The sequence below is a fragment of the Trichosurus vulpecula genome, chromosome 1, assembly GCF_011100635.1.
Source record: "Trichosurus vulpecula isolate mTriVul1 chromosome 1, mTriVul1.pri, whole genome shotgun sequence".
Classification (NCBI taxonomy): domain Eukaryota; kingdom Metazoa; phylum Chordata; class Mammalia; order Diprotodontia; family Phalangeridae; genus Trichosurus; species Trichosurus vulpecula.
Window position 1 is genome coordinate 126,997,328 of NC_050573.1, and position 72,089 is coordinate 127,069,416.

The window sequence follows — 72,089 nt, forward strand, 5'->3', positions numbered from 1 at the left end:
GTGGATTCTTTCAATTTCTATTTTACCCTCTGGTTCTAGAATCTCAGGGCAGTTCTCCTTGATAATTTCATGAAAGATGATATCTAGGCTCTTTTTTCAATCATAACTTTCAAGTTTTTTAATTATGTCTCCTGGATCTATTTTCCAGGTCAGTGGTATTTCCAATGAGATATTTCACATTATCTTCCATTTTTTAATCCCTTTTGGTTCTGTTTTATAATATCTTCATTTCTCATAAAGTCATTAGCTTCCACTTGCTCCAATCTAATTTTTAAGGTAGTATTTTCTTTTGTGGTTCTTTTGCCCTCCTTTTCCATTTGGGTAATTTTGCCTTTCAAGGCATTCTTCTCCTCATTGGCTTTTTGGAGCTCTTTTTGCCATATGAGTTAGTTTATTTTTTAAGGTGCTGTTTTCTTCAGTATTTTTTTCTGTATTTTTTTGGGTCTCCTTTAGCAAGTCATTGACTTGTTTTTCACAGTTTTCTCACATCATTCTTATTTTTCTTCCCAATTTTCCCTCTACTTCTCTAACTTGCTTTTCCAAGTCCTTTTTGAGCTCTTCCATGGCCTGAGACCAGTTCATGTTTTTCTTGCAGGCTTTTGATGTAGGCTTTTTGACTTTGTTGACTTCTTTTGGCTGTATATTTTGGTCTTCTTTGTTACAAAAGAAAGATTCCAAAGTGTGAGTCTGAATCTGAGTCCGTTTTCACTGCCTGGCCATGTTCCCAGTCAACTACTTGACCCTTGAGTTTTTTGTCAGGCTATGACAGCTTGTGGAGTAAGAGTACTTTGTCCCAAGCTTGAGGGATTGCACTGTTGTTTTCAGAGCTATTTCTGCACAGCAAGCTCTGCTGCACCAGGGCTTCTCTTCCCCTAGTAACCACCAACCTGGAATTGACTCATATCTTAAGCAGGCTCTGCACTCCCGCTCTGATCCACCACTTAATTTCTCCCACCAGGTGGGCCTGCAGCCTGAAGCAACTGCAGCTGCAGTTCTGTCCTCAGAACTGCACCACCTTGACTGCCCCTTGTCTTGTTGGTCCTTGTGCAGCCCACGCTGGGCTCTGCTCCCCTCTGCTCCCAGCTCCATGGAATAAACCTTACCCAGCGACCATCTGGTCTATCCTGGGCTGGTGCCCTGCTTCCCTGTGCTGCTCCATGGGTTCTGCATTTCTAGAATTTGTTCAGAGCCATTATTATAAGTTTTTGGAGGCACCTGGGTGGGGAGCTCATGTAAGTCCCTGTTTTCCAGCTGCCATCTTGGCTCCACTCCCCTCATATTTTTTTTCCATATGGCTATAGTTTGCTTTATTTTCTTCATTTGAAAACTTCTTGTTCCTATCATTTGACCATTTGTCAATTTGGGAGTGACAAGTATTCTCCTGAATTTAACTCATTTCTCTAAATATTTTAGAAATTAGGCCTTTATCAGAGACACTGGCTGCAAAAAAAAGAGAAAAACATGCTTCCCAACTTCCTGCTTCCCTTTTGATTGCATTTGTACAAAAAATGTAATTTAATATAAATCAAAATTTTCAATTTTGCATTTCATAATGTTCTCTCTTATGTATTTAGAAGTTTTCACCATCACCATAGATCTGACAGGTAAACTATTCCTTGGTCTCCTAGTTTGCTTATAGTATCACCTTTCATGTCTAAATTTTTTTTAACCATTTTGACCTTATCTTGGTATGTGGTATAAGATGTTGGTCTATGCCTAGTTTCTGCCATTCATTTTCCGGTCTTCCCAGCAGTTTTTGTCAAATAGTGAAGTCTTTGTTTTTGGTTTTGGTTTTTTTTGGGGAGAAGGCATGGTATTTAGGGTTAAGTGACTGAGGCTCCACTGAAGCACTTAGAGGTCTGGCTGCTGGAGAACTCCTGACCTGTAATGACACTGAAGCAAATGGTGGTTCTTTTAGCTGGAGTCTGTAGACTTCACCAGCTATAATAAGATGTGTGGGGTACTGGTGTTGATATTTTCCTTCTTTGCACCCTGGGGCTCAAGATCTCCCACTGGTTTGCTGAGGTGAGGCTTGCTGATGGCTTGCTGGGATGCTTCCTGTCCTGGATTGTGTTCCCCTTTACCTGAATTAAAAGTACCTTTCTTGCTGGTGCTCCAACTTCCCCTGGCTGAAAGATTGCTCCACACCATTATTTCACTCATTCTGCTGTTCTAGGATTTTTTCTGGACTGATATTTTCTGTTTTTTTTCTGAGGTCATTATGGGAGAGCGACAGTGATTTACTGCTTACTGAGCCATCTTGGCTGTCAGAATTCCCAAATCATTCATTTTTTTATCATGCAAATGTTATAACAATTGTTATGTAACGCAATTGTTTTATCGTTCCATTTTTAAACTCTGCATCAGTTCCTGTAAAGCTTTTCCTTGTCTGTTTGAGATCATACATTTCCTCATTTCTTATAGAATCAAGATGGAAACCAGGAACAGTAACAGAGATTGAATATAAAAGTATAGCAAAGTTCTAGAAGTATGTAGAGAGTACTAAAATGCAGAATGAATTGATTCTGTTAGAAGAATTTTTTGTGGCTCAATCTATATGAGTATTGAGTGTGTTTTGGGACATTGATTTTAAATATTTTAGGTATTTTGTCATTATTGTGAATGTGAGTACCATTTCTTGGTTTTGTTTTTATTGTATAGAAACGAATGCCAGAAATGATTTTTCATCCATTCATTTATTTTTTTTGAAACCTTACTCATTTTTCCTTCTGTTTGCAGTATGAGCTATCTTGGCTTATATGCTTGTGAGATACACTATTGTTGAAATATGTTTTCCTACATTTTTTTATTCATTTCAAACTTTTTTTCTTATATTCACTATCACTCAATTATTTATTAACTTGTTCAGCCATTCCCCAATTGATGGGCATCCCCTCTATTTCCCCTTCTTGGCCACCACAAAAAGAGCTGCTATAAATACTTTTGTACATGTGGATCCTTTTCCCATTTTTATGATCTCTTTGAGATACAGCCCTGGAAGCAGTATTGCTGTGTCAAAGGCTGTGAACATTTTATAGCCCTTTGGGCATAGTTCCAAATTGCTCTCCAAAATGGTTGGATCATTTTTGAACTTTTAACTGTGCTTTCTTTCACAACATGACTATTATGGAAATGTTGCATGACTACATATGTATAACCCATATTGCATTGCTTGCATTTTCAATGATGGGGGATGGGAGGATGGAAGGGAGGGAATTTGATATTCAAAGTTTTAAAAATGAGTCTTAAAAATTGTTTTTACATGTAACTAGGGAAAAATTAAATACTAAATAAAAAAGTAATAAAAAGGTTTAATAAATTAATATATAAAATAAATTTATAAACTCAAAAAGTGGCAAGAACTAAACACAGTTATTCTAATTCTAATTCCATTACATTTTCCTCTGACTCATGCTGACTTATTGTATTTTGTTTTATGCAAGAATTTTGGTCATTTGTTTCAAGACATATTCGGTGACTGCTAGAACAACATACTTACATATCCAATTAGTTCTGTTTCTTTTATTTTTCCTCCTAGTCTGAGAGAGATTTTTGTTTAATCCTAAAGAAATAGATTTTACTTTTCATATTGGGAGGGTGGAAGCAATAAAACTAGGCCATTCGAATTATTTATTGTGATGTGTACAGAATCTTTAATTCCTTATTTTAGAATAGTTTTTTAATGATTCTTTTAAAAATCAATCAAATACCATAGCCATTTCAGAAAACCTTTCTGTTGTAGGACTTATTAAGGAATTCTAAGCAGCAATATTTAGAAGGTATATAATTTGTGTGTAGCAAGGCAGTTATTTTGTGCCAATATCTGGCATTCCCTAAGTGAGCAATCAGTGTGCTCTTTACTTCTGAAACTGGCAGGTAACAATTGCATTTTCAAACTTGCCATTTCAAACAAATTTAGGGAGATGAATTAAAATGTTCCATGGCCTCCTTCACAAAATGGAGAGTGTTAAAAAAATTCCCATTTTACCTGTTGTCAGTTGATAGAAAAAATGTATCACATATAAAGCACATTAAAAGTGATGAGATAAATAAGGTTATTGAGCTACATGTCTAAGCTTATAGGGTCATTTTACAAAGGATGGAGTGCAAGAATAAAAGAGACCAGTTGGGGAATGGTACAAAGATCATTTGAGATTTGAAAAATGGTAACAGTATTTCATCTGCTTGCACTTAATGTTAATAATTTGAGGAATAAGAGGAATTTTTAAATTCCATGAATAAAGTGCTGTCAGGGGTGGAGAAAGAAAGAAAGAAAGAAAGAAAGAAAGAAAGAAAGAAAGAAAGGAAGGAAGGAAGAAAGAAAGAAAGAAAGAAAGAAAGAAAGAAAGGAAGGAAGGAAGGAAGAAAGAAAGAAAGAAAGAAAGAAAGAAAGAAAGAAAGAAAGAAAGAAAGAAAGAGAGAAAGGAAGAAAGAAAGAAAGAAAGAAAGAAAGAAAGAAAGAAAGAAAGAAAGAAAGAAAGGAAGAGAGAGAGAGAAAGAGAGAGAGAAAGAGAGAAAGAGAGAGAGAGAGAGAGAGAGAATGAGTCAGAAAGTTTATTACTCACAGGCATTCAAGTGGCAAGTGTATGAGTGTATGTGTCTCACTTGCCTTGCCTTCGGACACAAGAACATACATCAACAGTTGCCAGGGTGGGTGTGGTGGCAAAAATATATATTTACTGGAACTCTCTTACAAATTCTGTCATATACCTCTAAAAAAGTGAATCTGAGCAGATTTGAGAGAGTTGGAAGCCCCTAGTAGACCGAGTGTGGCAAATTTCCAAGCCAGGAGAGTCTGCAGGGTCAACAAGACAGATCTGTGGGCTGGGAGAATGCCTGGTGCATGGAACTGCACCAGACCACACAAGAACAGGAACAGCAGTGGAACTCAGTCAACTAACCAGGCTGGGGGATTGCTGGGTACACAAAACTGGTGGGGATCCCTAGGCCTCTCAGCCCAGGATGGGAGTCTGTCAGAGCTATGAGAGACAGCAGTGCAGTACTTGTGCATGTGAGAGCAACTACTCCTTAGGCTTGAAGCCCACAGTAGAAAAAATTGAAACTCACCTTCTTGAACTTCTAGGAGCCAGGATGACCAGGTAAAATGGCTCTCATCCCTCTCTTCCAAGATAATACTCCTTTGAGAGAAATTCTAAAATAGAGGAGCCAGAAGTGGGGCTTCAGTAGCTGAACAGTGGGATTTCTTGATCCCCAGGGGGATGGAGCCAGCAAGCATCAACACCAGGAACCCAGAGGGGCCTTTTCACAGCCAGGGAAAGTGGCAGACACCAGTGTAGATAACTGATGAGACCACCCATGCTGTAAAAAAATTCCTTGGTGAGGAGGAGACATCCAGCAGCCAGACCACCCCTTCCCCAAAACTCACAAAGCCAAAGGCCACAGCACACAAAGCCAGTAAACAGGTCTATAGTTCTCAGTGCAAGAAGCTTGCGATAGAGCCCCCTGGGCTCTCTGCAGAGATCCATGGTAAAAAGCAGGAAAAAGACAAACACCATGAAGAAACAATCCAGAAAACTGAGTATAGATTTGTTTATGGAGAGAGGGCAGATCAAAATACCAACTCAGAAGAAGACAGCATTGACACTATACCCGCATTTGAAATCTCAAAAGGAAATGTGAACTGGGCATAGAGCAATATCTTACACTGTATACCAAAATAAAGTCAAAATGGGTTCATGATTTAGGAATAAAGGCTGATATTATAAGAAATTTGGGAGAGCAAAGAATTGTTTCCTGTCAGATTTTTGGGAAAGGGAAGAATTCATGACCCAACAAGAGGTAGAGAGATTGTTACAAAATGCAAAATGGATAATTTTGACTATGTTAAATTGAAAAAAGATTTTGCGCAAACAAAGAAAATGTAGCAAATATTAGGAGGGAAACAGAAAATTGGGAAAGAATCTTTAAAATGAGTATCTCTGATAAAAGCCTCATATCTAAAATATACAGGGAACTGAGCCAAATTTATAGTAATACAAGCCATTCCCCAATTGAGACAAGGTGAAAGGATATGAACAGGCAGTTTTCAGAGGAAGAAATTAAAGATATCTATAGTCATATGAAAAAAAAAATGATCTTAATCACTGTTGATTAGAGAAATGCAAAGCAAAATAACTCTTAGGTACCACATCTCTCCTCTCACATTGGCTAACATGATGAAACAGAAAAATGATAAATTCTGGAGAGTGTCTGGGAAAATTGGAACATTGTTACATTGTTGGTTGAGTTCTGAATGGATCCAGCCATTCTGAACAGCAATTTTGAACTACGACCAAAGGAGTATAAGAGTGTGCATACCCTTTGTCCCAGCAATACCACTTCTAGGGCTGTATTCCAAAGTGATCACAAAAATGGGAAATGGACCAGTAGGTAAAAATATTTTTTGTTTGTTTGTTTTTTGGGGGGGCAGGGCAATTGAGGTTAAGTGACTTGCCCAAGGTCACACAGTTAGTACATGTGTCAAGTGTCTGAGGCCAGATTTGAACTCAGTCCCTCCTGACTCCAAGGCCAGTGATCTACTCACTGCACCACCTAGCTGCCCCCGGTAAAAAATATTTTTAGCAGCTCTTTTTGTGGTGGCAAAGAATTGGCAATTAAGAAGATGCCAATCAATTAGGGAATGGCTAAACAAATTGTGGTATATGAATGCAATGGAATACTATCATGGCATAAGAAATAGGGAGCAGATGCACTTCATTGTAGCCTGGAAAGACTTATATGAACTGATGTTGAGTGAGGAGAGGAGAACCAGGAGATTATTATACCCAATTACAGACACACAGTATCTGTAAGGACTAAATTTGGTAGATTTCGCTCTTCTCATCAATGCAAAGTTGTAAGACAGCTCCAAAAGACTCATGATGGAAAAAAAAAAACAACTATGCACATCCAGAGAAAGAATTATGGAGTCTGAATGCAGATTGAGGCAAACTGTTTGCTCTCTCTTTTTCTTTCTTTTTTGGTTTTGTTTCTTATTTCTCATGATTCATTCCATTGGTTATAATTCTTCTTTACAACTGGACTATTATGTAAGCAAGTTCAATGTGAAAATATATGTGGAATCTACATTGGATTACATGCCATCTTAGGAGGTTGGGGGTAGGAGAGGGAAGGAGAGAAAATTTGGAAGCCAAAAACTTGTGGACCTGGGTGTTGCAAACTAAAAACAAAAAGAAATTTATAATTAAAAAAACAATGGCTTAGGCATACGGTCGGATTCATACTTTGATAGAGAGGTTAGATCTCCTCCATCCTTACATCTGATTGTTTTACTTCTCATGTTCCCAGGGACTGAATGGAAGGGACGTTTTAGGAGCAATCAATCAGTGGGTGGCCTAGACTGACCTTTATCAATCTTATGGATGCTGTGATTAGTGGATTTCTAAGCCTATACTTTGGTAACATTGCATTCTTCACCCTAAATATAGGTAAGCAAGGCAGTTGGAATTTCACAGCAAAAATCAATTTAGTCATTCTTCAGTCATGTCTGACGCTTTATGATCATAATTTCTTGGCAAAGATGTCTTGTTTTGTCATTTCCTTCTCCAGTTCATTTTACAAATGAGAAATTGAGGGCAACAGAGTTAAGTGGCTTGGTCAGGTTGACAAACGTAGTGTTTGAGGCCATATTTGAACTTATGAAGATGAGTCTTCCTAATTCCAAGCCCCATGCTCTATCCACTGTGTCACTTATACTTCCTAGTATAGAAGATTAGCGATCAAACATGTAGTCACTTCTCTCAGCTAAAGCCTAATAAAAGGCCAATCCTCACAATGAGGTATTCAAAAGTTTGCCAAATAAAGGCGGCATTCGACTATCTTTGGCAAAGTTGAGTAGAACTAGGAAAAGAAGATAGAAGTAGTGAAAAAAGAAAAGAAAATAGTTTGATATCAAAGAAAAAGAAATAAACAAGAAAAACTACCATTTTAACTGAACTATGAGAGGCAAAATAAACACTCTTGAGAATCCATTGCTCTTCAATAGAGGTTTTTAAGCTTTATGACCATTTATTGGATATTCATTTTCTATACATGTCCAGCTAGATGGCTACTAACAATCTGTAAAACTGTAATATTCTATAATTTTGCAAAAAAAATTAGACAAATGTAAGTCAAGGTCTTATAACAATGATTCATATTACTGTAATGAAACACAACATAGACATGGTAGAGATATGCTACATTTAGTTAGAAAAAAATTGATTTCAAAATATACTTCTGAAACTTCTAATCTATCTGAGCACAGGTTAGTCATTTAAACTCCCTGACCCTCAACCAAATCATTGCAATTGGGACCTACATTGTAGAGGGAGTTCTTTTTTTTCTTTATTTTTTAAATAAAATTTCATTGATATCTTGTTTCTTATGTCATCATAGTTATCCTCAGTGTCTCTTCTTTCCACCTTCTAGACAGACATTCCATATAACAAATAAGAAGTTTTTAAAGAGGAAAAAAATAGACACAACATCTAACTCATTGAAAAAGTTGGAAAATATGTGCAGTGTGAAATAATTGTCAACCTCTCATTTCCAAGAAGTGTCAGGTTGGGTGTATTCACTCATATATTTTCATTAGACTCATGTTTGATCTTATAATTTTGAGACATTCACTTTCAATGTGTGTCTGTGTGGTGTTATTTCTATTTACATTGCAGGAGTTATTGAGTATGTTACCTTGACTTTGTTTACATCATTCTCTATTAGTTCAGAGAGATCTTTCCATGCTTCTCTGTATTCATCACCTATATCACCCTTACAGCAGAGTAATATACAATTACATTCATATCTTGTTTTGTCCTTCATTTTTGAAGAGGACCAATGACATCATTGGTGACTCCTTGACTTATGTGTGAATTAGATTTAACTGAGGCAGAGTTGCACAGTCATCAGCTTCACTATCTCATTTTGAGTCAACAAAATCCTGTGGCAGGACAAAAGTCAAGATGAATGGCCATGGCCCAGAATACAGTGGATGACCTTGGCATCTTCATTGCTTGGCCAAGCTCTAAGCTCTTCATATTTCTGGCTTCCAATGCCTTCATTGCCTTTGGACCACATTGTTATCATGTGTCCATTCTGCTGGGGAAATTTTTTGTATGCTTGGGGTAGACATTCTCGCTAACTCATAAACAAGTTTGAGACCTGTTGATTACCTTCAATATGGTTTAGCCCATCTGTTGAGACTGTTTACAGGGATGTGGCTACTGTGCATGCTACTCATTCTTGAAGCCACCAGTGAATTGGGTGAAGGTATATACCAAAGGCTGAAGAGCAGCCCTGAAAAAGGTGTATGGGTTGTTCAGAGGGGACTAGCACCTCTAGTATGAGGGAATAAATTTATATACCACAGTTTGTTTAGCCATCCCATGATCAATGGCCATGTACTTTGTTTCCCATGCTCTAGTGTCACAAATTTTTGACCACAAACACTTTGTAATATATGGTAAATTTATTCTTGTTTATGTCTTCCATCCTTCCTTATAGCTGGATATATGAGGCCTCTAATGGAGTCTCTGGTTCAAAGGACAAGAACATTTTAGTAACTTTAGTCACATAATTTCACATTACTTTTCAAATGATTGTGCTATCTCATAGCTCAAATAACAATACATTAGCATGCCTTTTGTAACACATTACAACATTGGTTAGTGTCAATTTTTGTCATGTTTCTAATTTGCAGTTTTTGAAGTAAAAACTCAGGGTTATTTTTATTTTCATTTGTCTTATTATTAGTGATTTAGGATCGGATAATCAAATGCAAATAGAAACAAATGCAATTAAACCATACATAAGACTCCTGCAGGCCTCATATTGATTTATCTTTAAAAGTACTATTACTTGTGTTTTGTTGTATTTTTATTTATTTAATTACATTTTCCAATTAGATTTTAATCTGTTTTGGGCAACAATCAAGAGTGTTGTAGGCCATATGTCATCAAAAGTTGCATATTAGATACTTTGTTTCAAAACTTTTTCTTTCCTGTTGTGAATACTTTGCAGTGTTTTTTTTTTTTGAGAACGGTTTCCTCATATCATTTGAACCACTTATCATTTGGGAAATTATTATACACACATATATAACTAATTTTCAATTTATATGTAATATCCTATATTATGTATATGATACAATGAATACATATATATCTTGGATGTCAAACTCTTATCTGAGAAATTTCATATAAAAATTTTTTGCATCCAACCACTTCCCATATTAACCTAGGTGCATTTTTTTTCTGTGCAGAAGCTTTTCAGTTTCAGGTAATCAAAGATATTTATTTTATATTTTGTAATTGTCCATTTCTTGTTTGGCTAAGAATACATCACCTACCCATATCTGTGAGAAGTATATAATCTGTTTCTCTCTTCTTTTTCATAGTATGGCTCTTAATATTAAAGTGGTGTATCCTTTTAAAATGTATTGTTGAAGATGGTGTAATGTGTTGGACTAAGTCCAGTGTCTGGCAGACTGCTTTCTACTTTTTCCAGCAGTTTTATTTTCAATAAATAAAGATTATTTTCTAGGTAATGTATGTTTTTTGATTAATAAAACACTAGGTTTTTTGGGTTCTATTGTTTCTCATTCTCTCTTATCTAGGCTGTGCCATTAATCCATCTATGTTTTAAGAAACAGCAAATTATTCTGATAAATGTTGCTTAAAATACAGTTAATATCTGGAGATGCAATTTCTCTTTTCTCTCCATTTTTTTCATCATTTCCCTTGAATTTCTAGATCTTTTGATTTTAAAAATGAATTTTCTTTTTATTTTACTAAGTTCTGTATAGTATCTCCTTGGTAATTTGATTGACATAGCACTAAAAGTATGAATTAACTCTGGCAATATTGTCATTTTTAAAAATATTGCCATGGCATAGTGATAAGCACGGAATATTGCTTCAGCCATTTAAGCTGTTTTTTTTTTAATTCTATAAAGCATTTATACATTTGAATCTATACTAGTCCTTTGTGTGATTTGGTAGGTCAATCCCCAAATAAATATGCATTTTTAATTGTTTTTAGAATGGAATTTCTTTTTCTATTTTTTTTGTTTTTTTTTTTTAGGTTCTTTTATTATTATGAAATACTGTTGTTTTGTTTTATATGATGAAAAAGTATACAAAATTTTAGCAAACTTCTTAAAGGTTACACTGCTAAAAAGTGTTGAGACAGAATAAAAATTGTGGGAGGTGAGGTAGGGCAGTTAAGATTTGAAGCAGTATGGCATAAGAAAATTATACCTTGTAGCAAAGTACAAAAGCACAAATAGTGACTTTGCTATTTTTGACCTATATCATACCCCTAGTTCTCAGTTTCTTCATATATAAAATGAATACTTTTGTCTAAATGACCTCTGGTGGTCCTTCCATTTATAAATGTATATGATCAAAGCCTCTTAGTTCCCAAGCCAACACTGTGACTATTACAATAATCACCTAATGAGAACATATCCAAAAATGTATAAAAAGAAAAAAAGTGCCTATGTAGAGGCTGTTCATGAGTGGTGGTCATACAGCTTATGTGTATCCACATGGATATGTCTAGATATAACTTACAGAGAGGCATAAGTAGAAATCTCTAAAGTGCCTTCCACCCACTGTTCTCTGAAGGATACTTATTCCTGCCATGAAGGGAAAAATATATTGGGGGCAATGAAGTTGGCCACTCTGCCTTCTCCACAGCGGGTACTAGAGTAGAACTAACTTTCTGTCCCCCTAAATAGGGATAGTCTATGGGGAATAATTTTTAAGCACAAGACACTCCCCTCATCAGTATCCCTTAACAGAAAAGGAATGTCTCAGTCTTCTATGGGTGAAGTCTTGAATTTCTTCTTACAAATAACCACAATGAATAGCATTAAATTTATGTATCAAAGCAGATAGGAAACAAAAAGTTTATAGGGGTTAGAATATACTAGATAATATTTAACATGAATGAACTCTCCCACTGGAGAGGTCTCAAAGATAAGAAAGAATAAGCCCTCAAATTTGCCAAGGGAAAATTCTCTCAAGTCACTTGTGTGGCAAGGTAGGACATAAGGGCTTAATAGAGGTGCCAGCTCCTCTCCTTGTTGGCTTCTTCCTTGCGTCTTCTTCTCTCTCAAGCATTCTCTCTCTGAAGCAAACCGAAAAAAACATGTAGTTTCTCTCAAAGACAGAAGGCTCAGATCTCTCCTATCCCCATCTCTTGTCAACTCTTCCCCTCACTCAAGTAAAGATCACTCAGTCATCATGTTAATCAATGAGAAGTCTCATGGAAATGGACTTAAAGCCCATTATACTCGGAATACACTAGGCACTTAATAAATATCTGCTCGGCAAATTTATCAGTCTTCATGATAATAAATTCATTATGAAACATCCCCTTTAATTACACTTATGTGGCAGTTTTTAAGTGTTTCCTGATATTCTAGATATGCTAACATCTTGGTTTTATGGTAAGAGGAAAGGTTCCCAGTATTTAGAAGATTGCAAAAGAATAATGTAATTAATATTTCCTTGATATGATTATAATTTGAGTTAGAGCCCAAAGAGATTAAAATTCAGCTTTTCCCTTTGACAGAGTGGTCAGTTGAATTTCAGAGTTGTAAACAGATGATTAGTGACAGAGGTAGCATAACATTCCAAGTCGTTTGCTTTACAAAGCATGCTCTATGTACTAGACCATTCTGTCTCTTAAAATTATTTGATATACTAGTACTTGTCAAAAATTGGACTAATGTCAATCAGACAATAAATATTAAGTGCCTATAATGTGTCAGAAACCGTGCTAAGTGCTGTAGATAATAAGAAAGATACAACATAATTCCTTCTCTCTAGGAGCTCATATTCTAATGGAGGAGACAACATGTAAATAGTTATATACCAACAGGCTATAGAGAAGCTAATTGGAATGATTAGCAGATGGAAAACAATATTAATTAACTAGGATTAGGGAAGGCTTTTTTTTTAGAAAACAAAGTAGTATTGAGGACTTCCAGGAGCTAGTATGATGGAGTGAGGAGTAAATCACCATAACTCTCACCTCCAAACAACCATAAAATAGTTCCCCAAAACACCAGAACCAGAAAAAAAAATATGGCGTGAAACAATCTTTCAGTGTAAGAAATTTGGAAAATTAGAAAGGTCTGTCTCATTAGGGTAAAAGAGGAATATAGTCCAAGACTGGATGCATCCCTGGAAGCCAGCAGTAAACTTCAGTAAACCAAATGAACCCCAGTTTAATAAAGCAGGCAAACAAAAACACCAGGACCACCCCCATGTGCCTCAGCACAGCCAGGGGAACCAGCAGACTCCAGCTCCAAGAATTTCTATGTGCTTCCTCATATCCCTGGACAAACAGCCACATACTGCAACATAGCCATGGCAAACAGGTTCACACCATCCCTACATGTGGCTAAGCAAATGGGCAGCCACTATCTCCAGGCCCCCACATAGCTCTGTCAGACCTGGATGAGAAAGGAGTGTGGCCTGGGGCTGCAGAGGCTGCAACAGCATCACAGGCTGAATCCAGAGCTCTTGGATTACAGACAATAGGGAGATTGGGCTGATTACAGAGGTATCACAGGGATCTCTTTGACGATGCTAAGGCAACATTCTCTTGCTTTGCTCAGGTTTTGATCTGGGTCGCAGTCCTGGGTGACTGTCCTGGGGCAAAGACGAGTACTGGCATGGTGGAGCTTGTGGTGGCTGTGAAGAAGGAATCCTTCTCACAGTTCCAAGGTAGAAAAGAGTGCTTGTGGTCCCTCACAGATGAGCACATAGACCAGGAGAGGAGTAAATACCTCTCCTCTCATCATACAAAATACAATAAACGTACAGCATACAACATACAAATAAAGGTAAAATGACTTGCCCAGAGACACATAGGTAGTAGGTATCTGAGACTAGGTTTGAACTAATGTCAGAGCAAATACCTCAGGATTTAATACATGCTCCTAGGTTTTAATTGTATTATTTAGTGTGTCATGGTCCACATTTTCTTGAGAAATCCAGGTTGACACAGTGAATGGAAAGTTGCACCGGGAGTCAGGAAGACTCGAGTTCAATATTAAATCAAACACTTACTAATGATGTGACCTTGATGAGATACTTAGCCTCACTTTCCTCAGCTATTAAAGTTATCAGGATTATTATAAGGATCAAATGAGATAATAATCCTAAATTTGCTCAACACATTGCCTAGCCCACAACAAATGTTTAATAAGTGCATATTCTATTCCATTCTTCCTTCTCATGTTATCTCACCATAGTACACTACATATTGTCACTTCAAATATATAACTAAAATTTTCTATAGTTAAAAGGAATCTGTGAATATTAACTATATTTGGTTTTGGCAAAGAACATTTATTACTGTGTCATATTTTATTACTTATGTAATTCCTGCAGTAGTTGTTGTTCAGTTCATCATTTACCTGACATTCTCCATGTTTTTCATTTATTGCATGTCAAAAAGGGACAAAAATGGGGATCAGGAAGTATTTCAGGGAGTTCTGAATGACTCTGCTGTAAAGGGCAGCTGCCAAACATCTTGTCATTCTGGAACTATGCCTACCCCACTTCTGCTCAGTTGTTTTTGAGGATCTGGCACGGAGTAGAGCACTCTCACTCATTCTTGTGGGACTGTCATTGCCATGCTTCTTTCTGTCTTTGACTTCTCAGGTACATCTGCCTCTCATAGGGGAAATATGCATAAGAAATTGAATGGCAAACAATTGGTTAGAGAAGGGGTTTGAGTATAGAAAAGATGGATTGTCAAGCAAAATTGGCACTGTAAGTTAGTCAGTGAATGTCTTAATGTAAACAAGATGAAGTTAGTGGATGGTGGTGAGGGTAGATTTCATCCCTTTTGATTTCTGAGATCAAGAATGTTTGATGCCTCTGGCTGCTCACTCCTTCAGTTATAAACCCAGAAAAAAACAGACCTTTCTCCACCACAAAGATAAGAAGCCAGACACACAAGAGTAAGTGGTAATATCAGTAATTCAGGCAATACCAAGTACTTGAGGCTTATTCACATTTTTCAGATGTCAATTCAGTCATTTTATTTCCATTTCATTTCAGTTAATGACAAATAGATGCATTCTTTTGGAACTATGCAAAGAATGGAAACAAATTTGAGGTGCCTTAATGGATAACTGTTTTAAGCATTATGTTAGACTGTGATGGGGGAATTAATTATTAATTGTATCATAGAATGTGGACTTGAAAGCTATATAGATATTTGGAGCAATGTGCATTTTCAGTTTTCAGTGAACTGATGTAGCTTAAGTATTTATTAACACCTGGGGATGTAAATAGTTATGCCCCTGGCAGCAGCATCTTCAAGCCAAACCCCCAGCAGAGAAAGACTGTAATATTCACATGAATATCACACTCACCAAATGCCACATTCAGTTATTTTCCCCTAATATTAATAATGGCTAATTCTTATATGGTGTTTTGAGGTTTGTAAAGTCCTCTACATCATTGTTTTTATCGTAACAATGCTAAGAGGTAGGTAGTATTTTTATCATCCTCATTTTATGGATGAGAAAACTGAGGCATAAAGAGAATATGACTTGACCTGGTCAGACCTAGTAGTATGCCATTCAAATACTCCTTGTGGTCATTGCTTATTTGCTCCATAGGTGCTTCATCTCTCTGTTCCCTGTCCCTGGAAATTGTACCCTTTTTCTTTTTTTTTCAGGTTAATCCATCCTATCTAAACATTCCTTTTGGAAGAGGAAGATATATTTCTGTTTGAGCTCCAGGTGCAATATTTTTTTTGCTTATTTGTTTTTACTGAAGCTGATAGTAGAAACTATTCTTTCCTCACCAATTTCATCAGTGTCTGCCTGGGCTCTCCTCCTAGAAATCTTGTTTTTCATTTGCCTTTGAACCAGTCCTTTTCAAAAATATATTCCCTTACCTCTTGAGCTATTGAAAAATCTACACTGACCTCTGCCATTTTTTCTATTTTAAATATAGTTTTCTAAAATGATCATTTAGCTCTTCACTACTCCAGAATAATTAGCTTACTTGATTCCCATTCTCTTCTGCTCCATGTATCTTATAGCAAGATTTATAGTCCTTAATTTCCCATTTTTAGGGATTTACAACATATGCAGAATTAGGGAACTTTGGAGTTGGAACAAACTTCAGACATCATCTAATCCACCCCCTTATTTTAGAAATGAGAAAACTGGGTCCCAAAGGGTTTTTTTGAAGTAATCTTTGTTCTTTATTCTAGTTATATTCTGCAATTGTTCTATTCTCATGTAATTAATCTTTCAATTGGGTGTTGAAACACTCCAGAGCACTCAGTTTACACCCCCCATTTCTTTACTAAAAACAAACACTTTTTAAACACAACAGATAATTCCTTCAGGACACATCTACTGAACTTTCCTTAAGAAACAGCTGTGTTTCAGTGGTGGGAAAAATGACCAAATGCTATATCTAGCATGTGTATGTTAAACAAAAATAATTCTACATCTTAGTTTTTTATAACGTACATTATTTTATGTATATATATATATATATATATATATATATGTATGTAATACTTTAGAAACTACATTAGTGTCTTCTATTTAACCTGTGGCCTCTAATGTGACATAGACCATTAATTCCCCCATTACAAGATCATAGCAATATGGTACTTGCACATTATGAACATATTTAGTGTTTTATGGGGATTTTTTGTAAAAAAAAAAACAACCAAAGAAATATTCTTAAACTATTTTCTATTAAAAATTTTGTAGTTTTCATGTGCTATTCTTCAAAATTAAAAAGTGTCGAATTCTGAGAAGCTTGTTTTTGAATCTAACCTGAACACTAGACCAGTTTGTGGCTTCCTTCAAGACTCAAATCAAAGCCTGCTATCTGTGCCAAATCTTTACTGGTCCCTAATGCCTTCCCACCTTCACTCCTACCCCCAACTTCCATGGGCTTCCAAAAGAGATTATTTCTTATTTGCCCTATATAGCTTATATGTCTTTAATTGTTTTATAGTCACCTCACCCGTTAAAATGTGAGCACGTTGAGGGCAGAGTCTGACTTTATTTACTTATTTATTTATTTTGCCACCTCAAATCTTCACAATGTGTAGCAGATAGTAAATACTTAATATATGCTTCTTGACTTAAGATTTTAAATACACACACACACAGACACACACACACACACACACACATGCATGGTTTACTTCTATTAAGCTGCAGCCAGCTCACTGCCATAATGCCACACTGGTGAATTTTACTTCTCTAATTTCCTTTTGAACTTCTCGTCTATAACACCAAATCAGAAGATAGTATGGGCTATCTGATCCTCTAATTGCCTGTACTAAATTATTTATCATATGATGCTGTTTTATACTATCTTATCTATCAATTATTTCAAAGATGTAAATTTCCAACTATAAGTCTTTTCTATGCATGTCATTCTTTTTTATTGCTGTTATGCCTTAATGTACCTGGGAAAATGCCAGATATACTGTGGGTAATCAATAAAACAATAGATTATTGATATTTGGACTTATTTGGTTAGTGTTAATATAACTTTCTTTTCTGAAAAATAGGAGATTTGCATTCTGATATGTCAACATACCTGAGTTTTTATGGGGGAAGGGACTCCTGTGATAATCACAGCATATTTATTCCTGTGCATATTGTATTTGAATACTTTGTCTTTCCATAATTCTTCCAGAACATTTATAAATTCACAGAATTATAGAATGAAAAAGTGCTTCAACTTTATTGTTTCCCCAATCAAATGATTAATTCATTTTTAAAACAAACAAAAACAAAAAATAAACAAAAAACCCAGCAGATGATCATCCTACCTTCAGTTCCTAATATCCAGTGGAAAATCCTTTACTAAGCCTGTTCAACTTTCCATTGTTGTTCAGTCATTTTTCAATCATGTTTGACTCCTTCTGACCCCGTTTAGGGTTTTCTTGGCAAAGATATTAGAATGGTTTGCCATTTCCTTCTCCAGCTCATTACAGAGAAGGAACTAAGGCAAGTGGGGTAACAAGCCCAGGGTTACACATCTAAAAAGTCTATTTGGGCAGGTTTGAATTCATGAAGATGAGTGTTTCTGATTCCAACCGCAGAAGTCCATCTGTTGCACCACGTAGTCACCTGTTATACTTTTAAACAACTCTGTTATCTAATTTTTTTGGAGGGGGAAGGCAGGGCAATTGGGGTTAAGTGATTTGCCCAAGGTCACACAGCTAGTAAGTGTGTCAAATGTGTGAGTTCAGATTTGGACTCAGGTGTTCCTGACTTCAGGGCTGGGGCTCTAATCACTGCACCACCTAGCTGCCCCTATCTAATTTTTACCCTAATATTGAACAGAGATCTGTCTTCCTGAAGTTTCCTTGATTTTTTTTCTATTTAGTTCTGCACTATGAGGACTTACAAAACAAATCTAATCCCTCTTCGGTAGAAAACTTCTCAAATACAAAGACAGCTATAATATGTTCACTAAGTATTATCTTTTCAAGACTAAACTTCCTTAAGTCTTTCAATTGACTTTTGAATGGCAAATTGTCAAGTCCCCATCAGTCCCATTGCCCTGCTGGGATATGGCATAGTTTACCAGTATCCTACTTATAACATGTACCCAGACCTGGATAACCAAAAATTTGATCATTCTCAGACCCTCGTTGTTCTCATCTTTTCAATAGGACTGACAGAGGTGATTTAAATGGACAACACAGAGTACCTGAGCAGGCCTGAATAAGGGGAAACTGATTAGAATGGTGATACAGAGCTACAATTTAGATAATCATGTGGTTGTAAAATCTGTATAGAAAATCTATACTGAGAGTTTGAAAAACCAGATTGTAGATCCCAGTTATGATAACTTAATGTGTGATCCCAGAAAATCACTATCTCTCTTAGTTTCCATTTCTTTATCTGTACAGTCAAGAGAATGATATCTGCCTCAAAGATAGATATGTCTTCTTATGAAGACAGAAAGACACAATGTATATAATTTGCCATACAAATGAAAGTCAATCTTTTTATTCTTATAAGTTATCCATGTTTTAATATTTAGGATGGGCCACACCTATCAATGTGTTCAAGAAATAATATTTTTCTCCCTGAATCCTCTTGTTATAATATAGATAGAATACCAAAATGTTCAAGGTTCCATATCATTTACATTCAGCCTTTTCACTATATATTTTTCTTCCATTTGCTTAGGATTTTCTAATTTCTAGCCTATTTAGAAATTGTTTTAAAATAACTATAATGGATGGTATATTAGGTAGGTTCATCAATTTCTTCTTTGCTTCTTTTGTTGGTAGGTTACGGCTGTCTTTGAAGTCCTATTTTAATATGACTCATCATTTAACAGAAGCTAAGTGAGTATTTGAAGATTCTGTCAATATAAAACAAACTCTAGCAGTTTTTGTATATTATCTGAATATAATGCTAGCTAATTTCAAAGAAGTTCATCATTATATTAGCCATCAGTGATGGTTATTTCATTTTCATTTAGAATAAATCCCAAATACTTTCTATTAAGTTGTAGAGTTGTATTTTTCATCAGTGGAGAGATTGTCTATGCCAACAAAAACACAATTGTTTGAAGAATTAAAGAATTGCTAAAGTAAAGATTCTAAAGAGATGTAGACTATACCAATTGTCCACACAGTATTGTGAATTTTAAGATTTTATTTCTGTATCTATGTCATTTGCACATAGCAGGACTAGCACTTCTGGTATGATGGCTTGCCAACACTTTTTCACAGCTGCTAATCCACCTTTGATGCCTACACTGCATTCAAATCTCAGTTGTGGCTCTAAGAAGTTGTAGCAAGTACAGCAAGCACATCCCATTTAAACTATCTTGGCAGATTGGTTAAAACAGAATAAGGGTTACCAATGGGCCTCAAACACATTGGTAAGTTGTGAGGTGGGGGAATCTACCCCAAGCATATGAATATTTGGTCTGGCAGAATGGGAAAATGAGAACAATTTGTTTCCATGGTCACAGATATAGCTGAAGCAAGCATTGTGGAGCACTTAGAGCTTGATCGGACTTTGAAGATGTCAAGTTCTTCCAAGGCAATCTGAGCCATCATCAGTCATTTTGACTTTTGTCTTGCAACTGGACTTTGATGACTCTGGAAAAGAATTTGAGGCTGATGATTTTATCCAACTCTATATCAGTTAAATCCATTTCACCCATGAGTCAAGATATCACCCTTGGTGTCTTTAGTAGTTTTTTTTTGAGAACTACAACATCTTTATGAAGTATTTTTAAGGGAAAAAGTGTTAATGAGTTAACACTAAAAATTTTGTGAATGCAATTTGGAATTTCAAGAGTTGATTCTTAAATATCCCAAATTGCAAGTAATATTTTGTTTAGGTGAGGAAATATTAAAAAATAACATTTACTTATATATTATAAAACATCTAAACTCATGTATAGTTTTAGCAAGTTATAGTAAAATAATAATTTATATGTTATAACAACAAAATTTTACACTATTGAAAAATTCATATTTTGAAATGTTCTGGATGTTTTCACCAAGCATTGCACATCATAGAAATACCTGTTTATGAGCGAGTTACTAAACAGCTTAACTGCTCTTACTCATTTGTATGACTGATAGGCCTAAAAATCCTACAAACTATGACAGAATAATTATGAAAAATTACTGCAATCACTTAAGTGATACCGTAACTAAAAGGATCTAAAATATAAATATCGGATCTGAAGCTGTAAACAAAACTGTGGTTCTTATTACAAACCAAGTATAACAGAAAAAAATTGCATTTGATAAACCCCACAAAATTGCACTACAGAAGTCCTTTCTATAGTTTTCCATAATTAACCATTTCCCCATACTGATAAATGCATATTTACTATGATTCAGTGGAATCAATTTTGTGTATTATTTTTTATTATGTAAATTTAATCCATAGCTGTGATTAGAAAAAGAAATGTTCAGAAGGCATCCTACAATGTTCACCACAAGCTTCTGACATCTCTCATCACTTAGTCAAATGGTTGTATCATTCCTTTTGTTGAAGGGCAGATGGAACAATAGGTTGGAATTTTAGCTTTGATAATCATAAGACTGCCACTTCCCCCATGTTGTTCTATCTTTTGTAAAGCAATGGTGATTGCCTCTTTGAATTTCTTATCCATTGGTCTCTTGGAAAGATTTGCTAAGCAAATCTTCAGATGACCATTTAGAGAAGGCCCAACAATACCACTCAACAGTACTAAAGCACTAAATCCCCTTCCAAACACTTCACCATCTGAATAGGTCATAGCTGCCTTCAAGAAAGGAATCAACCTAGGTAGTAAGGGCACAGTTCTTTGAGTAGTACCTTCAACCAAAAGTAATTCTTTAAAACTTTCTTTTGATACAAATGTATATGGATGGTTATTTTCTCTTAGACCTTGCAAGGAATACCTTCTTTGGAGTAGATAGCAGCAAAAGCAGAAGGGGCACACAGCTCATCACTGAACAGGTCAATGGTCTTAGGATTAAGTTTATCACTTGGCCAAGGATGTGGTTTCTTTACAAAACCTGGAAAAATGTTGTAAGGTAATGGCTTCTTTTGGTGTACTACAGACCTATGCTTTATTTTGGAACCTGATGACATTCTTTGTTATTAAGTCCCTGTCACTCTGCTTCTCATCTGTAGGCTTCCATGACTCTCAGATTTGTGCATTCTTCCTTTCTTAGTGGTTTATTCTGATCTCCAGGAGCACAGGCCTCCATCATGGCCATCCCACCACATAGCTCTCAGCCCTGAGTCCCTAAGTTCCCCCATACAGGCTGTGATTTGCACAGATGCTGGACCTGGAGCCCTTGGATCCAGTACCACTCGAGCCAACCGAGGATGCCTTCATTAGTATTTTTTGAAAAGTGACAAACAGTAGCAACAGGAATTTCTGGTTCATTTTATTACCATTGTCCTTCATCACCACCTCCCTCCCCATCCAATTTTTCTTCCCTGCACTTTCACACACTTTGAGAAAGGTAAAATTTATCTTGAAATCCATTATACACCATACATGTAATCTGAATCATATATATTGTACTAGAAGGGATTTTAGTGATTATCCTACTTTTGTTTCTCATTGCTCATCAAAATGTCTGAAAGATAGTAGGTATTTATGAAATGCATGATGATTAAATAATTGATTGATTAATTTTACAGAGGGAAGAAATGAAATTCAGAGACATTATACGTCTAATTTGCACAAGTTTGTACACAATGATCAGTGGCAAAACAATGCCTTGTACTCAAGTCTTTTCACTAGAAATACAAGTTTTTCTCTTCTACGATGTTTGTATTCATAATTTCCCTTTTTGTCATTCAGATTTGTAGAAGTGAGGGGGTCCAAAGCATATCAAAATACATCTAAGAATGTGTTCTGTTATAGACATGATGTTGGGATGAAATGAGGTACTCTCAAATCACCGAACATTTAACAATGTTTGTTTTGCCCTAACACTGCTCAACTAGACAGCAAGGATATGGTGACAAGGACCTATTCTCGACATCTCTCCCCTACACTCCTCCATTGGGAAGAATGTCTCCTAGCATGGTCTCTGGAAATCACCAAGTTGACAGGTCCTGACTATAGGAGGCTTGGACACTTTTATGCCCCCAGATCAGGAAATTTCCATCAGGATATGGGGCCAGTCATGGTAGGGGAGGAAGCTGTGTTAGGTGAGTTGCATCAGGAAAATGCTGATCCTGTCTCATGTCCCAAAGAGGAAAGTAAGCATAAATTTTCTGAGTTCTAAACAAAAACTTGGCAACCAACAGGTGATAACAGATTTTAGAATCAAAGAAAATGGTGTACTTAAAAATTTATGACAGTTTATTTGCCCTTCCTTCACTGCTAAATGAAACTTTATAGAACCTCACAAAGGTTTTAAACTCTGCCAACAATCTTTTCCTCTGTGCTACCATAGCAATGTCCTTGAAGTTATCTAGCTTGAAGTTAAAATATACTTTTTAATAAAATAGCAACAATTACATATGTCTTCAATTTAAAAAGAGGCACAATTGTTTCACTGATATATTTTTCTAGGAAGCCAATAATTTCATCAGAATATATTGAAATGATGCACTTGGAAACACATGAATTTGTTCCCCAGCCCAAAAGAAATTAACTTAATAGAAATATTTTTTTCAGGGCTTGCAGGAATGATTTACCTCACTAGCATTTTACCTTTTGCAATGCTGCCAAATAGTAGACATTTTGGCTGTATGTTATATGTAGATGACAAAATGTAATGAAGTAATTTAGAAACAATTATCTAATTATAGATGAGAGAAAATAAAATGCTGAATTTAGAATGTTTTAGTTTATTCTAAGAATGGGAAAAAGAACAGAGATTTCTGTGCATGAGAAATATCCTCCCCCCCCCCCCAATGAACTGTAAACCTACTGGATATTTTATTTAATATTGAGGATCCTTGGGAAAGAATTTAATGTTTCATGTAAAGCCAAACTATTTCAGGTGCTTTCAGATTTTGTCTCAACTACATAGCAACATCATGGAAGGGAAACAATAAACATCAAAAGGGAAAAATATCTTACATGTGGATGCTTGGAAAAAAAAATGGGTTCTGAGGTTTGAGATGTTAAAAGCACAGAGTTAGAATTTGAATGACTCACAGTATTTCAGTTTTCTTCAAAATTATTCTATGATGAACTATGTTTTCATTTCAACAAGGTGCACATAATCATTGTAATGGTGCCTGTTTGCAATTGTGAAACATGTCAAGACCAATGGAGCAATTCACCAGTTGTATGTTTCATGAAACTTGATTATTAGCATATTTTGCATATTTGTTGAAACACAATGTCTTTTTTCTTTAAGAATTTTTTCATCTGAATCAGGACCTGCTTCACGAGTACATACAATGTGGAAGATAAGGGTAAAAGGGTTACAGATAAGTAGCCCTACCAAACTTGATGGAAAGAATTTACAATCTAATAGAAGGATTTAATTCATTAATTTAGGAGACTTTATAAGTATATATGAAAATTGTAAGACAGCATCTATTTAAGAAACTGGGTGAAGGGTTGAACATTGGTGAGTGATGTTAACTCATATTAATAAATAATAACTACAGACAATGTAGTATAGTGAATTGGGACCTGGCTTCAGAGGAAGAATGACCTCAATTCAAATTCTATACATGAAAGAGATGGGTTTCTTGAAGTCAGCAACTTTTTAATTTTTATTTGTTTTTTCTTTGTATCTTTAAAAGTTAGTGTCTTGTATGAAGCAACTGATTAATAAATGTATTTTGATGGATGAGACAACAATGCTGCTTGCAGCTACTGTGGCTGTGTAAGGTGAATGACACCAGCAGACAGGAGGGCTGCTAGCACAGGTCCTTTGCTCTGCTTTTCTAAAGAAAGCAACTTTAAGGGGTTTACAATCTCACTTTAATTAAACATGGATATATAATTCACTTAGTTCAGGGAGAAAAGTCAACACCCTGAACTTCAGAGCAAATACAAACAGAAACTAAAAACAGAGAAAATATAAACAGAGGAAATAATACAAATCAACAGACACGTTTCTAGCTGTCTGAACAAAGCTATACATACATAGTTACCAGAGAGAGAAGCACCAAAATCTGGGTTTTCAAAGCCAGGGGGCTCCTTAACAGCAACCCAAATTCTCATCTGGCCAAATCACAGGAACAGTCTTCCAATGACTGAGCCCCCAGCAAAATGCTAACCTCAGAGTATATATACACTTCTTCATACTCAGAGGGCATCACAACCATGTGACTCAATCCCATGTGACCTAGGCCTTCCCCTGACTTAAGCAGGTCATCAAAGACTCCCCATTCAATCAAAGACTCTTGATTGAAACAAAGGCAAGACTCAAAGGCACTTGATTGCCTTAGTGCTGAACATCACTCCAAAACTAAAGACAAGAAAAAGTCCCACTTTACTTGCCATTACAAAGGGTTGATAGATCTATGATTTTGTGACTCTGAGCAAGTCAACTAACCTCATGATTTCTGAAACAATACTTTGAGAGTTTCAGAATAGTAGCTGATTTGTTTAGATAACTTTACACTGCACTTCATTATACTTCTTTATATCAATGAGTTCTGGACTAACATCAATCAGTCATGAAATATCTTCATAGCTCTTTAAGTTTTCAAAACACTTTACAATTTTTTTTTCTCTTTTGATTCTCAGTACAGCATTTTAAAGTAAGTGCTATTGTTATCCCGATTGCAAAAGTGAGGACATTGTGTGGAAGAGTTTTTAAGTGACTTGCCTAGAGTCAGAGGTAATATTCAAATCCAGATCTTCTCGACTCTACAGTCAGCACTCAGACTTCCTCTAATAAAGTCCTTTCAGATTTGAATTTAGTAGGAAGAAATACAGTTAGTCACAGAGATCTTAAAAGCAGGACAGAAAACAGGATAATGAAAAGAATGTACCATCACAGGAATCAAGATGGAAGTAAATAAAGGAGAAGGAGCTGATCAGCTCTTCTGCATAAGGCAGAGAGATTGAAGAGATTAATAGCTGATAAAAGGCCATTGTGTTTGGTGATTAGGAAATACTGAAGGCACTACAGAGGACAGTATCAATGGAGATGGGAACAGAAACCAGATTACAAAAGGTCAAGGCATGAAAACGAGGATATGGAAGCATCAAGTGTTGATATCCTTTTAAGAAAGATAGGATGTGAAGAATGGTTCTAGATGGAGGGTAGTGACTACTGTTCTTTTTTTTTGGCAAAAACCACTGGAAATATTTTCATCCCAAGAAAACTTTAATTACTTTAAGGCGGGAACCATTTCATACATTTATTTGAAATCTCACACTGTTGATTATGGTTCTCAGCACAATTCTCAATAAATAGTTGTTGAATTGAATGGGATTTCTGCTTTCAGTTTCTTTCAAGTCATTTTAATCTATTGCAACATGAATATCTTTTCTATCTTACTCCCATTTTAAAAAAAAAATCACTGAATGAAATGCAAATTCAGAACCTTTCCCATAGGACTCCATTCAGTTTTCTGTATTCCTGCTTTTCTTTCTGTTGTCATTTAATTTAAGGTAACTTTTTTTTTCTTTCTCAGGCCAAATGTGGACTGATGGAAAGAACTTTGTTCTTATTGTCAGAGGACCCAGTTTTACTACTTAGAATATAAGTCACTTTTTTCCATTCTTCTTAGCAGTACAACTCAACAATCAATGGTGTCCTCTATGAGCACACTCTCAAAATGATACAAATCACATCCTATACCTACCTTCTCATTCTGCATGTTTCTTGTCCATGTATAGAAATGAGGTAAAGAGAGTTTGCACCAGGGGATGACAGTGTTAGAGAAGAGAAGGGTCATAAACAAAATATGTAACTAAAGTAAATCTGGTGAGAGAATGAGGAGTCAGGAAGAATCATAATGTGCAAGCCTGTGTTACTAGGAAATACTGATACCTTTGATAGTAGTAGGGAAGTTGCAAAATGGGCACCTTCAGGTGGCTGGAGCAAGGGAATGTGATTCAATTTTGTATATCATGAGTTTAAGGTGTCTTCAGGACATCCAGTTCAAAAATTTAAAATGGCCGGAAAAGAGATTATTCCTGGGTAAATAGATATAAGAATCATTTGCGTGGCAATAATAATTGAATCCGTGGAAGCTAATGAAATCACTATTATTATTTGACAAATTGCATGTTTCTCTCTTTCATTCACATCAGCCACCTTGGCCTACTCTCTATACCCCTACATTAATATGCTTGTGCTGAATTTCTTTCAAGAAATTATTACTGATCCCTTCAGTTGTTAATCCTCCTAGTTTCTGTATTCCTTCATGTGTAGTGGGTACTATTTAGGTGTCTTTCTCTATTCTCCATCTTCATAACAATGTTCAGTAATTATTCCTAGTGACCACATGGAAGTTGGACTGGACATTCCATACATGCCTTATTTGCTGAGAGTTCTAGGATTGGTTTCTGGAGCTTAGTGGGTTTTCAACTGTTGGGGCTTTTTAAAGAAATCCATCTATGTCTCTGACCTTTTCATCAGCTTTGTGAGCGTAGAGATGTTTCTAGAAATGGCAGCTAATGTTTACTCATCCCTGTAATAAGCAGGGAGTGGGAGAGCACATAAGCAATAGGACAAATTATCTGGGGCAAAAGACAACTACAGCATAGTTTGGAGCAACAGTGGGAATGGACCAAAAATTTCTTCTCTGTCAGTCAGTGAGTCAGTGAGTCAGTCATTTAAGATTTCTTTTTTTTATTTGGTTTTGATTATTTCTTTATTACACTATAGTTTGAAATCTCCAAGGAGTATTTTGCCTTCATTCATATATCTCTTCATCATTTCAGTTTATGTTTCAGATGTTTTGGTTTTCTTTTTTTTAATTTTAATTTTTAGTTTACAACACACGGTTCTACATAATTTTGAGTTCCAGATTTTCTCCCCCCCTCCTCTCTCCCTCCCCAAGACCACATGGAATCTCATATAACTACCTCATATAACTTTGCATTGAATTAATTTATACACTAGTCAAGTTGTGGAGAAGAATTATTACAAATGGAATGAATCATGCGAAAGAAGAAACAGAATCAAAAAAAACCCCAAAAACAAAAATGAAAGAGAAGAAAAAGAGGCGAGCATGAAGTGTGCCTCAATCTGCATTCAAACTTCATAGTTCTTTCTCTGGATGTAGATAGCATTCTCCATCATGAGTCCTTTGGAGTTGTCCTTGCACCTTGTGTTGCTGAGAGGAGCAAAGTCTCACAGGGTTGGTCCTCGTGGAATCCATGTATCTGTGGTTGTGTACAATATTCTCCTGGCTCTGCTCTGCTCACTCAGCATTATATCGTGTAGGTTATCCCAGGTTGTTATGAAATCCATATCATCCCCATTTCTTATGGCACAATAGTATTCCATTACCTTCATATACCACAGATTGTTCAGCCATTCCCCAATTGATGGGCATCCCTTTGATTTCCAATTCTTGGCTACCACAAAAAGAGCAGCTATAAATATTTTTGTACACATGGGTCCTTTTCCCACTTGTGTGATTTCTTTGGGATACAACCCTAGAAGTGGTATTGCTGGGTCAAAGGGTATGAACATTCCTATGGCCCTTTGAGCATAGTTCCAAATTACTCTCCAAAATGGCTGGATCATCTCACAACTCCACCAGCAATGTAACAATGTTCCAATTTCCCCACATCCTTTCCAGCATTTATCATTTCCCTGTTTTGTTATTTTAGCCAATCTGACAGGAGAGATGTGGTATCTAAGAGTTGTTTTGATTTGCATTTCTCTAATCAGTAGTGATCCAGAGCATTTTTTCATATGCCTATAGATAGCCTTAATTTCTTCCTCTGAAAACTGCCTGTTCGTATCCTTTGACCATTTCTCAATTGGCGAATGGCTTGTATTCCTACATATTTGGCTCAGTTCCCTGTATATTTTAGAAATGAGGCCTTTATCAGAGATACTAGTTGTAAAGATTTTCTCCCAATTTTCTGCTTCCCCCCTAATTTTTGTTGCATTGGCTTTTTTTGTACAAAAACATTTCAATTTAACATAATCAAAATTATCCATTTTGCATTTTGTAATACTCTCTATCTCTTGTTGGGTCATGAATTTTTTTCTTTTCCATAGATCTGATAAGTAAACTATTCCTTGCTCTCCCAAATTACTTATACTATCTGCTTTTACTGCTAAATCATGAACCCATTTTGACTTTATTTTGGTATATGGTGTAAGATATTGGTCTATGCCCAGTTTCTGCCCTACCATTTTCCAATTTTCCCAACAGTTTTTTGTGAAATAGTGAATTATTAGCCCAGAAGCTGGCCTGTTTGGGTTTATCAAAGAGTAGCTTGCTATAGTTGTTGACTTCTCCATCTTGTATTACTATCCTGTTCCACTGATCCACACCTGTTTCTTAGTCAGTACCAGGTAGTTTTGATGACTGCTGCTCTGTAGTACAGTTTAATATCTGATATGGCTAGGCCACCTTCTCTAGCATGTCTTTTCAATAATACCCTAGATATTCTAGACCTCTTGTTTTTCCAGATGAATTTTGTTATTATTTTCTCCAGCTCAGTAAAATAATTTTTTGATAGTTCGATTGGTATGGCACTGAATAGATAAATTAATTTAGGTAAAATTATCATTTTTATTATATTAGCTCAGCCTCACCATGAGCAACTGATATTTTTCAATTTATTTAGATCTGACATTATTCGCATGAAAAGTGTTTCATAGTTATGTTCATATAGGCCCTGGGTTTGTCTTGGCAAATAGAGTCCCAAATATTTTATAGTGTCTATAGTAACTTTGAATGGAATTTCTCTTTCTATCTCTTGCTGTTGGGCTTTGTTTGTGATATATAGGAATGCTGAGGATTTATGTGGGTTTATTTTATATCCTGCAACTTTGCTAAAGTTGTTTATTATTAAAGTAGTTTTTTACTTGATTCTCTAGGATTCTCTAAATAAATCATCATATCATCTGCAAAAAGTGATAATTTAGTTTCTTCTTTTCCTATTCTAATTCCTTCAATTTCTTTTTCTCCTCTTATTGCTACAGCTAAAGTTTCTAGTACCAAATTGAATAATAGGGGTGATAATGGACATCCTTATTTCACCCCTGATCTTATTGGGAATGCATCTAGCTTATCCCCATTACAAATAATGCTTGTTGATGGTTTTAGGTAGATGGTATTTATAATTTTCAGCAAGGTCCCATTTATTCCTGTGCTTTCTAGTGTTTTTAATAGGGATGGGTGTTGTATTTTGTCAAAGACTTTTTCTGCGTCTATTGAGATGATCATATGGTTTCTGCTAGTTTTGATGTTGATATGGTCAATTATACTAATAGTTTTCCTAATATTGAACCAGCCTTGCATTCCTGGAATATATCCTACCTGGTCATAGTGTACTATTCTTGTGATGAGTTGCTGCAATCTTTTTGCTAATATTTTATTTAAAATTTTTTCATCAATATTCATTAGAGAAATTGGTCTATAATTTTCTTTCTCTGTTTTCACTCTACCTGGTTTGGGTATTAGTACCACATTTGAGTCATAAAAAAAAATTGGTAGAACTCCTTCTTCACCTGTTTTCCCAAATAGTCTACAAAGAATTGGAATTAGTTGTTCTTTAAATGTTTGATAGAATTCACATGTAAAACCATCTGACCCTGGAGATTTTTTCCTAGGGAGTTCATTGATGGCATGTTCAATTTCTTTTTCTGAGATGGGGTTATTTAGAAATTGTGCTTCCTTTTCTGTTAACCTGGGCAGTTTATGTTTTTGTAGATATTCATCCATATCTCTAAGGTTGTCAAATTCATGGGCATACAATTGGGCAAAATAATTCCTAATTATTGTTTTGATTTACTCTTCATTGGAGGTGAACTCACCATTTTCATTTTTGATACTGGTAATTTGATTTTCTCCTTCCTTTTTTTTAATCAAATTGACCAAAGGTTTATCAATTTTATTGTTTTTTTCATAAAACCAGCTCTTGGTTTTATTTATTAACTCAATAGTTTTCTTGGTTTCAATTTGATTAATCTGTCCTTTGATTTTCAGTATTTCTTACTTGGTATTTAATTGGGGATTTTCAATTTCTTCTTTTTCTAGCTTTTTGAGTTGTATACCCAAATCATTGATCTTCTTTTTCCCTATTTTATTCATGTAATCATTTAGGGATATAAAACCTCCCCTAAGAACTGCTTTTGCTGCATCCCATAAGTTTTGGTATGTTGTTTCATTATTGTCATTCTCTTGAATGAAGTGATTAATTGTTTCTCTGATTTGTTCTTTGGCACACTCATTCTTTAGAATTAGATTATTAAGTTTCCAATTAATTTTTAGCTTATTCTTCCATGGTTCTTTGTTACAAATAATTCTTATTGCATCATGATCTGAAAAGTGTGCTTTGACTATTTCTGCCTTTCTGCTCTGGATTGTGAGGTTTTTATGCCCTAGTGCGTGGTCAATTTTTGAGTACATGCCATGTACCACTAAGAAGAAAGTATATTCCTTTTTATCCCCATTTAGTTTTCTCCAGAGGTCTATCATATCTGCATTTTCTATAATTCTGTTTACCTCCTTAACTTCTTTCTTATTTATTTTGAGGTTAGATTTATTCAAGTTCAGAAAGGGGGAGGTTGAGGTCTTCCAATATTATAGTTTTGCTGTCTATTTCTTCCTGTAACTCCCTTAACCTCTCCTCTAAGAATTTGTATGCCTTACCACTTGGTGCATATATGTTAAACGATGATATTGCTTCTCTGTTTATGGTGCCCTTTAACAGGATATAATGTCCTTCCTTATCTCTTTTAATTAAATCTATCTTTACTTTTGCTTTGTCTGAGATTAAGATTGGTACACCTACTTTTTTTACTTTAGCTGAGGCACAATATATTTTACTCTAGCCTTTTACCTTTACCCTGTGTGTATCCCCCCATTTCAAATGTGTTTCTTGTAAACAGCATATTGTAGGGTTATGGTTTTTAATCCATTCTGCTATCCACTTCTGTTTTATGGGAGAGTTCATCCCATTCATGTTCAGAGTTATGATTTTTATCTGTGTCTTTTTCTCCATCCTATTTCCCCCTGTTTATGCTTTTATTTCTCCCTTTCCCCTTTTCCTCCTCAACAAAGTTTTGCTTTTGATTGCCGCTTTCTTCAGTTTACCCTCCCTCTTTATTCCCCTCCCTTATCTTACTGTTTCCCACTTGCTACTTCTCCTCTCCCTTCTGCCCACCCCCTCCCTTTTGCCCCCCTTCCCCTCCTACTTCCCATAAGACAAGTTAGATTTCTAAACTTATCAAGGTATGTTATTCCCTTCTTGAACCAGATCAGATGACAGTAAAGCTGTGGGGGTTTTTCCCCCTGGTTACCTTTTTATGTCTCTCTTGAGTTTTGTATTTGGAGATGAAATTTTCCATTGAGTTCTGGCCTTTTCATCAGGAAGGTCTGGAATTCCATTATTTCATTGAATGTCCATCGCCTTGCCTGAAAAATTATGCTTAGTTTTGCTGGGTATTCGATCCTTGGTTGTAGTCTCAGCTCCTTTGCCCTTCGGAATATCATATTCCAATTTCTCCTGTCTTTTAATAGGGAAGCTGAGAGATCCTGCGTGACCTTGAGTGTAGTTCAACAATATTTGAATTGCTTCTTTTTGGCTGCTTGCAGTATTTTCTCCTTGAGTTTATAGTTCTGAAATTTGGCTATAATATTTCTTGGTGTTTTCAGTTAGGGATCTCTTTCAAGGGGTGATCGGTGAATTCTTTCAATGACTATTTTGTCCTCTGGTTCTAGGACCTCTGGGCAATTGTCTCTGATAATTTGTTAGAAGATATTGTCCAGGCTCTTTTTTTCATCATGGATTTCCTGTAGACCAATATCTCTTAAATTGTCTTTCCTGGATCTATTTTCCATGTCAGTTGTTTCCCAATCAGATATTTCACATTTTTTTCCATTTTTTCATTCTTTACAATTTGTTTTACTACTTCTTGGTGCCTCATAGATTCATTAGCTTCCACTTGCTCAACTCTAATTTTTAATGAGTTAGTGTTTTCATTTTGCTTTTGAGTCTTCTTTTCCAATTGGTTGATTTTACCTCTCAGGGTATCATTTTCTCTATTTAGATTGTGAATCTCTGTGGCCATTTCGCCAATCTTATTCTTTAGGGACTTTTCCATTTTTTCCATGTTTTCTTTTACCTCCCTAATTTGGTTTTTAAAATCCTCCTTTAGCTCTCCCAGCAATGCTTTTTGGGCTCAAGACCAGTTCACATTATCTTTTGAGGTATCAGATGTATCTACAGTATCATTGCTCTCCACTTCCAAATTGGTATTTTGATCATGCCTGTCTCCATAAGAAGAATCTATTGTCCTCGGTTTTTTTGTGCTCTTCTTCATGTTGGTTTGCCTTTTCCTGGCTTTACAACAAATATCTGCCTTTGGGGCTCAGGGCTCTCTGTCCCAGGTTTCTTATTCTGGGAGTCGAGAATTATAGCCTTCAGTTTCCTGAGGTGTGGGGGAGGGGTCTGGCTCCTTGACGTCTCTTTCCCTAGGTGTGCTCTCCAGCACTGTTGCTCTTCAGCAATGGTCTCAACTGTTTGTTGTTTGAGCTGATGTCTCGCACTTCCCTTGGGGGAGCAAGATTATATCTGGGCTCCTGCCCTGCTGACTCTGCCCCTCTGGGACTAATGAACTTCCACTATTTGACCACCGAAGCCCCAATTCTTTCTCTTCTGTTGCAGCGTTCCTTTTTTTTCCTGAGGAATTCTCTGGGTGAGCGGGGGAGGGATTAGAGCTATTTACCTGGCCATTATGTCTCCTGGAAGTTCAAGAATCCACGTTTCATTCCTTCGGGTTGCAAGGCTCAAGATTCAGTGTTTCATGTCTTGCGCTGCCTCTTGTCGCTTCCACAGACTGCCGTCTTGTGTTGGGAGGCCTGGGAATCTCCACCAGTTTCGGGGGCCCAGCTTTCTCCCAGCCTGTCTTCAATGTTGTTTTCCTGGCCAGCCCATTTAAGATTTCTTAAGTGACTACTATGTAAGGCAGTGCCTTATGCGCTGCACATAAATTCAGGAAGTCTATCTTGATTTCAAATCTGGCTTCAAACACTAGTTTTGTGAAAATGGGCAAGTCGTTTAACCTCTGTTCACCTCATTTTCTTCATCTATATAATAGGGATGATAATAGCATCTGCTTCTCAGGGCTATTGTGAGGACCAAATAAGTTAGTATATAAAATGCACTTTGCAAATCTTAAAGCACAGTATAAATGATAGTTACTCTTATTAGTGCCTACCTGATAGAATGGTTTGTTGTTATTCAGTTGTTTCATTGGGGTCTGATTCTTCGTGACATCATTTTTGGAGATTCTCTTGGCAAAGATGCTGGAGTGGTCTGCCATTTCTTTTTCCAGCTCATTTTACAGATGAGGAAACTCAGACAAATATGGTTAAGTGACTTTCCAAGAGTCACACAGCTAGTAAGTGTCTGAGGCCAGATTTGAACTCAGGAAGATGAATCTTTCTGATGTCAGGCCTGGCATTCTATCCATTTTCACCTAGCTGGCCAAATAACATGGGAATCAAATTAAACAAAATATATAACCTTATAATACTACTGAACTGGTGGTTGCTGCTGCTATACATTACCATTTTTTGTCCCAAAACTTTGGTTCCTATTCTGCAGACATAGCCTCAATAGGTGATTAAAAATACAGTTAAGACTGGCTAGCTTGCCTTCTGATGATAATTAATACATTTGGAACAGAAAAAAGTGAAGGCTTTGTGGTAAGATCAAGAATAAAAGCAATTTCTCTTCATAGAGAAGTTTTCAGTTGAGAATACTAAGGCCTGGAAATGGTACACATATATGAATGCTTTCTTTGACTCCCTGTCAATTAATGCATAAGTGTTTGACATTAACTGATGAGTGGGTTTTGAAAGTAAGGAAAGGAACAACTATGGTTTGAATGTGTTAATTTCTTTTCCATTTTGTTCTGATGTTCACTTTGTGAAACAAGATCTGTTTGGGTTGATCTAGTGTCAAACATAAAGATGAATTACCCTGTAGAACAGCTCCCACATTGGACAATAAATTAAAAGTGAGGAATAAATTAATCCTCTTGCCAAAAAGAATAAACTTGGGAATAGTTCCACTGCCCTTACACCAAGATTCCTTTTGCAGAATTAATTTGCAAGCAGAACTCTAGCCAGTGTCTCCTCCTGTGTACAGATTTGGTCAAAGAACCTCAAAGAGATCTTCAATTGATTTGTGTAAATATAAGTTATTTAAAATATATGCAATTGAAGCAATGTCTAGACTATTCAAGCAAAGCAATGTATCACCTTACACACACACACACACACACACACACACACACACACACCCCTAGATGTTTCAGTTGACTTGAAAAAGGGCCTAAAATAGACCCTTATTGTTCCTTTTGCATATATAGTCATACTGAATGGTAGTTAATTGCCCCAAAATATTTAGGGAAAGTGATTTTAGTAAATTGTCTCTGCATTTGGAGAACTTAGCAAGCTGACATTTATTTAATATAGCTGATTTATAGCATTGTGATAGGCTTTGGGAGAAGCTGGGTGAATTATGGTTTACAAAGTATTTTAGAAGTTTTATAATTAGTTAAGGAATCAGAAGCATGCATACATAAAGCTGCTTGAATAAAATTCCACAAGAATTTATCAAAATACAAAATAATCGAAATATAAGTAAGAAAGAAAGAAAGAAATGACCAGTAGGAATGGTCGAAATTCAAATGCTATATGTGGAGTTACTGCAAATCCATGGGCAAAGATGGTCAAGAGAGGGGAGATCATCCTGAGAAGGATGAAAACTATATTCAAATAGTGCATGTGAAATACCTTGAGAAACATAATGTTCTGAGTGAAAGGCATCATGTTTAATAAATACTTCAATAGGGATATAAGAAAATCCCTATATTTTTAGTTGTCCCAGATTTTTCAACTCATTCTCATTATCTATTAATGACCCTTTCTTCCACACACACAGATGACTACTTTCTTCCTTGCAATGTCTTCATGAATGAAGACCTTCACCAGAGAGGGGCCATCAGAATTTTGTCCCACTCACTGGAATTCAGAGGCATGCTTTTTTCTAAGCAATTATCTGCATACCTCCCTCCCAGTCCACTGCTTCTTTTCTATTCTGCTACTTTCATGCTTCATGGTCCTCTTAAAGAGATTTTTGCCTATGCTTAAAGGGCAGGAGAGAGAGAGACAGAGAGAGAGAGAGACAGAGACAGAGAAAATTGTGTTCTCAATGAAATTTTGAAATTTGGAAGTTTGGAAATATGTAGAAGAATAGTAGGTAGGGGAAGGACATTTTAAATTGGTATGATAATAGTCAAGAAGGTAGTAGAAAATCACAGGATGTACGGCTGGTAGTCCAGCTTTTTTCAGTTAGTATGCATAAAATGTGTTAGGAGATAAAGCTGAAAATTTAGGTTGAGAACAAATATTCAAAGGCTTTAAAAGCCACAGTTAGATATTTAAACATTACCCAATATGCAGTGAAAAGTCACTAACTTCAGAGTAAGGACGAAATATAATCAAAATAGTACTTTTCAAAGATTAATGTAGCAGTCATGAGTAGATAGGGAAGATTAATTAGGAAGTCATTGACATTGTTCTGCTCAGAGATTATCGGGTTCTAAATCAAGCAGGTAACAATGGAAATGGAGAAAAGACCAATTTTGATGAAGTCAAGCCTAATACCAAATTCATTATGAGAATTTGGCATAGAAAGGAAGACTGTAAAAAAGGTACAGGAAGTGGGGGACCCCTGTGCATGTTTAGACAAAAGAGAACCTAAAAATGCATTCATGTAACATGGAACATATAATAAACACCATGGAGCAACCTGAAACACAGGAATATAAGACTAATTGAAAAATCAATGAATAAGTCTAGTGGCAATAAGGATGGGGCTTTTTGCTGTTCTTCTCTTAAGTGCCTTTAATGATTTTGGCCTCTGTTTGAATGGGGCTGGTAAAGTGGGATCTTGTCTTGGAGTGTTTCTCAGCACTAAGACATTCAAAGACTAAGAGTAATTGAATTGTGTATGATGTGGTGCTGCTGGTTGGAGCTTTCCCACACTCTTAGTGTTAGTGATTTCTCATCCTCTAAATGGTGAGCCTTGAGCCTCCAGGGTCCTGAGATATTATATATAAGGTCTGAGGTTGGTGTTTGAATTTTGGCGGTACACTCATTCAAAGAATATGGGTGAGGAGACTTTGAGCAAGCCGTTGAAATACACTGCCCCTCCCCGGCTTTGTGACCCAGACGGATAGATGTTGGTGCTTCTCTGGTAACTCTGAATCGTGATTTGAATCAGACAAGGTCTGTCTGTTAATGTTTGTAATTTCTGTTTGTATTTGCCTTGAAGTTCAGGGGACTGATCTTTTCCCCCTGAACTAAGTGAATGATATACGTATGTTTAATTAAAATGAGATTATTATCGCTGCTCGAGAGAGCTACCACGACTGTGTGCTGCTTTTCCTGTCTCGGGGCGCAGATCCAGAGTTACGGAACAAAGAAGGAGATACGGCATGGGACCTGACCCCTGAGCGTTCAGATGTCTGGGTGGCCCTGCAACTCAACCAAAAGCTTCGCCTCGGTGTGGGTAACCGAATACTACGGACAGAAAAGATCATTTGCAGAGATGTAGCTCGGGGTTATGAGAACGTGCCAATCCCCTGTGTCAATGGGGTGGATGGGGAGCCATGCCCGGAAGATTACAAATACATTTCTGAGAACTGTGAAACTTCAATTATGAATATTGACCGAAACATCACCCACCTGCAGCACTGCACCTGCGTGGATGACTGCTCGAGCTCCAACTGTCTCTGTGGCCAGCTAAGTATACGGTGCTGGTACGACAAGGATGGACGTCTGCTTCAGGAGTTTAATAAGATTGAGCCTCCCCTGATCTTTGAATGTAACCAGGCCTGCGCCTGTTGGAGAAGCTGCAAGAATCGAGTGGTACAGAGTGGTATCAAGGTTCGGCTACAGCTCTACCGTACTGCCAAGATGGGTTGGGGCGTGCGTGCACTGCAGACCATTCCCCAGGGTACCTTCATCTGCGAGTATGTTGGGGAACTGATCTCAGATGCCGAGGCAGATGTTCGAGAAGATGACTCTTACCTCTTTGACCTGGACAATAAAGATGGAGAGGTATACTGCATCGATGCCCGATACTACGGCAACATCAGTCGCTTTATCAATCATTTGTGTGACCCTAACATCATCCCCGTTCGAGTCTTCATGCTGCACCAAGACCTCAGGTTCCCCCGAATTGCCTTCTTCAGTTCTCGAGACATCCGGACCGGCGAGGAGCTAGGGTTTGACTATGGCGACCGGTTCTGGGACATTAAGAGCAAATATTTCACCTGTCAGTGTGGCTCTGAAAAGTGCAAGCACTCAGCCGAAGCCATCGCCCTGGAGCAGAGCCGCCTGGCCCGCCTGGATCCCCACCCAGAACTGATTGCTGACCTTGGGTCCTTACCCTCCCTCAGTTCCTGACCCCAGATCCAGTGACTTCTGGGGGGCTTCTCCAGAGAGTTTCTTCTCCTGGGAATTGTTCTCACCCCTCAGAGCTCGCTGCCTTTTTCCTGCCCACACACTGTCCCAAGCCATTCCTGTTCATTTGTGTCACCTGTTTTGAAACTGGGATACTCTTCCCTATCACCAATAGTTGGGTTTGGGGAGAAGGTATCCTGTTCTGCCATAATGATTGATTCCCAGACCCAGTTCCCCACTTTGGGACAAAAGTGACCTCCTTTGTGTTCCCCACTCCCCATCAGAGAAGGACGCGCGTGCGCGCGCGCACACACACACGCACACACACCCATCACACACACACACACCCATCACACACATACACCTGAAGTTAGAATTGGATTAAAGAAAGCGCATCTTTGGGTATCTGAACACCCAGCTGGGGTATGTATCCAGCGGCAGGCTGACCTCCCCAGAAAGCCCAGGGCAATCTGCTCCCCCACCCTGAACATTGCCTCCTCCTCCATATCACTTGACCACCACCTACTCCCTGGCAATTTTTTTTCTCAATAAATGTTTTGGTTTGGTTATAAAAAAAAATGAGATTATTAACCCTTTAAAGTTGCTTTCCTTAGAAAAGCAGATCAAACTACCTGTGCTGGTGGCCTTCTGTGTGCTGGTTGTTGTGGGTCTTACACAGCCACTGTAGCTGCTAGCCACATTGTTGCTACAATGAGAAACAGTTCAGTCTAATTTGAAAGCTATCTCAGAGAAAATCTAGTCAAACCCTTGTGAAAACTACCCATTCTGTAGTTGTGGTTTAAATTTACAATAGTTATACCTTCACAGAGAAAGTTTGTCACTAGTTTCTTAGTTGTGACTTCTGCAAAGAAGATGCAAAAGTGGCTATTTCTAAGTTATGATTATAGAACTGGTAGTGGAGACATCAAGAAAAGCAATTATTGCAGCTGATGGGGGAGGGTAGGAAGTTGATACTAGAGTAAACCATAGTCCATATAGGAAAATATGTCTCTGCAACCCACAGGACTTGAATGTCCAAGGCATCTTGCAGTCATGACCTCCTCTCCCAATCGGAATTATACTACATTTGTCTTGGAATCTATTCTATTTCCCCAATTTTTCATGGTTTGTTGATTCTAATTATCACTTCAGGAAACCCTATCCTCTTATTTTGTTATGACTCATGATTCAGTATTTGCATAATTTTGTAATAGGGAGGCTCATTTGATCCCTACAACAACCCTGAGCGATCACTGGGAACTATTTGCCAGCCTGAATACAACTTCCAAAGTGAGGCAGCTGCTGAGTCAGAACTAGACAAAACTTTGAAGGACTGAGATGCCCACCACCACCACAATCTCCTTTTTAGAGAGAAATCTGGAAAAGTTGAACTCAATCTTTGTAACAGTGGAGAAGCACTCATAAGATCATAGATTTAGAGTCATGAGACTAGAGAAATGATCCAGCCTAAGTCCTTTAGTTTGCATCTAGGGAGACTGACAGCCAGAGGATGCCTCAAAATTACATAGGATTTTAGGCATAGATCTGTTCACATCACACTTCTGCTTAAATTCAATTCAATGGCTAATGATTGCCTATAAAAGGAGGTGTGCATGCATGGCAACTTGTTTGGGCAGTGTTTGGCAAACCCTCCTGACTATGACAAGCTGGCATCTTAGATAGTATCTCAAAGACCATAAGTTGAAAGGCCAAGGTAACAGTAGAAGGGATATCACTAGAGGAAAAGTGGATTTCTATTGTCTCACTCTCTGTGAGGGGAGTTGTGACATGGTGGATAGGGTTTTCCTTGAAGCCAGGAAGACTTAGCTTAACATTCGCCTCTAACGTATACTAGCTATCTGAGTGGGGGCAAGCCATTCAAACTCTTGGGGCCTTTGAGCAGCTCTGTAAGATTATATGTTGACAGAGAAGGTGCTCATCTGTTTTGGGAGGGGAACTTTTAACCCAGGGAGTTCCACATGAAAAGAAAGTCACAGATCTGTTATTTCTCCCGATTAGTTTTCTTACCAAGAAAATAGCAATATTTGTTTATCAGATCATATAGGATGTTGCAGAAGTGAAATACACGAATGGATATGAAAGAAAAAAAAGAAAAATAACTAACAAGCAAAAGACATTATTGTTCAGCTCCAAATAAGATGATATTATCCAAAAAATCTTAGACTAGATACTTGAGGAGTTGCTGTAATCTTTAGAATTGGCACAATACTGTCAATGACACACATATGCTGTCATTGGGCTTGATTTTAACTCTACTCCAATGCAATTCTAATTCATATCAGATGGTTTTTCTTCTTCAATTTACATTCAGTATCTTATTCTTTTAAGAGGCACAGAAAACACAGAAAATGGATTAACAAGACTACCACCCACTATCCGCATTTCTTCAAAATGCCCTTAAAAAGAAGAGAATTGAAATACTTGCTAATGGCAAAAGCATTCACCTTCAATATTTAGATAATAATTTAGGCTGTTGGAATCATGAGTCACAATGGTAGTTAACTGGTTAACATTCCTATGTTTCCTATTTTGTCAGCATCCGTTTTTCCCATCTCGTCTCTTTTCTATACTACTTTCTTTTTTTCCATACTTTTAGTAGCAACATGTTTTTTCCTGAACAAATTCAGATATGTACATGATTTAATTCCCTCCAAAGATTGCATTCATTGGCTAAAGTAATATAAGCAAAAAAGTGAAAAAAATTGGGGATAAGGTAATCACACTAGTAGCTCCCATGCCTTGAAAACTTTCAAAATAACATTTCTTAAGTTATTTTCATTTGTTTGTTACTATATAGTTATGACTGGCCAAAGTTCATTCTTCACACATTACAGGGACTCCCATCAGATATTCTGCACATCCTACTTGGACTGGTTCCATACAGAGTGATAGGAAACCAGAATTTGTACATTAAATGAAAAAAAAGATCAGGGAATAACTTTTCTCCAGCAAGGCCAAAGCAATAAGCCTGTTGTTCAGGGGAAATCTTGCTGACTTTGAATTGCTTTGGGAGAAGACAAGTGATTACTTGATGGAGTCCATCTCACTCCTCTATTCACACTTTCCCTCTCTTTATTTTATATATGCTATGGGAAAAATGAATTAGGTTAAGGGTACAATTAAACTGGAGATTGTTTTTCCAAGGACAGCCTCTCAACTTCTCCCTATTATGTATGGCCTGTGCTTTCAGGTTGAGTAAGAAAATCAACTTCTCAGACCTGTTGCTTGCCTTCTTTTCCTGAAGTGACATATCTAGGCCTGAAATCATGCTCTTACAAAAACTTCTATTTCACATTCTTAGATTTTGAATTTGTGGTGAAATTCAGATTTTTACTACACTCCTTGTTTGTGTTTTTTTTTTTTACTAAGCTTACTTGGATCATGATATCAACCTCTTTCTTCTTCTATACTCCTAGACCCCAGAATTAATGACTCCTTTAAAGAAATGACACATGTCAGCCCCTCTAAATTGTTTTTTATTAATTTTTTTATTAATTTTTAGTTTACAACACTCAGTTCCACAAGTTTTTGATTTCCAAATTTTCTCTCACTCCCTCTCCTCCTCCTTCACCTCCAAGTTGCCATGTAATCCGATATACATTTCTCATGTACCTTCATATTGAACTTATTTACATAATAGTCCAGCTGTAAAAAAGAATTATAACCAATGGAATGAATCATGAGAAAGAAGAAGTGAAAAAGAAGGGGAAAAAAGAGTGCAAATAGTTTGCCTCAATCTGCATTCAGATTCCATAATTCTTTTTCTGGATATGCATAGCTTTTTCCACCATGAGTGTTTTGGAGCTGTTATTGAACCTTGCACTGATGAGAAGAGCTATCAAAACTAATCCTTACAGATACTGTGTCTGTAATCTTGTATAATGATCTCCTGGATCTGCTCCTCTCACTCAACATTAATTCATATAAGTCTTTCCAGGTTACCATGAAGTCTGTCTGCTCCTCATTTCTTATAGCACAATAGTATTCCATTACATTCATATGCCACAATTTGTTTAGCCATTGCCCAATTGATGGACATATCCTTGATTTCCAATTCTTTGCCACCACAAAAAGAGCTGTTATAAATATTTTGTACATCCTGGTCCATTTCCCACTTTTGTGATCTCTAGGGTAAATCTCTACCCTAGAAATTGTATTGCTTGGTCACAGGGTATGTACATTTTTATAGCCCTTTTGGCATAGTTTCAAATTGATCTCCAGAATGACTGGATCAGTTCACAACTCCACTAACAATGTAAAAATGTTCCAATTTTCCCACATCATCGCCAGCATTTATCATTTTCCTGTTTTGACTTGTTAGTCAATCTGACAGGAGAGATGTGGTACCTAAGAGTTGTTTTGCTTTGCATTTCTATAATCAATAGTAATTTAGATCATTTTTTTCATATGACTATAGATATATTTAATTTCTTCCTCTGAAAACTGCCTGTTCATATCCTTTTACCTTTTCTCAATTGGGGAATGACTTGTATTCCTATAAATTTGAAACAGTTCCCTGTATATTTTATAGATAAGACCTTTATCAGAGACACTGATTGTAACTATCTGCTTCCCTCCTAAGCCCTTGCATTGACTTTGTTTGTACAAAATCTTTTCAATTTAACAAAATCAAAATTATCCCTTTTGTATTTTGTAATATACTCTATATCTGGTTGGGTCATGAATTCTTCCCTTTTCCATAAAACTGACAGGTAAATTATTCCTTACTCTCCTAAATTGCTTACAGTATCAGCCTTTATTCCTAAAGCATGAACCCATTTTCACTTTATTTTTGTATATGGTGTAATATATTGGTCTATGCCCAGTTTCTGCCATACTATTTTCTAATTTTCCCAGCAGTTTTTGTGAAATAATGAATTCTTAACCCAGAAGCTGGATTCTTTGGTTTTATCAAAGAGTAGATTGCTATAGTCATTGACTACTGCATCTTATGTACCTAACCTACTCCATTTATCCACCACTATGTTTCTTAGCTAGTACCAGTTTTGATGACTGCTGCTTAATAATACACTTTAATATTTGGTATGGCTAGACCACCTTCCCTACCATTTTGTTTCATTAACTCCATTGTCATTTTTAAGGCAGTATTTTCTTCAGTGGTCTTTTAGACCTCCTTTTCTATTTGGCTAATTGTGCCCTTTAAGGCATTCTTGTCCTCATTGGCTTTTTAGGGTTCTTTTGCCATTTGGGTTAATCTATTTTTAATGTGTTATTTTCTTCAGTATTTTTTTCTGTCTCATTTAGCAGGTTTTGACTTGTTTTTCATCATTTTGTTGCCTCACTCTCATTTCTCTCCCCAATTTTTCCTCTCCTTCTCTTACTTGATTTTCCAAATCCTTTTTGAGCTCTGCCATGGCCTGAGACAAATTCTTATTTTTTTTCCTTGGGGCCTTTTGATGTAGGATCTTTGTCTTTGTTGACTTCTGGCTGTATGTCCAATTCTAATTTCTAACAAACAGTTTTATTCAGAAAGCTTCAGCATCTCTTTTTCCATTTGGCCAATTTTATTTTTCAAGGAGTCATTTTCTCCTGTTAGGTTCTATAATTTTTATTTTATCTCTCTAATTCAGCATTTAAAATCATCCTTGAACTCTTCCAGGATTGCTTTTTGGGCTTGAGACCAGGTCATATTCTCTTTTGAGGTTTCAGATGCAGGTATAGTATCGAGACTGTCCTCTTCTGTATTCTTATTTTTTGATCTTCTCTGTCTCCATAATATGATTCTATGACTTTTTTTCTTTTCTAATTTGCTTCTTCATGGTGGTTGCCTTTTTCCTGGCTTTTAAAGTGCATCTTTGATTCTGGGACACAGGGGGCTCTGTACCAAGCTTCTTGTGTTGAGAGCTATGGGCCTTGTTATTTATTAGCTTTGTGTGCTGTGGCCTCTGGTTTTATCAGCCTGAACCTATATAGCATGGCAGCTCTCCTGGTGCTGAGCTAGAATTGTCTTGTGTGTGCCAAGTTCAAGGCCTGGTGAAGTCTTTCTGAGTTTCCCCTGGGTTATACTGAAACTCACAGTGCGAGGTGTTGGGGAGGGGTGATCTGGTTGTTAGAAGTCTCCTCTTCCCCTTGTGCTGCACTATAGATTAGTTGGCCTCAGCTGTTGGTCTGCACTGGTGTCTGTCAATTGCCCTGACTGTGCAAAGGCATTCCAAGGGTCCTGATGTTGGCCCTTGCCAACTCCATCCTCCTGGGGCTCAGGAACTCCCACTGGTCTACTGAGGTGGGACTTGCTGGTATGCCTCCCTTCTTGCACTGGCCTCTTTCCACCAATGCAAGAGGGGCCCATCTCCCTAGCTTCTCGAGCTAAAAGACTGTTGTGCCCCTAGTTTTGGTTCCACTATTCCAGGGTTTCTCCTAGGGCATTATTCTCTGGGTTATTCAAGGGAGGGATGAGAGGACTTAGTCGGCCATCATGGCTCTTGGAAGACCAAGAAGTTGACTTTGAAATGTTCAATCTATGGGCTTATAGACCCAGGAGTAGCTGCTGCCACAGCCACAGACCCTGCACTTCTATTTCACCTAGCTCTGACAGACTCCTGTCTTGTGCTAAGAGGACTGGGCATCACCACTGGGGCTGGTGATTCAGACTGCAAGGTCTGCTCCCTCTCTGGTATGGTTGTGTGTAGTTCCTCACGCTTTGTGTTCTCCTAGCCCACTGCAATAGAACCCTCCAGTCAACCCTCCAAACTCTCTTGTGCTGGAAATCTGCCACACTCTGTCTCCCAGTGCATTCTACCTCTCTCAAATTTGTTCAGATTCACTTTTCAAGAGGTATCTCAAAGAAATTGTGAGAGGGCTCTGGTGTGTCCCTACATTTGGTCTGCCATCTTAGTTTTCTGGACCTCTTTTAATATTTGGCCTACTCTGTTTTTTAAGATTTTTTTTCTTCATTATTTTTGTGCTTCCTTTCTCAAGCTCTTGAATCATAGTTATTTTTTTTTACAATTTTCTTGAATCACTCTCATTTCTCTTTCCGTGTTTTCCTCTATCTATCTTACTTGATTTTCAGAATCCTTTTTCAATTCTTCCATGGCTTGAGATGAATTAATATTTTTCTTAAAGGCTTTGAATGTTATAAGTTTTACTTTATTATCATAGTGTGTGTGTGTGTGTATGTGTGTGTGTGTGTGTGTTGTTCTTCCTTGTTACCATAGTAATTTTTATGGTCAGGATTTTTTTCTCTTGTTTGCTCATTTTTCCAGTCTATGTCTTGATTTTTAACTGTTTATTAAAGTGGTACTCTGCTTCCAGGATGAAGGGCACACTGTCTCAAGCTTCAAGAAATTTGGGTAGGTGTTTTCAAAGATACTTCTAAGGACTTGTATGTTTTCACTACTTTTTAAGATGGTATGATTTAAGGAGAGGTATGTTTATTACTCTTTGGACCGGTGATCTGGTCTGTGAGTGACCAAAAGCACTCTTTTCTGCCCTGAACTGTGATAACAGTTCCTGCTCCACTGCTGCCACAAGCTCTTGGATGCTAGTGCTCCTTCTCACCCTAAGATTGCCACCCAGGACTAAGACCCAGATCTCAGTATGAGCAAGTAACTGAGTTCTGCCCCCAATCAAGCAAAGAGAACCCTGTAATCTCCTTCTGACTAGTGTTTGACCCCTTTCCCATCTCTGGGCTGAGAGATTTGAAAGCAACTATTCAGCTTCTCATTAATTCACTCCCAAGACCTGATCCTGGTTTGCTGGGTCTGCAACTGTGCTGGGCTGAGCTCTGCTCCACTCTCACCCAGGTGCAACAGACCTTTGCTGCTGACCTTCTAAGCTGATTTTAGCTATAAAATTATTTCACCACATTCTTTTATGGCTTCTGGAACTCCAGGAATTGTTTTGTGGCATTATTTAAATGTACTTGGAAAGGTTTTGGGGAGGGCTCAGTCAATTTGCTGTCTTTTCTCTGCCATCTTGGCTCTGCCTCTGCCCCCAAGAAATCATTTCAGAAGTTGGTATCACACCACATTCTATCTTGGTGATTTTTTCAGGTTTCTAGAATTGATAAAAATATTTGGAGCTTTCAGTTTTTTTTTTTCAGAATTGTACAGGCAAAGACACCTGCTATAATTAAAGTGATGACTAATATTTATTTCACCTAGTGTAGGAGTGCTGGTGACCACAAATGGATAGCATAGTATAATCCATCTATTGGAAAAGGCAAAGGCATATCCTGCACAGTTTGTCCTTTGAGTGTTGATAAGGAGAAGTTAATCCCCAGGGAACACTGGGGATAGTTGTCAAAGTATGGTCATGGTACTAGGTCAAAAGAGAATCTCCAAGAAGCATTGCATATGACTCCATTCTTGGACTTCTGTGTAGAGTCACAGTCTCTCCAACTACTTCCTTTTTTAAGCAATAAGACAGCAGCTGTAACTTAGAATTAGGGTTAAGATTCTTCATGAATTCAGTATAGATAGACAGAGAGGAAAGGAAAGATGGAAAATGGTGAAGAGGGAGATTAAGGAGAAGAGAAAAAAGGAGAGAAGGAAGAGGATAAAAGGCTGATGAGAGAGAGAAAGACAGGCAAGAAAAAAGGAGTTAAGAGAATCTATATATTTACCACCTGCTTCTGGCAGAAAAAAAAATAATTTTCCATTCCCCTTCTGTCTTCCTTGGCTCCCACTATATGAACTATTTTCATTATGAGTGCCTAAGGTCCCCCGACTCTTTTCCATAGGTTGCTATCATGTATACATGAAGATAAGAGATTTAGTGTCATTTCAAAGTCACTGCAATAAAAGGACTCATTTCACTGGAAAGACATTGGGAAATAAATCATAGACCTCAAGTAACCAGAGTTATACTAGTTGACATTTACATGCTCTGTATCTTGGTTAATAAATTTTATTTCCTGGCTCTTAGGGCATTTATCTCATATGCAGTTGCTTACATTTCTCTGTGAGAACTATGATATTTAGGATAACAATTGAAAGATATCTGGGTTTTTTTTAAAGCAAAAAGTCAATTTTACAGATTGGAACATATATATGTATATATATATATATACATATGTATGTGTATATATATATGTGTGTGTGTGTAATAAATATATATATGTATTTTATCTACATGCATACATACATATATATATATATATATATATATATATATATATATATATATACAGAGAGAGAGAGAGAGAGAGAGAGAGAGAGAGAGAAATGAAATCTGCATTGTCAGTAGACTTACATTTACTAAATTTATTTGCCTGTGGGCTTATTACAAAGCACCAAAATACTCCTGGTGCTATCAAATAGAAAAAAGATAGAGTTCTTTGAATTGGCTTTCCTAATAATTTTAGACAAGACAAGTTTCACGTTCTTCAGTTTGCTCAGATTGCTTCAAACCCAGAGCACCCTGAGTCACACAACATGCAATACAGATGAACAACAAATGTTCAAAGACTTTTAAAAGTTATCATTATTACAGTATCTAACTCCAGTTGTCATATTGATTATGAGTATACTATGAAATGTACCCTCAAGCAATCTTAGGTGTTTGAGATGATGATTCACTTTTAAAGCCTCTGCTCTTTTTCATAAATATTCACTTTACTGCTTTGATCTCTTTTCCCTCTTGTTAACACAGTCTCAAATAACAACCTTTTCAAGGACTTTCAGCAAGCACCAAACTGCCATTTGAGAGGGAGGCAAGAGATCAAGTACTGAATTGTACTTTTTGAAATTATTTTTAAAAAATATTTTCAATATGAGGAAGGATGATAAAAACAGGAAATCTTTGTATCCGTGGGGGTACATTAGATATCTCATTCAAATAATAAGCTTTGTGGAATAAGGAACACAGAGCCAGGCTTAAAGTCAGGAAGATCTGAGTTCAGGTTTTGCTACAACACATACTGGTTTTGTGATTCTCAGCAAGTAGCTTAGCTACTCAGTGACCTTGGCAACTCTCTAAAAGTTGTAGGTGCAGAGCTATTTGATTTGGTAGAGCAATTTTACTCCCAGGGGAGTTCTTTATACAAATGAAGTCACAGGTCTGATCCCCTAAAAATGTTACCCAGATTTTGATACTGTTTAATGTACAATTCATATTTTTATAAACATATATTGTTAGCATTGAGGGGATCCATGATACAGCTTATTCAGGCAGTAGACATTTATTAGTCAGCTGGGTGTCAAAGTGAACATAGTGCTGTACTTGGATCCAGTCAAAGGGGTTTGAATCCTACTTTAGGCACATAATGGCTATATTACCTTTATTACTTGACCTTTATGAAAATCAGTTTCCTCATTGGGAAAATGTGAATTATAGTACCTACCTCATAGTACTGATGTGTGAAACAAATGAGACCATACATATAAAATGCTTTGTAAAACAAAGTTCTATGTAAATGCTAGCTATTATATATTTACTATCAAGCACCTACTATATGTCAGTCATTGTTATTGATTATGAAGATAAGAATAATAACTGCTGTTGAAACAGAATTTGAAGGTTTCAAAGCATCTTACCTATAGTTATTATCATTATTGCTATTTTATTGATGAGGAAACTGAAGCTGGGTGAGGTTAAGTGCTATAGAGTTTGGGAAAAATAATACATTAAATTAAATCCATATTGTCAGTTGATTTATTTTACTGAACTTTTATGTCTAGACTGATTACAAGATATTAAAATATTCTTGTTGATAACAAGTAGGAAAACAATATACTTCTTAGCCCTTACTCCATAGTCAGGATATCATAGAAAGATCATGTCTGTTATAATGTAATTCTTATAGATTTCAAACATATCTGTAAAGGCAAATGAAAGGAATATTAATCTTTATTTCCTTCCAGTCCTTCCAGATAATTTTTAGAGTCTAAAACATTTCAGATAGGATAGAGAGGTATGTGTATATGTGTGTGCGTATGTGTGTGTATGTGTATACAGAGAGTGTAGATAGAAATATGTGTAAGTATAACTGGGTGTACATATACATATTTCTCTCTCTCTCCCCCCATACATGCACACACACACACACACACACACACACATATACACACATGCACATATACATACACACACTTACACATAAATAAATAAATTGATGAACAATAGACTATACAAATCCAATGAACAACCACCAAAAACCAATCAAAATTAATTTTGCAAAATTATAAAGTTAAGTTTGGCACAGAAGAAGAGGTATGAGAACATGCCTTCCCCTTCCCATTCTTTTTTCAGAGGTGGAAGGTTTGTAGGTGTCCAATATCACATAAAATGCCAATTAAAAAAAATCTATTGATTAATTTGGTGATTTTTTCTTCCCTCTTTTTTCTTCCTTAAAAAAATCTTTATTATTAAACATGGTTGTATTAGAAGAGAAGAAAGAAGGACAAAGGAGAGAAGAAATGAAAATATATTTTAAAAAAATCATTGGTTTCTTTAAGAAAGTGAAATTCCAGTTGTATGATGGTATGTGAATCTAAATTTCAAAATATTTAAAAGTGAACGAGAGGAGAGAAAATGGAGACAACTATAATAAGACATCTTTTTTAAGAGTTTATATGAGAAAGAAAATAGAAACATATAAATGATCATAGGAATAGATGGTAAGATGGAATGAGAAAGTGATTTAATTTGGTAATGATGGGGCAAACTGGGTACGTTGATATGCAGCAATTATGAGACCAGTAACAAGCAGGGGAAGACTAGGAGATTTCTATATGGAAACATGAATGAGGCAAGGGTAACTTCTTTCCCCACTGTTATTTTATACTGTTCTAGCAATGTTAGCAATAACAATAAACAAGAGAAAGAAATTAACAGTATTGAAGATAGGCAAAGAGGAGACAAAATGATCTTTATTTGCTCATCACACAATGGATTGCTTAGACAACCAGTGAACAACAATGAAACTGAGACAATTAATAAATTTGAGAAATTTACATATAAAAATTAATACAGAGACTTGGGAGGTATGTAAATATGTATTTATGTAGGCATACAATATAAATAAATATATAGTTACAAATGTCATGAATGAAATAACATTTTAATATAATGCAATACAATATAATATAACATCAACAAAATGCAAAGTACAATAACAGAACTGGAAATCTCTTTCAAAATTTAATTTACTTTTCTATATCATCTTATCTTTATTCTTTCTTTTAAACATTATTTATTAATTTTTGTTATATTTTAATTAAAATGATTTTAATATTTCTCATTTAATTTCTTCTTTTAAAACTGAATTCCAAATGTTCTTCCTGCCTTCTGCTCTTTCTGACGTTCACTTAGAAGGCAAGTAATATGATACCAATTATATATGTGAAATCATGCAAAACATATTTTCATAATTTCCATATTTTAGAAAGCAAGAAAATTAAAAAAGTAAGATAATTATAATTCAATTTATACTCAGAGTTCAATTGCCTTCCAGTTCTTCTCACTTCAATTTGCATCAGCTGTTATAGGTCATACCATGTCATATTGTTTTAATCACTGCCTTAGTCATTTTTTAAAGAATAATAGTACTCCATCACAACCATATCACACAACTTGTTCAACTGTTCCCAAACTGATGAACATTTCCTCAATTTCCAATTCTTTGCTACCACAAAAAGGAGCTATAAATATTTTTGTACTTATAAGTTTTTTTTTTCTTTTTTCCTTTTCCTTTGATTTCCATTATTGGTATCACTGGATCAAATGGTATGCACAGTCTTATAGCTCTTCTGGCATAGCTCCAAAATGTTCTCCAGAATGGTTGAACCAGTTTAATACTACACCAGAAATGTTTTATTGCATATATATATCGTCACCTCCAGCATTTCTTATTTCTAATAGATGGGACGTGGCATTTCAGAGTTCTTTTTATTTGCATTTATCTACTCAATAGTGAATTAAATCATTTTTTCACATATAGATATCTTTGATTTCTTTTTCTGAAAACTGGCTGTTTATTTCCTTTGACCCTTGAGCACTTAAAGAATGGCTCTTTTTTTACATACATTTGACATAGTGCTATACTCAGTATGTGTTCAAAAAATGAGGCCTTTATCAGAGAAACTTGCTATAAAAAGTCTGGATATTACTTCATTGCCTGTAGTACCTTTTAACATAATGCAGTTTCCATGATTATCTCTTTTAATTAGGTCTATTTTTGCTTTTGTTTTGTCTGAGATAATGATTGCTACCCATGCCTTTTTACTTTAATTAAAGCATATCAGATTCTACTCCAGACCTTTATTTAACTCTGTTTATATCTTTCTGTTTCAAGTATATCTCTTGGAAACAAACAAAAATATTTTTGGATACTGGTTTCTTAAAAATTCTGCAATCCACATTCATCTCATGGCTAAGATTATCCCATGCATTTTCACAGTTATGATTACTGTGCATTTCCCTCCATTTGATTTTCTTATTTCTTCCTCCCTTTTTATCCTGTCCTTTCTCAAAAATCTGGTTTGCTTCTAACCTCTCCCTTCCTTAATCTGCCTTCCTTTGCATCATTTCCTGTAGCCTTTCTCTGATTCCCTTCCCTTCTTATTTTCCTACTGGGTAAGTTATATTTCTATACATAACAGTGTGCACATATTCTACTCTCTTTGAACTAATTCCAAGGAGAGTGAGGTTGGAGCATTGTCTGCCACACCCACACCCACACCCATTATAAAAGCTCTTACTAGCCTCTGTTTTTCTTTGACACAATCTCCCCGATTCTACCTCTCCTTTTCTTCTTCTCCCAGTGAATCCCTCTTTTTCATCCAATCATTTTTTGGAGATCATTCCAACATTATCAACTCACACTCATGCCCTCTGTCTATGTAGATTCCTTTTTCATGTCATAATAATGAGAACTCTTAACAGTTACATGTATGATATTCCCTTATTGGTGTGCAAACAGCTTAAATTCATTAAGTCTCTTGATTTTTCTTTCATGGTTATTTTTGTATGCTTTTAATATATATATATATATACATATATATATATATACATATATATATATATACATATATATATATATAATTTTTTTTATTCAGCTCTGATGTTTTCATCAGGAATTTGTGAAAGTCCTCTATTTCATTATACATATATATATATATATATATATACACTACTCTCTGAGTGATTACATTTAGTTTTACTGGATAGGTCAATTTTGTTCATAATCCTAGCTCCTTTGTCTTCCAGTATTTCATATTCCAAGCCCTTAGATGTTTTAATGTGGAAGCTACTAAATCTTGTATAATCCTAATTACAGTTTCACAACATTTGAATTGTGTTTTACTGGCTGCTGGATTTTTTTTCTTTGACGGCCTGGAATTGGCAATTACGTTAGTAGGATTTTTATTTGGGGATCTCTTTTGGAGGTGATCAGTAGATTCCTTCAATGTTCATTTTACCCTTTGGATCTAAGATGTCATGGCAGTTTTACTTGAAAATTTCTTGAAATGTGATGTCTAGGTACTTTCTTTGATCATGGTTTTCAGGTAGTCCAATAATTCTTAAAGTATTTTCCTAACTCTATTTTCTGTGTCAATTTTTTCTCCAATGTGATATTTCACATTTTCTTCTATTTTTAAAATTCTTTTTGTCTCTTGTTGCTTCTTTATGTCTCATGGAGTCATTAATTTCAACTTCCCTAATTCTTGTTATGAAAGAAGTATTTTCTTTAGTAATTTTCTTTTACCTCTTTTCTCATTTGGCAAGTTTTGAAGGCATTATTTTCTTCAGTGAATTTGTATGCCTCTTTTACATTTTAAGGTGTTTTTTCAGTGCTTTGCGCCTCTTTTACCAAGCTGTTTATTCTCTTAAACACCCCCACACTCCTAAAAAAATAAAATTGCCAAGGAGGCAATCCTGAATCCACCCCTTTCACATTTGAAATGCCTAAAATATGAAAGAACTACATAAGGAAATGGGCCAAAATGAAAAAAAAAAAAACTTTGATCATTATAGAGCAGAAGAGCACAGTGCAAGGAATAGAAAAAGCCAGAGTATACTATTACATCAACAGCTTCGTTGTCTATGTGATTAAGAGAATAAGGGAGTGAAAGTTGGGTAGAGGAGTAATTTAAATTTAGACTACATGTGATTACCACCTGGAATGGGAGAGAAAGAAGAAGGAAATATTTAATCTCAGCCTATTACCTTCCCTTGTTTCTTTCAAAAATCAGTTCAAAGTTCACCTTCTACAGGGTGACTTTCTCTGTTCTCCTGAACCCTTGGCCCACTCCCCCCCCCCCCCACTGCTAGTGACTTCTCTTTGAGATTGTATTCCATCTTGTTTGTATGTCTTTTATGAACTTATTGTGTGTGTATTACATGTATTAAATGTGATGTATTATAATATTATTACAGATTTTATGACATACCATTATTAGAATAAGAAGGCAGGAATAATGTTTGTTTTTTGCCTTCCTTTGTAACTCCATCACTTACCACAGTACTTGCAAAGAAAAATCATGTAATAAATGCTTATTGTCTAACTATTAAATAGTCAAGTAGACTTGGAAAAGTAAAAATTTCTTCTGATAGAAACAAAATTCAAAAGACAATAATAGAAATGGAAATCTAATTCAAAATAACTGTAACATAAAGTCAGTCTGAAAAAGCACATTTAGTATTTGTATAATTAGATTACAAAATATTTCTTGAAAAAATAAATGACAATTTAAGTAGCTTGAAGGATATTTATTATTTAGTTAGAGAGAAGGACACATAGAGTAAGCAAGCAATTTTTCTGTTGAAAAAGCAGGAGTACATAGGACCAAGGTACACATAGATGGACTTCCTTGAATGGAAAGTTAGGGCTGAATCTCTAATTAATGATCATGACTAGATTTGTGCTAGGCACAAATACCATGGCAGTTTTCCTTGATAATTTCTTTAAATATGATGCTTGGAAATATGATCTTGTTGGAGTGGAGGTGATATGTTTATCCTGAGCTACTTCTTTGTTTCTTTTCTCTTCTTTTTCTTTACTTTTTTTTACTTATTTTTTCTGTTATTATTTTCTTTCTCATTAATATATTTAAATGCATATATCCACTGATATGTTTAAAACCTTATTATTGATACATAAAAGCTTCATTAGTTTAGTTGGAAATCCTGTGGTAGAGGAATAGAAGAAAGACTCATTAGACTGAAATGGATTGAGGGACATGCTCAGTACCTTTCCTCTTAAGCTGCTTTATGTTCAATTATAATGTTTTCACTACTATAAATTTGGCATTATATTATATTCCTAGTCATTATCTTGCATGTGTTTCTGGTTTATCTGACCAGATAGATTGTCTGGTTTTTGAGAGCAGAGATAATTTTTTTTATATATCTTGGGATTCCCCTACCCACACCGGCATCCAAGACAGTGTTGTGATACATTACATGTTTTTCATGGTGCAATAGATATTTTCTAGTGGGTTTATGGTATCTATTCCTCTAAAAAAACACAAAACCATATAGTTCATTTTAGAGGCAGGGGTTGAGTCTGGACCTGTGGTATCATCAGTGTAGATAGATCTTACCTAAAGCCTCTCTACTGATAGAAACCAGTCACTTTTCAACCAATTTAAAATATTAGAGAGTAGCCTGGAGGGACTGGCATTTTAAGTTACAATTTCTTAAGTGACTAGTTGTAGGGCAGCAGGTTGCACAGTGATTAGAGTACTGGACCTACAGTCAATAAGGCCTGAGTTCAAATCTGTACTCAGACGCTTATTAGCTGTGTGATCATGAACAAGTCACTTAACTTTTTGCCTCAGTTTTCTCATCTTTAAAATGAGCTGGAGAAGGAAATGGCAAACCACTCTAGTATCTTTGGCAAGAACACCCCAAATGAGGTTATGAAGGGTGAGATACTATTGAAATGACTGAACAACAACAAAGTTCTTGGTGAGACAACTAGCATTCCCTAGAAGTAGTATCTAAACTAAAACTTTATGACTTTAAGGATCTCCCTCCCCCATGCCACATAGACTCTCTACTCCGTACAAAGTATATACTTGGTGAATGTAAATGACTAAAATTAATTGAATAGTCTAGTCCAGTAGCAAAGAACAGAGTTCTTCATTTTTTTTCATAGTCCAGTTTCCAAATTACCCTCAGATAATTTGTCCTTGGGTCAAACAATTATGAATAAATATTCATTATCAATTACAAAGTTTTAAAGTTTTTTCTTCTTTTTTTTCTCTTGTTTTTAAAGTTACTTGCTTGGAACTTTGAAGATTGTTCCTTAACCTTTAACAAATATAAACCACTCAGAAATGTCTTTCTCGTTTCCAGAAGCAACTACTTGCATAAACCTAATATTCCTTTGTGTTAGCATTTTTTTGTTGTTGTTCCTCAAGGTACTTTTATCTACTCTGTTGTGACACTTCTCATGAAGTTTAAGATCAGTATTCAAGGCCACGTCTCAGTCTAATGGAATATTGATAATGGGAGCACAGGGATGCCAGCAGTAGGTGTGCCAGGGCAATTTGACAAACTCTGCTTTGAAGGACCATGACCTTGGAGGTCTCCAGCCAGGCAATCTATGAATTTGAAGAAGCTGTCAGATTGAATTTTAAAGAGCTGCATGTTAATATGCATGATTAAGGCTGGAGGGACTCCTTCAATCATTTTCCTTTGCATGAATTGGATTATAATTAAGTCATAAGATCCATATTCCTTTTCCGGCCAGATAGAAAGGGTGCCAGGGAAAGGGAGTGCAAGGATAATTTCTTTGGATGGCCACAAATGTCTCTGTTTGTCCTATGTTTTACCTCATTTGTAGTTGAAATTGTAATCAGCATGATAATCAGATCATGAGATTTTCCAGCTTAAGGATGCAAAGAGTTAAAACTGAGACTTTTTACTGAAAAATTAGGCTCAATGACAAATAAATTCCATTTTCAGTGGTGAGAATCAGGCATGCAAGGTAAAGATACTGTGAACCACATATAGGCTACAATTAATAAGTAAAGATAGTGCATTGTTTTCAGTTTAAGGAAAATAGTGTAGGATTGCTCATGCCCACTGAATATGCTTTTTTAAGCATTCCAAACAATTGAAGATTCCAATACAAAATTCATATTCTAATTAAGGCATTTTAAATATACATTGGCAAGAAACTATTGTCTATAATTTTGCACCTACAGTGATACTTTAAAGACAGTATTCCAACAGAAAAGCCTACACAAGATAAAATAGCTCCTTTTTTAAACAAATGAAGTTTATAGGGAAAAGTACATTATTTGTTTCCAACTTATACTAGTTGCCTCCTTGGTAACTGAAGTGCAGCTGCATATTATGGCAAATTACTTTCCAATTAATTAGAGCAAATTATCTCAAATATATCTCTGTATGTCACCCAATAGACTTAACAAATAGCTCTAAATATACCTTTAACAATAATTCCTGATCTACCTCACATAATTGTGAAAATATAATCAGAAGTTGGTAAAATTCTTTACACCCATAAACGTTGGTACTTCTTTTGGATCTGTGAAATCTTCAAAGTGGGAAGTACATTCAGCTGTATTTAATTTTCATACTGAAGAATTCCCAATCGACCTATCCTTCCCTAACTTCTCTACTAAGCCATGATCTCCAATTTTCAAATGCCTTTTATACAAATTAAAGCTGAATTCCAGTAGACATCTGAACTCAACATATCAAAAACTAAAATCATTCTCTCTCTCTCCTGAAAGTCTCTTCCCTTCTCCAAACTTCCCTAATATTGTAGAGGGGAACATCATTTTCCCAGTCTCTCAGGCACACAACATAGTTATCTTCATTCCTCCTTATCTCTCATCCCCACACATTCTCTTCTGATGTTGCCATCACTTTAGTGCAGGCCCTCATTGCTTCACACCTAGACTATTCCAATGGCCTACTGATGGGTCTGCCAGTCTTAAGTATCTCCACATTACATTCATCCTCCTGCTGTCAAAGAAATTTTCCTGAAGAGCAGATTAGACAATGTCACCACCACCACCACCATAAAACTCCACCCCTCTCATTTGATAAACTCCAGTGGCTCCCTATCTCTTTCAGCTCAAAACAACAACAACAACAACAACTTTTGTTATTCAAACCCTTCACAACCTAGCCACAACCTACTTTCCAGTCTTCTAACACCTTGTTTCCCAGTATGTACTTTTTGGTCCCGTGACATAGACATACTTGCTGTTTTATAAACCAGACATCCCATTTCTCAGCCCTGAGCATTTCTCTGGTTATAAAATATGTCTGAAATGCTCTCACTCTTCATATTTGTCTATTGGCCTTGCAAGGCTTCATATAAATCCCAAGTAAAGTCTTAATTCTTTTGTCTCTTCATCAATTATTTCTTTTTTTCCTGTATAATTCTTTATTGTACATATTTGTTTGTTTCTCGTCTTTTCTACTGCAATGGTAGCTTCTTGAGAGTAGGGACTTGTCTGCCTCTTTTTATGTCTCCAATGCTCAATATAGTACCTAGCACAAGGTAGATATTTAATAAATGGTTATTGACTGAATGACAGATCATGGCCTATCTGCTACGATATGTGACTGACAGTGCATGGCCTTACATAAATACTCTGGTGAGGTCCTATCCTATGTCCTGAATGTCAGAGAGTACTATAGACATGAGATCTATTACAGTTATAGTTTTTAGCATCAATACCAAGAATACCAATTATTCCCAGGTTAGTCCCTATAGGGAAAACATAAGTGTTTCATTTCCACAAGGTTAGAAAATATAGTATAAACATGGTAGGATCAAACTGGGCAAGCACCCCCCAAAAATGTTGCATATAGCCTCTAAAATAAATAATCTCCTCTTAACTATTAAGAAGTTCTTTTCATGAGTCATTATCTATTGAGGCTTAAAGTTATTTCTACATCTAAAATTGCATAAAAATTTAAATGAATCTATTCACTTAATTTAGAAAATTATTAACATTCAAATTGTTTAAACAACAGTAGACAAAGGCTGGGTAATGTTTAAAATTTCTGGAGCACACATCTTTGTGAATTTTATTCAAACAAAAAAAAACAACTTCAGATTCTATTACAGGCAACATTCGGTAACAGAACTGCATATAAGTCATAGCTGAGACCATAACTTCCTGAGCAAGGGACTATATAAATAATGTATTATTATATTATAATTGACATATTAAATGAAAGTACAATGGAATAAAAATATGGGAATTATTTTATTGCTCTGAAACATGAATTGTTTAAACCTGAAATAATCTGAAGTTCACATACAAAACTTTATCTGAAAATTATTAATATTTAGAACTACAAAATTTAAGATCCATTTGAGAATATTCACATCTATTCATAAAAATAATTGTTAATTTCAGAATCACTTATCCAACACACTAATATTTGTAATTTATTGAAGGACCAGTATTATTTTGAGTTTGTATTGCTGAGGATGGGCAACTGAGGAGGATAACCCCTGTCAAAATGGTGATAGATGTAATGCAGAATTGTACATATACTTTCAGACACCACCAGTATGTGAATTTACTTTTCTTTCCATAAGATTTTGAATTAAAGATTTTCTCCCCATTTCTACCCTCCCCCCTACTACAAGATGGCATATATTGTGATTGCCCCATTCTCCAGTCAGCCCTCCTTTCTGTCATCTTACTCCCTCCTATCCCCTTTCCCCTCACTTTCTTGTAGGGCAAGACAGATTTCTATGCCCCACTACCTGTATATCTTATTTCCCAGTTGCATACAAAAACAATTTTTTTGAATATCTGCTTTTGAAACATTGAGTTTGAAATTCTCTCCCCTCTTCCATTCCCACCCACCCTCCCTAAGAAGGCAAGCAATTCAACATAGATCACACATGTATCATTATATAAAACCCTTCCACAATACTCACATTGTGAAAGAGTAGCTATATTTTGTTCCTTCCTATCCTGTACACCTTTATTCAATTTTCTCCCTTGACCCTATCCCTTTCCAAAAGTGTTTGCTTTTGATTACCTCCTCCCTTCAACTACCCTCCCTTCTATCATCCCCCCTTTTTGATCCACTTCCTTCTTCTTTCCTGTGGGGTAAGATACCCAGTCGAGTGTGAGTGTTATTCCCTCCTCAAGTCAAATCCAATGCGAGCAACATTCACTCATTCCCCCTCACCTGCCCCCTCTTCCCTACCAATGAACTGCTTTCTCTTGCCCATTTTATGTGAGATTATTTACTTTAATATATCTCTCCCTTTCTCCTTCTCTCCATATATTACTCTCATCCATTAACTTGATTTTATTTTTTTAGATATTGTCCCTTCATATTCAACACACCCTGTGGCTGCTGACTCTGTGTCTCTCTCTGTCTCTCTCTGTCTCTCTGTCTCTCTCTCTCTCTCTCTCTCTGTCTCTCTCTCTCTCTCTCTCTCTCTCTTTCTCTCTCTGTGTGTGTGTATGTATGTATGTATGTGTGTGTGTGTGTGTGTGTATTCCCTTCCCTTCAGCCACCTTAATACTGAGGTCTCATGAATTACACACAAACCATCTTTCCATGTAGGAATGTAAACAAAACAGTTGAACTTTAGTAAGTCCCTTATGATTTCTCTTTCTTGTTTACCTTTTTATACTTCTCTTGATTCTTGTGTTTGAAAGTCAAATTTTCTATTCAGCTCTGGTTATTTCACTGAGAAAGTTTGAAAGTCCTCTATTTTATTTTATTGAAAATCCATATTTTCCCTTGGAGTATTATACTCAGTTTTGCTGGGTAGGACATTCTTGGTTTTAATCCTAGCTCTATTGACCTCTGGAATGTCATATTCCTACTGCTTTGATCCCTTAATGTAGAAGCTGCTAGATCTTGGGTTATCCTGACCGTATTTCCACAATACTCAAACTGTTTCTTTCTGGCTGCTTACAGTATTTTCTCCTTGATCTTGGAGCTCTGGAATTTGGTGACAATATTCCTAGGAGTATTCTTTTTGGGATCTTTTTCAGGAGATGATAAGTGGATTCTTTCAATTTCTATTTTACCCTCTGGTTCTAGAATCTCAGGGCAGTTCTCCTTGATAACTTCTTAAAAGATGATATCTAGGATCTTTTTTTGATCGTGGCTTTCAGGTAGTCCGATAACTTTTAAATTATCTCTCCTGGATCTATTTTCCAGGTCAGTGGTTTTTCCAATGAGATATTTCACATTGTCTTCCATTTTTTCATTCCTCTGGTTCTGTTTTACAATATCTTGATTTCTCATAAAGTCACTAGCTTCTACTTGCTCCAATCTCATTTTTAAGGTAGTATTTTCTTCAGTGATCTTTTGGACCTCCTTTTCCATTTGGCTAATTCTGCCTGTCAAGGCATTCTTCTCCTCATTGGCTTTTGGAACTCTTTTACCATTTGAGTTAGTCTATTTTTAAAGTGTTATTTTCATCAGTATTTTTTGCGTCTCCTTTAGCAAGTCATTGACTTGTTTTTCATGGTTTTCTCACATCCTTCTCATTTCTCTTCCCAATTTTTCCTGTACTTCTCTAACTTGCTAGTCCAAATCTTTTTTGAATTCTTCCATGGCCTGAGACCAGTTCATGTTTTTCTTGGGAGGCTTTTGATGTAGACTCTTTGACTTTGTTGATTTCTTCTGGCTGTATGTTTTGGTCTTCTTTGTCACCCAAAAAAAGATTCCAAAGCCTGTATCTGAATCTGAGATCACTTTCACTGCCTGTTCATGTTCCCAAACAACTACTTTACCCTTGACTTTTTCATCAGGGTATGACTGCTTGTAGAGTAGAGAATAATTTGTCCCAAGCTTGGCTGACTATACTGCTATTTTCAGAGCTACTTCTACACAGCAAGCTCTGACACAGCAGTGTTCTTTCTCCCCCAGGTACCTGACAACCAGTATTGCAGCCCAGATCCAAGCAGGCATAGCAGGATTTGCACTCCTGCTCTGATCTGCCACTTAATTCCTCCCACCAGGTGGGCCTAGGGCCAGAGGCAACTGCAGCTGTAGCTCTGAAAGCAGCCTCAGAGCTGCACCACTTCTGCTGCAGCTGGGTGGTAGTCTACCATGAACTCCTTTCACTCTGTCCCAGAAGTTTTTCCCACTAACCTTCTCTGTTGTTTTTGGCATTTGTGGGTTGAGAAGTCTGGAAACTGCCACAGCTCAATGACTCAGGGCCCTACTGCCTGTTCCCCCTGGCTCCCGGTCTGGTTGATCCTGTCATGCCCCAAGCTGGGCTCTGCTCTACTCTGCTCCTAGCTGTTTGTGATAGACCCTTCCTAGCCACCATCCAGGCTGTCCTGGACCCCTGCTTCCTTTTGTGATTTCATGGGTTCTGCAGCTCTAGAACTTGTTCAGAGCCATTTTTATAGGTTTTTGGAGAGATTTTTGGGGGGTGGGGCTTAAGCTAGTCTCTGCTTTCCAGCTGCCATCTTGTCTCTGCCCCTCTGAGTTTGTTTTTCTTGACTATATCACACACACACACACACACACACACACACACACACACACTCACTCTCCTGCATGTATATGTGTGTGTTATAAGGGAAGAGTTTATTTACTTTTTTGTGGGAAGAAGATAGAGACAGTGGTATACATGGAGAAAAGAAAGAAAAAGATGGAAAGGAAAGGGAGGGAAAACAAAAAAAGTGTAAGAACAGAAATCAATAAAAATAAGGGAGTAAAGTAAGCACATTATGAATTTTTCATAAGACTTTGATTTCTGGTAAAATTCTAGAATATCTCCAAAGAAGACTAGTGAACTAAAAAGATGTAGTGATCACAAAAAATCAGGAAGACCATGAAAAACATATAATACTAGCATAAAATTATTTTTATGATATTTCTAAATTAGGTGACTACTTTATATATAATGTGGCTGGGTTTTATTTAAGCATTTCAGATAGGCTTAAGCACTCTTCCTGTAGATAAAATGGAGAGATTTTAGTTGATAGCTAGGTTAAGTCAAAACTGGACAGATGTCAGGAATTCATTGCATTCAAATAATGCTTCTATTTCTCTCTCTCTTTTTTTAAAGGTTAATTATCTTTGCACTTTTATATTAATATTTTAAAAGGAATCAATTTGTTCATGAATCAGGTAACAAAAGTATAAATCCAGTGAAGACAACTTGCAAGTTGAACCTGAGCCATCTTTTGTAGTACTGAAATTTTATGGTTATAGAAACTATGATACTCAGAAAAGCAAGAAAGAAAATACCAACTCTGCCTTTGTTGAAGCATTCCAAGAGGAAGAAGCTTGCCCAGTCTACCTTAGACTGGCTATTTGGTGGGTAGCTGAGCTTGTTGGCACCTTCCATCTTTAACCTCTTTGTTAGGCATGATTGGTGATTGGAGAAGGTGTCAAAACTGTATTTTCCATAATATGCACCCATCCCACTCTTACCAACTCCTCTAAAGGGCAAAGAGTTGAGAGTGAAATGAATGATGATGTCATTGCCAGTAACCTCACCACTGGAGGTTTTCTCTATGATCCTTTTTATCAGCTTATTGTTATCAGAAAACACAGGGCCAGGGTTTTTTCTCACTGCACTGTATTGCTTCATCTGCATTTTTCACAGGCACTCTTAGAAGTACAGGTCCACAAATCTCTTCATGCATCACCTTGGAATTGGGCTTAATGTCAGTAAGGACAGTCAGGGCTATGTATCTTGTACCCTCATCCTTCTCTCTCCAAAACCTATCTTTTGTACTTCTAGTAAATTTGTCACTCTTTTAAAATGACAAAGGTTGATGATCTTTTCATAATCAGGAGACGTTTTTATTTCTTCACCATAGAATTCCTTCACAGTTTCCTTTATCTTCTCCACAGTCTGACTCTGGAGGGATGGCTCCCAGAGAATGTAGTCTGGAGCAATGCAGTTCCAACCATAGTTCATATACTTCCCCCAGGTGATATATCTTCAAGCAGTGTCAAGCTTACAATCTTTACCAACATAGCATGGACTCTTCCCTCCGAACTCCAGTCACAGGGGTTAAATGCTTGGCAGCAGCTTCCATGACAATCTTCCCAACTCCAGTTGTGTTTGTCCTTCATTTTTGTAGATGACCATGACATCAGGGAAATGGTGATTTGACTTGCAGTTGACTTTGATTTGAGTGAGGCAGGACTGTTCAAGGACACCAGCCTCATTCTCTCCTCCAGACATCTGGATCCAGTGACCTGATATTGATCAGGATGGCTGGAGATGGCCCAGGATGTAATGGGAGACCCTAGCCCTTTTAAGCTCAGGCTTTTAATGTACTCAGTTAGAGGGAGGTAATGCCCATTCAGTTAATAGTCCTCTTTAAGAAGTGAGTCAAGGAATGGCTCCTTTAATGAGAAAAAAAATCAAACAGGGAGGGGAAGACCCTCAAAGAGAAGCAGTTACCATCGACAATCACTCTAAGGCAGGAGGGCCCAAAATGCAGCTATTGAGTGGAGCCTTGGCAGGGACCTATTCATCTAGTATGGAGAATATGGTCAAATCTTTGTTCGAAGTTCTGTGGTCTCTTTAACACCAACATTAATAACATAGTATAGCTCTTTGTCTAAATACAGAGGGGGGATCTTGGCCAAGAGGTAGGCTGTCCTTTCACCTAATTCTCATGGCTTAACTATGACAGCATTTCCTGTTGTGATGACCACTATTAATGGCTGGCTATTTAGTAAAAATGGGTAGTTCCAAGCCCCAGTAATCAAAACCACTCCAAGGGCTCTGAGTGGGCATAGGCCTCATCAAAAATTGTCATGAGATTCTTCTTAGCCATCTCTGGGGCAACCCACTCAGGAAGTGTCTCCAGTACATGATCAAGCTCCCCAAGAACGTTACCACCTTTTTGACTATATGCCTCGAACTCACTCTTGCGCAGTTCCTGGGCCAGCATCCCCAGTATCTCCTTCTAGCACTCCTGCACTATGCTTTGCAGGGCCTTCAGTTGCTGTAGGTAGAATGACAGTGGCCTCGAGCAGTGTCTCTGGAAGGCTGCCCAGATGTGCAATACCAGCTATGGTGCCACCCTGCAACCAGAGGCAATGGCAGGTGCCTGGCTAGGCCTACTTCTGGGCTCAGGTTGGACCAGGAGTGGGGCACTCCTGCCCAACGCCTCTCCACCTTCTTCCCCCATTCTGCAATGTTCCCATTTCTCAAAAACATTTTAGGACATGATTTTGAGGACAGCCCCTGTGATACACTGGGGGAAAAACAAAAACAAAAATAAAAACATTAGATTTGAAGTCAGAGGATTTCTCTTTGAATCCTGGCTCTTTTGTTTCCTGCCCCTGTGATATTTATACATCCCTTAAACTCTCTTAACTTCATTTCCCTCATCTTCATAAATGAGCATTTTCAACTAGGTAATCTGAAAGGCCTATTCAAATTCAAATTCAAATCCTATGATTTTTTTTTCTGTAGAGAGTTTTATAAGCTTTGTAAGGAAACCAATTTCTTTAACAATATAATTTTAAGGTACAGTCCTACTGATTGTGATCACCTGCCTTATAAATCAGATTTGGACATTGAGCTCCATAGAGACAGTGCCGGGGCAAGTAAGAGCCGGACGGGCACTGGGCTACTCTGTGCGGCGCTGAGGGAAAGTAATCAAAATGGGCAAAGGTGATCCCAAGAAGCCGAGGGGGAAAATGTCCTCATATGCCTTCTTCGTGCAAACCTGCCGGGAGGAACACAAGAAGAAGCATCCAGATGCTTCTGTGAACTTCTCAGAATTTTCTAAAAAATGCTCAGAAAGGTGGAAGACAATGTCTGCTAAGGAGAAAGGAAAATTTGAGGACATGGCAAAAGCTGATAAGGTTCGTTATGAAAGAGAAATGAAAACCTACGTACCACCTAAAGGAGAAACAAAAAAGAAGTTTAAGGATCCCAATGCGCCGAAGAGGCCTCCTTCAGCATTTTTCTTATTCTGTTCTGAGTATCGTCCAAAAATTAAAGGGGAGCATCCCGGTCTTTCTATTGGAGATGTGGCAAAAAAATTGGGAGAAATGTGGAATAATACTGCTGCAGATGACAAGCAACCTTATGAAAAGAAGGCAGCTAAACTGAAGGAAAAATATGAAAAGGATATTGCTGCATACCGGGCTAAAGGAAAGCCTGATGTTGGGAAAAAGGGAGGAGTTGTCAAGGCTGAGAAGAGCAAGAAAAAGAAGGAGGAGGAGGAAGATGAAGAAGACGAGGAGGAAGATGAAGAAGATGATGAGGAGGATGAAGAAGATGATGATGACGATGAATAAGTTGGTTCTAGAGCAGTTTTTTTTCTTGTCTATAAAGCATTTAACCCCCCTGTACACAACTCACTCCTTTTAAAGAAAAAAAAAATTGAAATGTAAGGCTGTGTAAGATTTGTTTTTAAACTGTACAGTGTCTTTTTTTGTATAGTTAACACACTACCGAATGTGTCTTTAGATAGCCCTGTCCTTTAGTGGTATTTTCAATAGCCACTAACCTTGCCTGGTACAGTATGGGGGTTGTAAATTGGCATGGAAATTTAAAGCAGGTTCTTGTTGGTGCACAGCACAAATTAGTTATATATGGGGATGTAGTTCATTTTCATCTTCAGTTGTCTTTGATGCAGCATATGAAATAATTGTTGTTCTGTTAACTGAATACCACTCTGTAATTGCAAAAACAAAAAAAAAGTTGCAGCTGTTTTATTGACATTCTGAATGCTTCTAAGTAAATACAATTTTTTTTATTAGTATTGTTGTCCTTTTCATAGGTGCCCTTAAATCATAACTTTTCTTTTTGAGGGGAAGCTCGTCTTTGCTTTTGTATGCCCATTTGGGATCACATGAATTATTACAATTTTCATCATCTTTTCATATAGTTAGCCGATAAAAAGCTTTGATCTACACACCCTGCATAATTGTGATGGGGTAATAAAAGTTGTATAGAAACAATTTTTCTTCCATAACTGGAAATCAAAAGTTACCAGTTAATAAACTCAAATTTCATATAAAAAAAAATAAATCAGATTTGAATCTAATCAATAAGCTAATAAAGTACCTACTATGACCAAATGATTAAGTGCTTACTATGTATCTGGAACCAGATAGGCACTGCATATACAAAGACAAAAGTCAAATAAGCTTTGCTCTCAGAAGGGATGGCTAGATGGCACAATGGATTGGGCACTGGGCCTATAGTCAGGGACACTTGAGTTCAAATTTGGCCTTAGACACTTACTAGCTCTATGGCTCTGGACACTTAACCTATGGTTCAAATTCCTCAACTTTAAAATAAAACCTACTTCACAGAATTATTGGAAGGATCAAATGAGATAAAATTTATAAAGTACTTAGAACACTGCCTGGCATATAATAGTTAATTAACACTAGTCCTCTCTCTTCCCAGAGTTTATATTCTAACTGGGGAGCTAATGTGTAGATAGATAGATAGATAGATAGATAGATAGATAGATAGATATGCATATGGATATGGGTATGGATACGGATATAGATATGGATATGGATACCAAGAAAATAAATCTAACTCCAAAAATGTTTCATGTAGAAGTTGATGCTTCAGCTGACTATTGAAGGACACCAGAAATGACAAAAGTAGGGGGACCAGTCTAGTCACTGGGGACAGCTTGAGCAAAATCAAGAAAAGTTAAGGGAGTTGTGCAAGAGGGAATATAAAATGAGCTCAACTGGAAAGAAAGGCTCATGGAGAGAAATAATAAGATTAGAAGGATGGGAAAGGACCAGATTGTAAAGACCGTTAAATAGCAAACAGGACTTTATATTTGATTCTAGAAGAAATATGGATCTACTGGAGTTTTACTTATTTATTGGATGTGGGATGATATCATGGTAAGACTTACCTTTTGGAAGTTAGATAGAATAGGATGGGAGTGAGAGATAGTAAGATACTCAAAGTAGACCACTAATTAGTGAGATTTCCAAATAACTTAGTCCTTCACAAAAATCAATTTTTACTTTAAGGTACAAAAATTTGTCACCACTAAGAGTATTATAAAACATGAAATCAGTTTGAAATAAAATTGTGAACGAAAAGTTCCAAAAATGCTTTGAACAGTGACAGAAACATTGGGATATGTTTCTGGCATCCCACAGTGATGCATTTGAAGAGTATAATACTGATGCTGGGCTACAGATTAGGAATCATTTGACTTAAAAGAAAAATCATTTCACTTTATATGTAGAACTTGTTTATAAAGTCACAGAATTGTTTAGCATCTTTATATGTTCTTGATTTGGCTTAATTCCTATAGACTAAGTGGAAAAGACAAATTTTATGGTAATGCTTTACAATAGAGACTTGGCAGGAAGATGACATATTCATCTAAAGTCTTCATCTATATTTGCTAACATAATTTCTTTCATCTAGAGTACTTCTAAACTTACTTTTTCAGGTAAACACCTCCAAACATCATTTCAATGAAATGGGGCTTAATCTTCCCTAATTTAATCTAAAGTATTCCTAGGAGTTCTTTACATACTTTAGAACAATATGTAGGAAGACAATAGACTAATAAAAAGATAGGCAAATAATATCTGATAGCAGCGTATTTCAACATTTTTGCCACAGGGAATATTTAAACACAATTCCACAGAAATATTGACTTTTGGATTGTTTTAAATGCCTTCTTTATTATAGTGCCATAGTGATTACTATTTCAAACTAGGTAGTTTGTTGATATTTGCCAAATTTCTCAAATATATCAAGGATTATTTTCAGGTTTTGTATGTGAGCAGTGTAAGTAACTATATGCTAAGGCACTACTCCTCTTCAGCTAGTCTAAATTGAGCCAAGTGCATTTTCTTCCCCTGAGCCTCATGAAATAATTAACTGACTAAGCATAAAAGTCCCTTGACAAAGCCTTCAATTTATAATTTTTTTTAAAAAACTCTTTTCTCTAATTATATATATATATATATATATATATATATATATATACACACACACACACACACACACACACACATATATATATATATATATACAATTTTGAGACTAAAATAAAATTGAAAAAAGTATTTTCAATAATGTAAAATGAACAAAGATAATTATAAACAGAAATACAAGTTCTGAGTTCTTGTCTTATTTTCTTACTATGAAATGATGCATTACTAGAAGCAAAAATATCTTAATATTCCTTTGTTAGCTTAATTTACTTGTTTTTAGTGTTCTTTTTTGATTTTTTTTTTATTTTTAGTTTACAGCACTCAGTTCCATAAGTTTTTGAATTTCAAATTTTCTCTCTCTACCTCTCCTCCCCTGATGCTCCCAAGATAGCATATAATCTGATATTACTTCTACATATATCTTCTCACTAAACTGCCTGTTCATATCCTTTGACCATTTCTCAATTATGGAATGACTTGTATTCCTATGAATTTGGCTCAGTTCCCTGTATATTTTAGAGATGAGCCCTTTATCAGAGACATTGGTGGTAAAGATTGTTTCTTGGTTTTCCACCTCCCTCCTAATCTTTGTTGCATTGGCTTTGTTTGGGCAAATATTTTTCAATTTGAGGGGGGTGGAGCCAAGATGGAGGCTGGAAACCAGGGACTTTCTTAAGCTCTCCCCCAAATCCCTCCAAATACCTATAAAAATGGCTCTGAACAAATTATATAGGGGCAGAATTCCCTAAATAGCAGAAGGAAACAGGTCTCCAGCCCAGGAGAGCCTGGATATTTGCTGGGAAGGGTCTATCACATGGTGCTGGGAGTAGAGCACAGCCCAGCATGGGCTGCACTGGGACAGACCAGACACGGGGTCAGCCAGCTGGAACAGGACTTGGGGCCATGAAACAGTGAGCTTTGGCAGTTACCAGACTTCTCAACCCACAAACACCAAAGAAAAAGTTAGAGGGAAACTGAGGAATCAAGTTAAGAGTGTTGTGATCAAAAGCCTTGGGGGTGTCAGAGGTAGTGCAGCAGTGGTGGTGAAACTCCTGAGGCTGCTTCCAGACCAACAGCATCAGATGCTTCCCCATTCCCTGGCTCACACGGTGGGAGGAATCTAGTGGCAGATCAGAGTGGGAGTGCAAGGAGCACTGTGTGGGCACAAAGGCAGATTCTCTTTCTGTGCCCTGCCAGGATCTGTATTGCAGTCCTGGTTGGTGGTTCTTGGGGGAGGAGGAGTGCTGCAGTGACAGATACTGGGGTGACAGTGGAGTAGAAGTAGCTCTGAAAACAGCAGTGCTTGGACCCTAAAGCTAGGGACAAAGTACTCTCTACTCCACAAGCAGTCATATCCTGACAAAAAGCTCATGGGTCAATTGGTTTGCTGGGAATACGGACAAGCAGCAAAAACAGTCTCAGACTCAGAGTCAGACTCAAACTCAAACTCTAGATTCCTTTTTTGGTGACAAAGAAGATCTAAACATACAGCCAGAAGAAGTCAAAAAAGTCAAAGAGCCTACATCAAAAGCATCCAGGAGAAAAACATAAATTGGTCTCAGGCCATGGAAGAGCTCCAAAAGCATTTGGAAAAGCAAGTAAGAGAAGTAGAGGAAAAATTGGGAGGAGAAATTAGAGTGATGCAAGAAAACCATGAGAAACAAGTCAATGACTTGCTACAGGAGACCCAAAAAATGCTGAAGGAAATAACACCTTAAAGAACAGACTACCCCATATGGCAAAAGAGCTCCAAAAAGCCAATGAGGAGAACAATGCCTTGAAAGGCAGAATTAGCCAAATGGAGAAGGAGGTCCAAAAGAGCACTGAAGAAAATACCACCTTAAAAATTAGACTGGCACAAGTGGAAGCTAGTGACTTTATGAGAAATCAATATATTTTGAAACAGAACCAAAGGAATGAAAAAAATGGAAGACGATGTGAAATATCTCATTGGAAAAACCATTGACCTGGAGAACAGGTCCAGGAGAGAAAATTAAAAATTATTGGACTAGTTGAAAGCCATTATCAAAAAAAAAAAATCCTAGACATCATCTTTCAATAAAGTATCAAGGAAAACTGCCCTGAAATTCTAGAACCAGAGGGTAAAGTAGAAATTGAAAGAATCTGCCTATTGTCTCTTGAAAAAAAAAACCCAAAAAGAAAACTCTTAGGAATATTGTTTCCAAATTCCAGAGTTCCCAGGTCAAGGAGAAAATACTGCAAGCAGTGAGAAAGAAATTTGAATGTTGTGGAAACACAATCAGAATAACCCAAGATCTAGCAGCTTCTACCTTAAGGAATCAAAGGGCTTGGAATATGATATTCTGAAACTCAAAGGAGCTAAGAATAAAACCAAGAATTACCTACCCAGCAAAACTGAGTATAATGCTCCAAGGTGAAATATGGATTTTCTGTAAAATCGAGGACTTTCAAGCTTTCTCAGTGAAAAGACCAGAGCTGAATAGAAGATTTGACTTAAAAATACAAGAATCAAGAAAAGCATGAAAAGGTAAACACGAATGACAAATAATAAGGGACTTACTAAAGTTGAACTGTTATGTTTACATTCCTATATGGAAAGATGATGTGTGTAATTCAGGAGACCTTTCTCATCAGTGTTAGGGGAGTTGAAGGGAATATAGACAGAGGGCCCAATATGAGTTGAATATGAAGGGATGATATCTAAAAAATGAAATCAATTTAAAGGTTGAGAGAGGAATATATTGAGAGAGGGAGAAAGTGAAAGATAGAGTGGAGTAAATTATCTCACATCAAAGTGGCAAGAAAAAGCAGTTCTGTTGCAAGGGAAGAGGGGGCAGGTGAGGGGGAATGAGTGAATCTTACTCTCATCGGATTCATCTAGAGGAGGGAATAACATACACACTCAATTGGGTATCTTACTCCACAGGAAAGTAAAGGGAAGGACATAAAAAGGGGGATGATAGAAAGGAGGGCAGATAGGGAGAGAAGGTAATCAAAAACAAACACTTTTGAAAAGAGACAGGGTCAAGGGAGATAATTGAATAAAGGGGGACAGGATAGGGTGGAAGGAAATATAGTTAGCCTTTCACAACATGAGCATTGAAGAAGTATTTTACATAATTGTACATGTGTGATCTATGTTGAATTGCTTGCCTTCCTAGGGAGGGTGTGTGGGAAGGGAAGAGGGGAGAGAATTTGGAACTCAAAGTTTTAAAAGCAGATACTTAAAAAAGTCATTTTTTGCATACAACTGGGAAAGAAGATATAAGGGAATGGGGCATAGAAATCTATCCTGCCCTACAAGAATGTAAAGGGAAAGGGGATGGGGGAGGAGTGGGATGAAAGATGGGAGGGCTGACTGGGAAATGAGGCAATCAGAATATATGCCACCTTGGAATGCGGGGAAGGGTAGAAATGGGGAGAAAATTTGTAACACAAAATCTTATGGAAATCAATGTTGAAAACTAAAATATTAAATAAAAATTATAAAAAAAATAATTTAGCATAATCAAAATTATACATTTTGTATTTTGTAATGCTCTCTGTCTCTTGATGGGTCATGAATTCTTCCCTTTCCCGTAAGTCTGACAAGCAAACTATTCCTTGCTCTCCCAAATTGCTTATATTGTCAGCCTTTATTCCTGTGTCACGAATCTGTTTTGACTTTTGTATAGGGTGTAAGATATTTGTCTATGCCCAGTTTCTGCCATATGATTTTCCATTTTTCCCCGCAGTATTTTTTGTGAAACAGTGAATTCTTAACTCAGAAGCTGGATTCTTCGGTTTTATCAAAGAGTAGATTGCTATAGTCTTTGACTACTGTGTCTTGTGTACCTAACCTATTCCACTGATGCACAACTCTATTTCTTAGCCACTACCAAGTACTTTTGATGACTGCTTTTTTATAATATAGTTTAATATCTAGTATGGCTAAGCCACCTTCCCCAGCATTTCTTTTCATTAATTCCCTTGGTATTCTGGAACTTTTGTTCTTCCAGATGAATTTTGTTATTATCTTTACTAGCTCTGCAAAATATTTTCTGGTAGTTTGATTGGTATGCCATTGAATAAGTAAATTAATTTAGGTAAAATTGTCATTTTTATTTTAATATCTCAGGCCTAACCATGAGCAACTGATGTTTTTTTTTTCATTCATATAGGTCTGACTTTAT

General features: G+C 36.6%; 2 protein-coding genes and 2 pseudogenes across 2 annotated transcripts; 2 read left to right on the forward strand and 2 right to left on the reverse strand.

The window, feature by feature from the left end:
- Positions 1–21,019: 21,019 nt before the first annotated feature.
- On the reverse strand, positions 21,020–21,711 carry LOC118834557 (annotated as a pseudogene).
- A 116-nt stretch (positions 21,712–21,827) lies between these two features.
- Positions 21,828–38,532, forward strand: LOC118834566 (histone-lysine N-methyltransferase EHMT2-like). Its single transcript, XM_036742018.1, has 3 exons — positions 21,828–21,888; positions 22,507–22,691; positions 37,036–38,532. Exons 1-3 carry the CDS (start codon positions 21,828–21,830, stop codon positions 38,104–38,106), a joined length of 1,317 nt encoding a protein of 438 aa, XP_036597913.1. The 3' UTR covers positions 38,107–38,532.
- A 23,608-nt stretch (positions 38,533–62,140) lies between these two features.
- Positions 62,141–64,178, reverse strand: LOC118834576 (annotated as a pseudogene).
- A 394-nt stretch (positions 64,179–64,572) lies between these two features.
- On the forward strand, positions 64,573–65,765 carry LOC118834784 (high mobility group protein B1-like). Its single transcript, XM_036742209.1, has one exon. The coding sequence runs from the start codon at positions 64,657–64,659 to the stop codon at positions 65,296–65,298; it is 642 nt and encodes a 213-aa protein (XP_036598104.1). The 5' UTR covers positions 64,573–64,656; the 3' UTR covers positions 65,299–65,765.
- Positions 65,766–72,089: the final 6,324 nt, after the last annotated feature.

Bases quoted from the DNA above. Each gene is read 5' to 3' on its own strand.
- LOC118834784 (XM_036742209.1), top strand. From the start codon at position 64,657: ATGGGCAAAGGTGATCCCAAGAAGCCGAGGGGGAAAATGTCCTCATAT.
- LOC118834566 (XM_036742018.1), top strand. From the start codon at position 21,828: ATGCTGGACCTGGAGCCCTTGGATCCAGTACCACTCGAGCCAACCGAG. The intron at 21,889-22,506 runs GTATTTTTTGAA...CTGCTCAACTAG, and splicing joins AACCGAGGATGCCTTCATTA to ACAGCAAGGATATGGTGACA. The intron at 22,692-37,035 runs GTAGGGGAGGAA...AATTAAAATGAG, and splicing joins AGGATATGGGGCCAGTCATG to ATTATTATCGCTGCTCGAGA.